Source organism: Camellia sinensis, chromosome 10 (genome assembly GCF_055761805.1).
Source record: "Camellia sinensis isolate YWXY chromosome 10, ASM5576180v1, whole genome shotgun sequence".
NCBI lineage: Eukaryota > Viridiplantae > Streptophyta > Magnoliopsida > Ericales > Theaceae > Camellia > Camellia sinensis.
The window spans coordinates 177,274,318-177,346,406 of record NC_138970.1 but is presented as its reverse complement, the minus strand read 5'-3'; the positions used below and the strand labels follow the sequence as shown (position 1 = coordinate 177,346,406).

Here is a 72,089-nt window from a genome sequence, read left to right as displayed (position 1 = left end):
TATTACTTCTATACAAAAGTACAATTTCTTCTCCATACACAAAAATATCTTTGCAAGTCCACGCAACGAAGTCATCTACAAAAAACAAAAAAAAATTAGAATTGGACCCAAAAAATGCCCAACTTCATGAATGAATTTGGGAACAAGTGACAAATAAAAATAACTGAGAAGCAACCTTCCATGATGAATCAATTATCAGTCATTGTACAGTCTTTCTAAAGTCTTTTATTATACGGAACATTGTTAAATGCAGAACAATCATTACTAAATCTTTCATTAGTAACATACAGCTAATGTAACAATCTTCTATTTGTATGCAACATGTATCCAAATTTTGTAGCTAAACCAATATCAAAGCCCAATGTGAATAGCAAGTATTCTTTTTTACCAACTTCCTCATTATTTGTTTGCAAAAGGCACTTGAATCATTAGATTGGATATAAAACCATCGGTGTTTATTATTGTATGTCAGTGCCATTTCAGAGAGGATATTAGAACATGTGATAAAAATAATAACACACGTGTGTACGTTCACAAAATTAGCAAGTTTAAAACATTTTGTCAGTTGTCACAAGTCCTATTTGTAATGGGAAAGCTGCTCGCAAGAGTCAGACAGAGGTTCGGGGGATGTTTTGAAGTTTCACCCCCGAAACGCCCTTTTCCGACTAAGTTTTGGGCGTATTCATCTGTAAATCCCAACCTACGGGTCCGAATAACATCCCGTCAGTTGTCACAAGTCTTATTTGGCATGGGGAAGCTGCCCGTGTCGGCCAAACGAAGGTTCAGGGGCTGTTTTGAATTTTCGCCCCCGAAACGCCCTTTTTCGACTAAGTTTTGGGCGTATTCGTCTCTAAATCCCAACCTATAGGTCCGAATAATATTTTGTTAGTTGTCACAAGTCATATTTGGCATGGCGAAACTGTTCGTTTCGGTCACACGGAGGTTCGGGGGCTGTTTTGAATTTTCGCCCCCGAAACGCCCTTTTTCGACTATGTTTTGGGCGTATTCGACTCTAAATCCCAACCTATAGGTCTGAATAACATTCCGTTAGTTGTCACAAGTCCTATTTGGCATGGAGAAGTTGCCCGTGTCGGCCAAACAGAGGTTCGGGGGCAGTTTTGAATTTTCGCCCCCGAAATGCCCTTTTTCAACTAAGTTTTGGGCGTATTCGTCTCTAAATCCCATCTTATAGGTCCGAATAACATTCCGTCAGTTGTCACAAGTCCTATTTGGCATGGCGAAACTGTTCGTTTTGGCCACACAGAGGTTCGGGGGCTGTTTTGAATTTTCGCCCCCGAAACGCCATTTTTCGACTAAGTTTTGGGCGTATTCAGCTCTAAATCCCAACCTATAGGTCTGAATAACATTCCGTCAGTTGTCACAAGTCCTATTTGGCATGGGGAAGCTGCCCGTGTCGGCCACACAGAGGTTCGGGGGCTGTTTTGAATTTTTGCCCCCGAAACGCCCTTTTTCGACTAAGTTTTGGGCGTATTCGTCTCTAAATTCCAACCTACAGGTCCGAATAACATTCAGTCAGTTGTCACAAGTCATATTTGGCATGGGGAAACTGTTCGTTTCGGCCACACGGAGGTTCGGGGGCTGTTTTGAATTTTCACTCCCAAAACGCCCTTTTTTGACTAAGTTTTGGGCGTATTCGGCTCTAAATCCCAACCTATAGGTCCAAATAACATTCCGCTAGTTGTCACAAGTCCTATTTGGCATGGGGAAGCTGCCCGTGTCGGCCAAATGGAGGTTCGGGGGCTGTTTTGAATTTTCGCCCCCCGTAACACCCTTTTTCGACTAAGTTTTGGGCGTATTCGTCTCTAAATTCCAACCTACAGGTCCGAATAACATTCAGTCAGTTGTCACAAGTCATATTTGGCATGGGGAAACTATTCGTTTCAGCCACACGGAGGTTCGGGGGCTGTTTTGAATTTTCACCCCCAAAACGCCCTTTTTCGACTAAGTTTTGGGCGTATTCGACTCTAAATTCCAACCTACAGGTCCGAATAGCATTCAGTCAGTTGTCACAAGTCATATTTGGCATGGGGAAACTGTTCGTTTCGGCCACACGGAGGTTCGGGGGCTGTTTTGAATTTTCACCCCCAAAACGCCCTTTTTCGACTAAGTTTTGGGCGTATTCGGCTCTAAATCCCAACCTATAGGTCCGAATAACATTCCGTTAGTTGTCACAAGTCCTATTTGGCATGGGGAAGCTGCCCGTGTCGGCCAAATGGAGGTTCGGGGGCTGTTTTAAATTTTCGCCCCCGTAACGCCCTTTTTCGACTAAGTTTTAGGCGTATTCGTCTCTAAATTCCAACCTACAGGTCCGGATAACATTCAGTCAGTTGTCACAAGTCATATTTGGCATGGGGAAACTGTTCGTTTCGGCCACACGGACGTTCGGGGGCTGATTTGAAGTTTCGCCCCCGAAACGCCCTTTTCCGACTAAGTTTTGGGCGTATTCGTCTCTAAATCCCAACCTACGGGTCCGAATAACATTCCGTCAGTTGTCAAAGGTCCTATTTGGCATGGGGAAGCTGCCTATGTCGGCCATACGGAGGTTCGGGGGCTGTTTTGAATTTTCGCCCTCGAAACGCCATTTTTCGACTAAGTTTTCGGCGTATTCGTCTCTACATCCCAACCTACGGGTCCGAATAACATTCCGTCAGTTGTCACAAGTCCTATTTGGCATGGGGAAGTTGCCCGTGTTGGCCAAATGGAGGTTCGGGGGTTGTTTTGAATTTTCGCCCCCGAAATGCCATTTTTCGATTAAGTTTTGGGCGTATTCGTCTCTCCCAACCTATAGGTCCGACATTCCGTCAGTTGTCACAAGTCCTATTTGGAAAATTTAAGATGAGAAAATCTATCCTATCCAGTCTAGGTTTGAGCTTATTTCGGCTTGAGCTACCCATCCAGTCTAAGTTTGAGCTTATCTCAGCTTGAGTTATCCAAACTCAATACAACAAAACTTTTCGATTATCTTAAACCAATGTATTGCAATTTGTTTTTAAATATAAAAGTCTTAAGAAATTATAAACATGAAACATAATCTAGGTTGCTTGGTTAGAGAGATCCCATGCGATGTTCAAATTTAATTTGGATTGACAAATTTTTACTCTAAATTTGGAATTATACTAACCAAAGGCGTTAAATTTTGCAAGCTAAGGTTGTTCAAGTTAGACTCGCCGAAGTTTCACCCATAGCTCATGCAGCCATGCATATACTGGATCCTTTGTACCTAAAAAGCCTTTTTTCCCTCTAACTCATGCACACATGGCCACATGATTTAGGTCTCATGCACTAACAACCACATGATCTTGGTGGTCCTCAGTTCTCTAGGAGTACAACTGAATTATTAATTGCTGTGTCCAACAACCTCATGCCTTAAGGCAATGTTAGGCTATGTTTGGATGAAGTATTTGTGGTGGGAAGGAAATAAGAAGGGGAAAATGAATGAAATAGAATCATATTTCTCTTTCTGTTTTCTGTTCTTTTCTTTTCTCAAATCGTAAATCCAAACACAGTATAGAAGTGCTGATCCACCCTACAAAATGTAGGACAAACTTTTTACGCAGAAAAACAATTCCTACAAATAACAATATGTTTCATGTTTTGTTTGCATCTGTATGCAGAAAAAAAAGGTTAGGTTAACATTTACTAAAGAGGAGCATCTACCATTCCCAACCATCCAATGTTGATTGGGATAAATAGATCCCCTGGTTTTGAGATTGAAGTTTACAAATGCCCACCTACAATTTATGATAAAACTAGGAAAATTGATATGTTGTAACTCTCAAATCATAGGTCTGAACCAATCTTGATTGTGCACTACAAAATATAGTGGCTAAATGTGCAAGTATTTTTAAAAGGACTAAGTTGACAAACACAGAAATTGGATTCATCTTTTTTGGGAGCCAAAGAAACCAGATTTACCTTTCAGGAAGATGACCTTTTGGATATCAATAAACTAGCAAAACCAGTTGAATTTATAGAGACATCCTTAACAATTTTCTTACAGAAGGAAACTAAATTTTTTTTCACATCCAAAATAAATTATGTGAATGAAATGAAACGCACCTAGATAAAGTTTTCAAGTTTGGTGCATAAGCCATACTCCAAGCTTCATACTGTGGTTTGATGAAATTGTTTAGCTCAAAAGAACACAATATCCTAGCAAAATGCTAATGCAGTGGCAATCCATAGGTGTGACAAAAATAGTGTGTTTCTGCTTAAAAAAAAAATCAATAACTAGTGTTCTAATGTAATGAACAAAGATACCATAGCACCAATTCAATTTTAACATTTATTTAAAAGGACATACAAAATAAAAAGAATAAAAATAAAACATAAATTAACAGGTACCAACATTGGGAATTGTAGACAGGAGATTATCATAGTTGGAGGTCTGAATAAGCTGTCAGTTTATTAACAAACTAATGCTGCTCAGTGAATTTGTTGGAAAATGAGCTACAGCGGAGGATAAAGCTTCAAGAAAGTTGATCTGGTCTTTTCATGTGAGGAAAATGTCTATTGACACCACTAAGTTACCCTCTTTTTTTCCTAAAGAATTTTTTCCTGAAGAATTTTTCATCAACCTAATAGAGCCCAGAGAAACATTCCCACTAATGCCCTTGTAAAGGATGGTAAGGGACATTTCTTTTCCTAAAAATTTTCCTGAGAATTTTTCACCAAAACAGCTCAAGCCTAACCCTAATGATCTTTTAAAGGATTATAAACAACACAGAAAAATTGATGATGCAATAGCATGGTTGGTGAAGCAAAGATTTAACACCCTATAAGCCTCTATAATAGATATGTAAGCCATTATTAGAGCAGACAAAAATAAGGAAAATGACCAAATAGAATTAGAAGACAGAGAAACCTCCAGACATCCTTCAAGAAAATATTTATGAAGCTTGAGTAAAATCTGAATTTTCCCCTATAAAAGGAAGGCAGAGACTAGCTCACTAGCCAGAATCCCAGCTCCTTTAGAAAGAAAGGTTGTAAATCCCATTCAGCGTCATCAAAATCAGACACCTCAACAACCCATCACGGCACAAAAATTGAATTTGAATTTTAATTTTAATATACAATCTTCACCACCACAATTACAAGCTTGCTTATGATTATGATGTTACTAGGCAAGCGCGCTTTCTATTGCCTACCTTGCTAGCCATATCAGCAAAAGATGCATTACCTCCATGTTCACTGTTAATACATGTTTTTGTATTTTCAAACAATGTCACAATCAATTTAAAAGGCTGTTGAGGCTTATGGATTAAGACTCACTTCGAAGATCAAGGAAAGTAGCTTACAACAAAACCTTGCAGCTTAAAAAAACAAAGGCTTGAGCCCAAGAAGCAAGGCTCTTATAAAAGACAAGCATCACACTTAGACTGATCTTATGCCTGCAATGCATGCTTCTCAACCTAGCCTAATGCAAGCAACCTATACCGATCATCACAAACTTACTTTTTAACTATCAGTCTTGCTAGTTTATTTCAACACATTAAGATACATACGTTCTACAAATCACACCACTAGTTATAGATATCCCTATTTTTACTTCTTTGCACGGTCAATTAGAAGTTCAAATCATAACAACTTGGTAGCTAAATTAAATTTCTATGAACTTTGCACAAATAATTTGCTCCTAAAACATAGAATCCCAAAAATAGTTGTAAGACATTGGTGTCCTCATATACTGTTAAAAATCTCATCATTTCATAACTTTTATTCTATTGTTAATACCTTGTAGATTTTCTAATTTAGGCCTTAGTCCTATCAAATTTTGGCATTTCATCGTCTCCAAGGTAACTCATAGACCATTTTATAGCATCTCCAACCTTTCACCAATTTTTTCAACTAATTTGATTTCAAATTTGAGTAAAAAAAACTTGATTTTATATGAACTACTCAAATCCTTTCATTAAAATCTTTTTAAAAACCTTCCTCTTATCCAAAATTCCCTGTTTCATCAAATTTGATCAAGAAAACCCACCTCCAATGCTTCTTTTTTTTTTTCCCATCAAATTTAGATTTACTTTATTGGTTCTCAATTTGCTAAAAAAAATAACTCTCCCTTCATGAGATTTAATGAAATAATTAGAGATAATTTTTTAACACTTTTGATGAAAAAAAACAAAAATAACTAAATGGGTATTCAACTAAGTCACAGTAACATCAAAATATCCATTCGTTTCTCACTTTCCACAATTCCCAAACAATTGCTAAAGGTAATACATCCCAAACCACTGTAATTTTTTTTCTAATAGGAAAAACAAGCCAGCACAAGAGTAATTGTTACAAACATAACAGATTTCAATAAACAAATAAAAAATTACAATCTCATATCAGTTACATGAGTACAAAATTCAATTACCCACACATCAGATTTTACACACTCAAGCCAAATTTCAAGTGTATATATATATATATATGAAATCAAAACAACTACCAAAGCAAACAAACATCAAAAACCTAAATCGATTCAATTCATATTTTGACATCCTTTTTATTAAGGCTAAAGCAATCGGAGCTGATAGATACTGTATAGACACATCGATTATCAATGCTAAATTTTATATTTAGCGTAAAAGAGATGAAAAAAGAGACAAAATTTATATGAATTAAAATTTTAAGGGAGCACAGTGAATTTCCTTGTGAATTATGGCAAACTTATGAGTTTCCTTCTCATAGTGCAGCATTATTATTTTCTTCATCTCCTAATTCTCTTTTGTCATGTTTTTTCATAGCCGATTCAAGAACCTCAGTAAAACTGTTGGAGGAGGAGTTATGTTGTCTAAGGATGAAGCATGATGAGATCCTTCAAAGAATTAACAACATGCGGTATTGGTCAAGATCTATGTGAATGTGCATAAAAAAATAAATATAATACTACAGGTTATCTGAATCTCTTACTTTGCGCGGTTTGGCCAGTCTCAATATTGTTTGCACAGTTTGCACAATTGAAACAGATATATGGAGAGAGAGAGAGAGAGAGAGAGAGAGAGAGATGTTTAGAGTGAGGAATTTATATGTACAATGGCTGTTTATGAATCCTTTGCTTAAAAGTTTCTAAACCTCTTTCTCAACTTACAAGTGTCTTTCATGAGCTAAATGGTTTACTGGTCATCATAATCAGCCATTACTGTACAAACTCCCTGATTTAGTACTCCATATCTTATCTACTATCAGACAGTGATCAACTAAAGCTTATAGATCTAGAGATGCAGTCTCTCCAGCATTTGTGATGAAGTTGTCTCATGGACTAATTCATGTTAGTAAACTTGGATTATCAATAATCAAGTTCAAACAATTATATTTGGATAACATAAAAGAGTAGTTTGTATATTCCTCTGTTTTTCAACTCTCTTGTTGAGATTTCTGGTCTGTTCTTATGTTGTCAGATTTAATCGATTTACATTTCAATGCAGGATTAAATTGTTTAACCGCAAAAGAGGTTGGCAGTTTCACTTTCATAGTGTTCCACACATAATTAGTGCACTCATTATTCTAGATAACAAATGGTGTCTGCATATTCTTTATGTTCTTTCACAAATAAGATTTGTTGCCTTTAATAATTTTGGATGCTACCAGCATGCTTGGTCTGGTTTTGTGAAGTCTTGTGTTAAGAAGTGTAAAAAAGCTAATTCTTTGATTCACTGTACTATTACTATGTTTGTAGAGCTATAATTGTCGTTTGGAACATTCCCTCTACACGGCTCCACTGCTAGCAATTTTTTATAATGCAGTAGATTAGGAGAGAAACATGGGTGTAATGTGCTTGCCACAGATAAGCTGATGTATATACTTCTGAAACCCATCCACATGTTGAGCAAATTCGTAATTCTTTCATGTTAAGTTTTATGGGTATTTCTCTCTATTTGACATTGGATGAGGTTTTGTGAAATTATTTAACAGCTATTGGAATGTCTAATACAATTCCATTACCTGGAATTTTGCAATCCTTTTTCCAAATAAAAATCTCTCAAAGCTGTGTGTGATAGTTTCCATAAAAGTATTACCAGCACTTCAGTTTTAGAATTTACTTTATTTGATTTCCTCATATAACTGACTAAATTGTTTTGGCACAGGGAAGGGTTCACTACATCATGCCTAGATTTCCAGAGGAATATTGAAAAGGGACAACTACCAAAGCAAACAAACATCAAAAACCTAAACCGATTCAATTCATATTTTCCTAATTTTATAAACCAACCTAGTGAGTTCACAATGGTGAAAGGGGCAGTTTCGAAGAAGGGAATTTCAGTCTAGGGTTTCATAGAATGGAGATGGAGAAAGGGAGAGAAACAAGTTGCAGCAAGAGAGAGAGAGAGAGACATACCTTGAGGCGGAGTCGAGGGCACGTTATGTTCGCGGGATAGTCTTCGAGGGCGAAGAAGAGCTTCGAAGTCGTGTCTGAAAAAAGCTCCGGAGTTGTGTTTGAAGAAGGCGAAGAGGAGCTTCGGAGTCGTCTCTGAAGAGAGCTCCGGAGTCGTGTCTGAAGAGGGCGAATAGGAGCTTCGGATTGGTCTGAAGAATGGTTTTGGGAAAACAAAGTGAAGAGGGTTTCTGAACATACAACAATCGGTGAACAAAATTGTAACCGGTTGAGAGGGTATTCAATACTTTCAATCAAACTATTTGATGGTTGAGATTATTTTATAAATATCTAATGGCTTAGAATAAATGTGTACATGATGTGCACTCTTAATAAAGTGCACATCTTAACAGCTCCCTTCATTTTAATATTAATAGAGAATTTGACGTGTGAAAAAGTGAGAGAAACTAAAATTATATATTGAGTTATATAATTGTTGTGATGAAAAATAAATATTGTCTTCCTCTACTATGGAGATTTATCTGGTTATACCTCCAATTAAAACGTTAGGTGCTCTTCTATATCATCATTGAATGTTGCTTTTATTTTTTTAAAATACGTTGTCTCACAATTGTTTATGTTTTGTGTTATGAAATTTATTACATTTGTATTTACTAAAGCTATTAGATGGACCTAATGTAAGATGTGTAGACTATTTCAATGTTATTCTCGGGATTAGAATTACAAAAAAACACAAAATTTATTTGTGAATCTCACTTCTTGAAAATCCTATAATTCATTTATTTTTTATATTATATTTTATATTTAGTTTTTGTACTTTTTTTTATACAGTTTTCTTTGTTTTCTTTAAAAGTTTATTTTTAAAAACTAATAAATAAATAAGTAAATCATTTTATATTTCAAATAATTTCATTTTTGTTTTTATTTTTTATTTTTTCTTAAAGTGGTTTTAGTTTTGGGCAATTACTTACTCTCTTTTTTTTTCTATATATTGTAATTTTGTATATTTTAAGTGTACGATGTTTTCATTAATACACTCGGAAATGCACTATGAAAGAAGTATTATGCGGCAATCAAGTAAGAAGAAGAAAAATAAATAAAATAATACGATGAATGTGGAGCAAAAATCAAAGATCAAAACTCCCAAAACAAGCAAGCAAACAAACAAGCAAATAGAATAGAATATTTAACAATAGACATTTGAAAATTTGTAACAAAATTTTAAAACTTTTCTTTTTGCTAAGAAAATTCTATTTGCTACTATAAATAAAATGCTTTTAAATTTTTTTTTTTTTTAAATTTGAAATTAAAACTGTAGTAAATTTATGTAAGTATAATTGCTAATCACATTTTTTCACTTAATGTATAATATTATATTGATTACCTTTTTCAAATTTATTTTTTTAAGTATTTATATAGAAGTAAAAAAATGTCATTAGGAATAAATTTTTCCTTAATTTAGTTATAAATTTTGCCCGTACGTTATTTTTAAATTTTGAATAAAAGCAAACATAAAATAATTGATTAAAGATATACTGCATTTGTTATATTTTTTTTTTATGTGTGCAAAAAAAGAAGACATTTAAAAATAACAATTCATATATATACAAATAATTATAAACACAACCCGTGCTTAGCACGAGTGAAACACTAGTATATTATATAAGGAAAAAAGGGGTTTCTAACTCACAAGCCTTGTGAAAATTTCAATATCTCAATCTTAATTTTTTAATTTTTTGATTTAAAAAAAAAATTCAGCATTTATTGACTTGTCCCAACCCACAAGCCTTCTTAACATCTCTCATACCTACTACCGTACCATTTTGAACTTCTCCCATATACTATGGTTAGTGATGAGAGTACTAAATTATTTTAAAAAAAATCTAAAACAAATAATTTGTATATTAAAAAAATATCTAAAACAAATATAAATTTTTATTAAAAAGTAACAGGTTGCAATTGCGAAAAAAGAGGGAAAAAAAAGTTACACTGTAAAAAAATAATTTGTATATTAAAAAAAATCTAAAACAAATATAAATTCTTATTAAAAAAATAACAAGTTACAATTGCGAAAAAAAAAATACACTATGCATTTCATTAAAATCTAAAAAAAATAATTTCTGTATTAAAAAAATATCTAAAACAAATATAAATTCTTAAAAAAAAATGTTGCAATTGTGAAAAAAAAAAGAGAAAAAATTACTGTGCATTTCATTAAAATCTAAAAAAAAAATAATTTCTGTATTAAAAAAAATCTAAAACAATATAAACTCTTATTAAAAAATAACTGATTGTAATTGCAAAAAAAAAAAAAAAATTACACTGCAAAAAGTAATTTGTATATTAAAAAAATATCTAAAACAAATATAAATTCTTATTAAAAATAATATGTTGCAATTGCCAAAAAAAAAAAAGCGAGAGAGAGAGAAATTTTTTTTACATTGTGTATTTCAATAATATTGCTCAAAAAATGTGCGAAATATTTGTGTTAAGGCTTGACATGTATCCACTCTCTAATTATCAAGTGAATATAGATGAAATCAAAGAACTCAACCTTAATAGCTAACAAATATTAGAAGCCCAACCATTGAAGTCTAATATCTATTAATTAATAGAATTCAGTAATTGAAAAGTCTCAAACGACATCTCTTTGTCTTCTTAAATATTCTATTTTTTTGGTTTATGCATTCATTTTAATATTGATAAAGAATTGGATGTGTAGAAGAGTGAGAGACATTAAAATTATATATTGAGTCATGCAATTGTTGTGATGAAAAATAAAAGTTGTATTCTTCTTCTATGTCAATTTATCTGGTTAGACTTTCAATTAAAACGTCAGATGTGCCTCTACATCATTATTGAATATTGCTTTCATTTTTTTTAGATATTTTGTCTCACAATTGTTGTGTTTTGTGTAATAAAATTTATTATATCTGTGTTTACTAAAACTATTAGATGGACCTAATGCAAAAAGTGCAAACTATTTCAATGCCATTCTCGGGATGAAAAGTACAAAAAATATATCCAAAAAGTATATGAATAGACAAGTTTTTACAAAATTTATTTATGAGTCTTACTTCTTAAAAATTCTATAATTCATTTATTTTTTGTATTATATTTTATATTTGGTTTCTGTACTTTTTATTTATTTATATAATTTACTTTGTTTTCTTTAAAAGTTTATTTTTAAATAAATAAATAAATAAATTATTGGGAAAATTAGTCTAAGGTACCTCTCCCATTTTTAATTATAGAAGAGATGTACAATATTATTTTATGATGTCTAAGGTCCCTCAACCCTACGTCCATATATCATAGAGAAATTTGACTCTCTCATATCAAACCTCATTTCTCTCTCTCTCTTTACCTTCTCTGTTTCATCTCTCTCTCTCTCTCTCTCTCTCTCTCTCTCTCTCTCTCTCTAAATCCAAACCTCACTTCACTCCCTTCAATGGCCATTACCACCGCCACCACCGCAAATTCCATCATCGTCGGAGTCGATTTCATCACCATCGGAGTTGCCGCCGACGTAGATCGGCTCAGATCTCTGTCTCCCAATGCCAAATATTATTGACCAGTTACATATCAAGGCGTTTGATTGGTGATTCTTTTTTATTTATTTTTCCTATTCCTAATCTTGAATCCGTTTTTAATCGAGATCCTCCAAACATATTTAGGCCCTGGTAGAGACTGCTCGTAGCATGATGGTTTGGAAGGAATTTGCAATGGAGGTTTCCCAATGCAAGTGTTATTCTGATCTTGAAAGGACGCTTTGAAACTACAGAGTGTAACTCCCTATCTATTGCTAAATGATAGAAAAGTAGAAATGTAAACACATGTTCTTTTCTGTCAAGCTCACATTCTTTTGTTTTTTTCCAATTGATAAGTTTGATAGGTTATTCTGGTGCTCACCATCCTTGTTCGATTTTCATTACTTGAATATTGAAAGACATCAAATGTGTTTCCTTATTTAGTATTCTCTAACACAATTTTCTCTAGATGAAGTCATCAAAACCACACAAATTTTCTACACACAACTTTCTCTGGTTAGAGCTACACAAAGTCACACAAATTTTCTCTACACAATTTTCTCTAGATAGAGCCATACAAATTTTCTCTGACACAATTTTCTCTTGATGGAACCATACAAAGCCACACAAATTTTCTCTACACAATTTTCTCTGGATAAAGCCACACAAGTTTTCTCTAACACATTTTTTTTTCTGGATAAAGTCACACAAAGCCACACAAATGTTTTCTACACAATTTTCTCTGGATAGAGCTACACAAAACCACACAAATTGTCTCTAACACAATTTTCTCTGGATAGAGTCACACAAAGCCATACAAATTTTCTCTATGCAATTTTCTCTAGATAGAGCCACACAATGCCATACAAATTTTCTCTACACTATTTTCTCTAAATTTCTTTGGTACTCAGAGAAAATTGGTCAAAATAGTAGTTGTTCAATTTTCTCTGGTTTGTTGTTGTCTAAATGGCTTACAGTCTGGTTTGGTCAAAAACACAAAGAAAATTATGAGCAAACCAGAGAAATTTGGTTAAAAACACAAAGAAATTCTCTAGGAAGTCCAGAAATTTCTCTGGAGAGAATTTCTTTAGAGAGAAAATCTATGGTAGGTCCAGAGAAATTCTCTGGGAAGTACAAAGAAATTGAAGAGAATTTCTCTGTAGATAAAATCTCTGGGAGGTCCAGAGAAATTCCTAGAATTTCTCTAGAGAGAATTTCTTTAGAGAGAAAATCTCTGAGAAGGCTAGAGAAATTTTCTGGGTCGAATTTTTTCTGGATCGATATTGAGAGACCTTAGACATTATGAAAATATTAGGTGTCCTTTACAGTATAAAATCTTAATACCAGGGACTTTAAAAAAAAATCTCCCTAAATTATTTCCTATTTCAAACAATTTCATTTTTGTTTTTATGTTTTTATTTTTTCTTAAAATAGTTTTAGTTTTGGGCAATTATTTTTTTTTTCCCCTTCTATATATTATAATTTTGTGCATTTTAAGTGTATGGCGTTTTCATTATTACACTCGGAGAGATACACTATGAAAGAAGTATCATATGAAATTCAAGTAAGAAGAAGAAAAATAAATAAAAAAATACGATAAATGTGGAGTAAAGATCGAAGATTAAAACTCTCAAAGTAAGCAAGCAAACAAACAAGTAAGTAGAATAGAATGTTTAACAATAGACATTTGAAAATTTACAACAAAATTTTATAACTTTTCTTTTTTGCTAGGAAAATTCTATTTGGTACTAGGTAAATAAAATACTTTTAAAATAACCACATTTTTTTACTTAATGTATAATATTTATATTGACTAACTTTTTTAAATTTATTTTTTAAAGTATTTATATAAAAATAATAAAAAATCATTAGGAATAAATTTTTTTTCTTAATTTAATTATAAATTTTGTCTATACATTATTTTTAAATTTTAAATAAAAAAAATATAAAATAATTTATTAAAGATATATTACATTTATTATATTTTTTTTTTCATATGTAAAAAAAATTAAAAATCACCATTCATACATACATATATATATATATATATATATATAATCCGTGTGTAAGACGGGTGCAACACTAGTAGGTAAAAACATCAAAAACGAATTGAAACTTCCGAACCCTTGTAGTTAAAAAAACAATAAACGAATTGAACTTCCGAAACGAAGCCTAAATAGATAGATAGTCGGAAAGCAGAGAGACCTGCTCACCGCTTACGCAAAAATTTCAGATACAAATTCAACGGAAAATCGAAGCTTCCCTCTTCTCTCTCTCCCTCTCTCTCTAGAAGACTGTTCTGTATTGAATTGAATTGGTCTCTCTCTCTCTCTCTCTCTCTCTCTCTCTCTCTCTCTCATTGTGAATGGCGTTTTTATAACAATCAAACCCTAATTCCAATTCTCTCTCTGACTCTCTCAACAATGCCAGGCGTTTCGGTGAAGCTTTACAGCGTCCTCTTCAAGTTCCTTCTCAAACGCCGCTTAGAAAACCTACTCGATTCCTCTCTGAATCCCAACTCCGCCGCCAATCCCTTCGGCGTCACCCACCGCCCCGACGACCCCGTCGCCGCCGCCAACCCCACCTTCTCCGCCGTCGACAGCGTAGCCACCAAAGACATCCACATCGACCCCCTCACCTCTCTCTCCCTCCGCATCTTCCTCCCCAACACCGCCCTCTCCTCCTCCTCTCCCCCCAATTCTAGGGGTAGGGTTTCCCCAAATCCTTCAAAAATCCAAACGTTTTCCGATGATGGGCTTTACAGGGGTTATTCCCCGCCGATTGATAGACACAGCAGCCGGAATTGCCGCAAATTGCCCGTGATTTTGCAGTTTCACGGCGGAGGGTTTGTGAGTGGGAGCAATGACGCCGTGGCGAATGATTTGTTCTGCCGAAGAATCGCGAAGCTGTTGGATGCCATTGTGATTGCGGTTGGGTATAGGCTTGCGCCAGAGAATCGGTACCCAGCGGCTTTTGAGGATGGGGTTAAAGTGTTGAATTGGTTGGGGAAGCAAGCTAACTTGGCTGATTGTATTGTTGGTGGAGGTGTTAGGAGATTTAATATTCATAGGCAGCAAATTGTTGATGGGTTTGGTGAATCAATGGTTGAGCCTTGGTTGGCTGCTCATGGTGATCCTTCTAGGTAACATACTTTTTGTGTTCTTACTCTTTTGTTTATAATTTCAATTTTTATACCATTGATTAATTTTGGGTTGTGCTTTAAATTGGAATTGATGGTGATATGTAAGTTAAGTCTCACCAGTCTGAACTATGGACTTTCTTGAGATGCATATTTTCATTCTACATAACAACAATGTAATTCCAATTCCATGGAAATCCATAAAAAACCGTGTCTTGAATTAGCAGAACCTAAATACAACATTGAATGGGGACCGACAAGAACAAAGAAACTACAACCAAAGCCCGTATAACTCTATTGGCATGAAAGTTATGAACCAACATCTCTATTATAAAGCAAGAACTAACAAGATAGACAACCATTTAATGATGTCCAGCTTGGGGTTTGCTTTTCATTTGAATCTTATCAGTGGAATTCAATGCTCATTTACATTCTACGTGTGAAATAATTTGATAATATTGTCCATTGGTCATATCAATAGTACAGTGGTTTCTTATTTTGCCTCATGTATATAATCCTGAAAATATTAATAGATGCATAATCAATCTTATAGTGGTTTGATGGAAAAATATTACTTCTAAAAATACATACAGGTAAACAAATTAATAAAGATGGGGGCATGTTCATGCGAGAGAGAGAGAGAGTCTGAAGAAATGGTAACTGACATAACTTTTGTAATCAAGTTTTTCTACGATGGAAGCATCAGTTATGGTATTCACATTGGCTTTAACTTGCACAGTTATACAGATTGTTGCATAAGGATCAGCAACTGTCATTCACCTCTTATGAAAATATGAAGCTATCATGTGGATTTTGTCAGTACTTGACATTGTTGGTTGCATGAAGGCAAATTATCTTGTTTTCTTTATACTAGTTATTGCATGAGGTTGTAGTGTTATGCAGTTTTAGGATGTTAATTTAACAAATTTTAGCAGACTGCTGATTGTCTGTCCTAGGTGCAATGTCTTGTCAAAGGTATACATCAACAAGAAGCTCCTCATCAATTTAAGGCTATTGGGCATTTCAGCTTTGAGCTGTAGGAGATAGAATGCAAGCTTCTGGGTGCAAATTTAGCTCATAAATTAGATCCTAGAATCCTTTTTTGATGGGAGCAATCAAATTTCTTGGAATGGTCAACTTTTTTCCAATGGACATTTGTTGGTTAAGGCTCAATTATAGTAATTTTGCAGCCCACCCACAGCCACCATATGTTGTGTGGATGCCACTTTTGCCACCACATTACATGCCATCTTGACCTCTGTTTCATCCCCTATTCATCTACTTGCTCACCCACTTGCATGAAAACCATTTGTGGCCATCATCGTCAGTCTAGCTTCACTGACTACAACGTTATTTCCATCATTTCCACCATATCACCATTCTTAACCATTTTCATACAACTTTTTTTTCGCCAACCCCTTAGGTACCGTTGCATTTTTGTCATATCACCCATAATTCAATTTTGTGCTCATGTCCTGATCTAGAAGTAAAACTCTAATTCCCACACGATACATTTGACAAAATTGATTCCAATATTGGAGTTAATATCATTCCATTTGCCAACTTTGGCATGAACAAAGCTTAGGAGCTTTCTTTTGAGCTCTTGGTTACCTCATTCCTGCAATCTATAAATCCATTCCGAATTTACAGGACATTCACTACTCTACTGCTGTCCACGAACTATTGAAGTCTTGCAAAATGATTCACTTTGACTTTGCTATCGCCCTACTTTACTGGCCACTGTAGGCTGTAATAGTTTTGGCTTAACCTTTGTCAACTTCTTTTTATATTTCTGTATACAGAGCTTGTGCACACTTTTTATTTGACTTTACTATCATATAAAAGTAGCATTAATAGTGAAGGAGTTTGCCTTTATCCCAAGGAAAAAAAAAACATCACTAAAAGCTTTCGTAGTAGTAAGAAGATTGGACTAGTGAAGGAGTTTGCCTTTATCCCAAGAAGATGCTATTCAATTGAAAACAGAGCTTAGTGCCCTCAGTCATTTAATTGAAAATGATCAGTTCCAAATTGCCGATATTTTCCTTCATAGCTTTAGGATTAGGTACAAATTTTCACATGTGAAGATAGTGTTCAGTGTATATGTCAAGAACTGAAATACAAATTAAATTTCCCTGGAGTTTTAGAACATTTGTGAACTGGTTCCCTAATGCTTCAGAAGTGTTTTTTTTTCACAGGAAAACATCTTGTTTCTTTTATGTATTTCCCACAGGAAACACTTGTTGGAGAATGCTTTTTTCTCAAAGGGACTGTTTGTTAAAGCTTTTGGGGATGATTATAGCTTATTTTGATTTGGGAGTCTGTGCCAGACTGTTTGGTGCAGCTTTTGCTTATAGCTCATTAGGCAGAAATAACTTAAATAAGCTGAAAAAAGCTGATTATTTGAAAGCTGGGGTAGGGGTGCTTTTAGATTCTGCTTTCTGATTATTAGTTTTTAACTTAAAAAAGGTCTACCAAACAGGACCAAAGAATGATACTTGTTAAAATTTGAACTTATTCAAGTTTACTTAAATAAGCTGAAAGAATGATACTTGCATGTTAATACTTGATACAATAGCAATTAGAAGCATGTAGATATGTCTTGTATGACTTCTTTTGAATCAATATATGTCAATTTGGTTTATTTTGTAAACACTGGTTTTGTCAATGCAACCATGTTTGTACAAATAGTCCTAACTTATCACCCCATCTTTTTAACTTGAAATCTTATCATAAATGCTCCATTTTTAGTTTATTCTTTGTTTCAATGTTAAGCTTACATACTGAGCTACTACTAATTCAGTCTTGCCATTATATAGGTGTGTCCTCCTGGGAGTGAGCTGTGGTGCTAATATTGCAAACCATGTTGCACAGAAAGCTGTGGAGGCAGGCAAGAATTTAGATCCTGTAAGGGTAGTGGCGCAGGTACTAATGTACCCTTTCTTCATTGGGAGCATTCCCACACACTCTGAGATCAGATTAGCGAACTCCTACTTTTACGATAAAACTATGAGCATGCTTGCATGGAAACTCTTCCTACCTGAGGAAGAATTTGACCTAGATCACCCTGCTGCCAACCCCCTTGCCTCGGGCAGAGAAATACCCCTCAAGTACATGCCTCCGACCTTAACAGTCGTGGCTGAACATGATTGGATGAGGGACAGGGCTATTGCTTACTCAGAGGAGCTTCGAAAAGTCAACGTGGATGCGCCTCTTCTTGATTACAAGGACGCTGTGCATGAATTTGCTACACTTGATGTTCTACTCAAGACACTGCAAGCCCAGGCTTGTGCAGAAGATATTTCGATATGGGTCAAGAAGTATATATCGCTCAGAGGCCATGAATTTTCTTACTGAGGAGATTGAAAATTGCAGTTTTTGATGACGAGGGTAAGAATCGCATTACCCGATTCACTGAGCTGTTTTTTTTTTTGAGTACTTTTTTCAGTTTTGCTCTTCTTGTGGGCACATTTTATTCATTCATTCATTCATGTTCTTTTTTGTCATGACAGAGATGTATAATATTATGTATAGGAACAAATTGAATAGAATGTATACCTTTCTCTTACTTTGTTATTCTTTACAAATTGATGAGTCTACACTGTTGAAGTTGAAAGTTATTTGATACTGATACTGAAATCAGTTCTGATTGGTAACTCGAAATTCGGAGGCTCGAATTTGGCTCGACACCAAAACGACGTCGTTTTGGTGTTTTTTTTTTCTTTTTTTCTTTTTTTCCTTTCCCTATTCTGAAACAGAGGGGATGGAGAAGAAGAAAAGAAGAAGAAGAAGAAGAAGAAGAGACATGGAGCAGGGGAGACATCATCATCAACAACCAAAATCAAAAAACAACACAACAACTATTCAAATCATCATCATCAATAACAAACCAAACACAGATCTATTATGTAGATCAACACACAGATCATCAACAATAACAAACCAACTATTCTGTTCAAAACAACCATTTCAAGCCATCGTCGAAATCAACACACAGATCATCAACAATAACAAACCAACTATTCTGTAGATCTAATCCCATAAAAAAAATGGTTGTTTTTTGTTTCAAAATAAAAAAAAAAAAAAAACCATACACAGATCTACATCGTCGACCGTCGCCAACTCTCTCTCTCTCTGTCGACCATCGCCGACCGTCGCCAGCTCTCTCTCTCTGTCGCCATCGTCGACCTCTCTCTCTCACTCTCTCTGTTCGCCCTCCCGCTCTCTTCTCTCGCTTTCTCTCACACTCTCCCTCCCTCCCCTGTTTCAGATATAAAACCAAAAAAAAAAAAAAAAAAAAAAAATTACAAAACGACGCCGTTTTGAAAAATCAGGCCAATCGAGCCTTGCAACTTTCGAGCTACCAACCTTTATTCTACTGAAATTTATAGCATTATATGGATTGTGAATATATACTCTACTATGGTGGCCAAGACTATGCACATAAATGCCTATTTTGTTGTTTTGGTTCATGGAATCAAATGAAATAAAATGGTTATTCTTTAGTTTTCTTATAAAATGATCATCTAATAACAATGATAAATGATAGTTTTAATTGAATTGCAATTTTTGTCATTTTTTTAATAAATCAAATGTGAAAATAGGCATGATGAAATAGGATTTGGGGTGGCTTTGTTTACTATCAAATACATCATTTCAATATACATATCTAAACAATTAGTCATCTATTGATCTCCCATTCAATAGCAAAATTAATTTTTGTATAAAATGAATTTCATTGCTGAAAGAACTCTTTCAACAGTTACAATCGTCATTGTTGGTAGAATGTTAATTTGACAAAGCTAATAAAACTGATTATTTTTTGGAAATCTTCCAATCTACTAGGTAGGAGTTCCTACAATTCAAGTAATGTGACATCTTATGATTGGTTAAGAGATTATACAATTCAAGGAAACTTATATTTGGAATCCTAGTTAGTTTAGGTAACTTATTTAACTTTTTTGTAATTAAATCTTTACTAAGTAAAAATATAAAATTCAATATAAACAATTTTTTTATTTTTTTGAACGATCAAATTGTTCCACAACAAAAATTAGGTTTGGTTTCATTTTTGAAAAATATTTTTGAGATTTTTTTTTTAATTTTTTTGTCTTTAGTAACTTTTTTTATATTTGAGTCAAAATTTTAAAACTTTTTATATGCAAATAATCTAAATGCACTTCAGAATATTTGTCAAGAAATCTAAATTTTTTTATTAAAAAATAATGATAATAAAAAATGACATTTTTTTTGTTTTTATTTTGTTTTTTGGGCCAGCTTTCTCTCCAGTACGAGATTGGACTAGAGTGTGCTGTGGGAGCCCACCATGGATCTTGTTTCGATAATCCGAACCGTTGAATACGTAGAACTCGTCGAGTACTTCATTCTTGCAAAATATCGTGTTAATCAGATATAGATAGCCACTTGATCAAATCATATTTCTATCAACGGTAAATATGATTTTTAAAATAAATTGTTGACAAAAATTAATCCGATCAAGTAGCTATTGATATTCGATCAGTGTGATTTTTGACAAGCATAAAATATTCAACAAGCTCTACACATTAAATAATTCAGATTGTCGAAACAGGACCCGTGATAGGCCCCATGGACCCCATGGCCCCATAGGCCCATGGTCTATGACACACACTGTTGGTAGGCAGATTTTTAACAACTATTAATTGTGTAATAAAATTGCGGAACAATTTGATTGTGAAAAAAAAGAAAAAGAAAATTTAAAGTGATAGATGATCCAAAAATTACCAAATTTAAAATTTATATTTTTAGATACAGATTTAATTACAAAAAAAATAAACAAGTTATCTAAAATAAATAGAATTACAAATACCTATTTATTTTCTTAATCAATCATAAAATGCCACATTATGTAGGAGCTCTCTTTAGAAAAAATTATTAGGTATTTTCGGAGTATCACGTGTCTATATTCCTGCACTAATCATCATTTACCATGACCGCTCATATTCCTCAATCACCTAATACAAAATCATAAGTCTTACATTTTTCATCAATCATAATATCGTGGAATACCACGTAACCGTGTCCAAAAGTACTTTTTTAGATGGTAATTAATAAAGAATTAGTGGGCTTAGGGCTGGGTTAGGTGTTGAAACAAAGCGTACTGGGTCAATTGGGGTATTCAATATTTTGACCTGGTGGTGTCACAAGGAGTTATTTATTTACAAAGTGGTTTTACAAGTTGTTTTCAAATTATTTTTTAAATTCACATATTGTTTTCAAAATTGTATTTTAAAAATACCACTTTAGAATTGAGATTATATTTTTAGATTACAGTTTTAAAAAATCATGTTTAATTTACTTTAAAAATCTTTAAAATGGTGTTTTAAAATACACAGACTTTGACCCTTAGTAACTCATCAAAGAAGACACCATGATGTAATCCAAAGCATTCTTTTCAATCCTGTTTGAACTTATATTTTGTTTTGATCTAAGATTTATTGGGAAAAAAATTTGAATAAATTTATTAATTTTTTTTTATAGTTAATCAGGCCCCAAAAAACTAATTTTTTTTGGGAAGTGTATTCATTTTATTCTCATGTTTTGAAGAGATTTTTTTGTCTCAAATTTTTTTGACATAATAATTAGATAATATCTTCAGATTCTTACATGACCTAATGATTGTAATATTTTCAAAGAAAAAAAAGAAGACAAAATTATGGGGAAAACCTCTTTGTCTTATTTCTTAGAGTGAATTAAATAGATTTGTTTTTGTGAGAACAAATAATTTTCTAGCAAAATAAATTTTGGAATAAAAGACAATTTTAATCCTTAAAATATGCGCTCTTGCCATTTTAGTCCTTTAAGTTTTAATTTTATCATTTTGGTCCTTAAAGTTGTCAATTTAGTCTTATTTCTAACGCCTGTTTACAATGATAACGGAAAAAGTATTTTATCTTTGGGTAAAACATTTTTTTGTCATTTTAGTCCGTTAAGTTTTAAATTTTGTCATTTTGATCTTCAAAATTATCAATTTGAACTAGGACCAAATTGACAATTTTGAGGACTAAAATGACAACATTTAAAACTGGAGGGATTAAAATAACAAGAAACGCATACTTTAGGGACAAAAACTGTCTTTTATCCATATGTCTATTATCAATATAGACAAATGTTAGACCTAAGACCAAATTGACAACTTTAACAACTAAAATGACAATATTGAAATTTGAGGGACTAAAATGAAAAATAATACATACTTTAAGGACTAAAATTGTCTTTTATCTTAAATTTTGTTAACCAATAAATTGATTTTAAAGTCATCACCAAACGAAACCTTCAAATCTAAATATATAAAGGGTCTTATTAATATGTGTCCTTAAAGCATATGTTAAGAATATAATTAACGAGTTTAATTACCTCCACTTAAATGAGAGATTGTAAACTTTAAATAGAAATAAATATATAGTGATTTTCAACAACTAGATATTTTTCTACATGGACAAAAATGTCCTCACACTTTTGAAATACCGAAATTCACTTATGTGTAAAAAAAATAAAATGATAGTACTCTCTTGAATAAAATTTCAAAAAAAAAAACATTAATATTTCATTATAAATAAAAAAAAATTCTTTATTTGAAAACTCATTTAAGTTGAAACAATTCCGTAAAATGGATTGATGAAACAAATCCATTGATGTTATAATACTACAACAAAAAATAAAAATAAAAATGCATTTTAATTGATTTCAAAAAATAATAAACCAAATAAATAAAAATATTTTATCTAGAATTATATAATCACGGTATGTGTTACAGATTTTAAAAATATATATAATATAATTATAATAAAATCAAATAATAGAAAGGGAAATTAATGGATGAAATTGAGAAAAATACAAAGAGAGCACTTTGGTTTCTATGTAAAAGAAAAGAACGACGCTACATGCACTAATTAGTGTACTAATTAGTGTACCAATACTAGTTATGACATTATTATTGACTCTACTCATTATACAAATTACAAATACCAAAAACATATTAAATTAGTGCATTAATTAGTGCATATAGCATTAGTCAAAAGGAAAGAGCGATACTACATGCACCAATTAGTGTACTACCGGGAGCGGGGTCACTGCTGTGCCCCCTCCCTGCTGTGTTTTGCTGTGCCGCGAAACGGCACAGTTTCATCCCCTTCTTTCTTTCTTTTTTTCTTTTTTTTTTCACACAGTTTCATCTTCTTCTTTTTTTTTAATTTTTATTTTTTTTATTTTAGAATTTAGAGTTTAGGATTTAAGGTTTAATTTTTAAAATTTATTTTTTTAATTTTAGAGTTTAGGGATAATTTTTTTTTATTTTTTTATTTTAGGGTTTAGGGTTTAATTCTTAAAATTTTTTTATAATTTTTTTATTTTAGGGTTTAAGGTTTAGCATTTAATTCTTAATTTTTTTTTTGTTTTAGGATTTAAGATTTAGGATTTAGGATTTAATTTTTAAAATTTAATTTTTTTATTTTAGGGTTTCGGGTTTAGGTTTAATTCTTAATTTTTTTTTTTTAATTTTATGATTTAGGGTATAGGGTTTAATTCTTAAATTTTGTTTTTTATTTTATTTTAGGATTTAAGGTTTAGGGTTTAATTCTTAAAATTTATTTATTTTTATTTTAGGATTTAGGGTTTAATTTTTTATTTTATTTTAGGGTTTGGGGTTTAGATTTAATTCATAGTAAGAACATGAAAAAAAAAAGAAAAGAAAGTGAAATTAAACCCTAAATCCTAAACGCTAAACTCTAAAATAAAATTTAAAAAAAAAAGAAAAAAAGAGAGAAGAAGATCAAACTGTGCGAGAGCATGACAAAAAAAGAAAACACAGTAGGGAGGGGCCCAACAGTTAAAATAAAAAAAATAAAAAAATTAAGAATTAAACCCTAAACCCTAAAATAAAATAAAAAACAAAATTTAAGAATTAAACCCTAAACTCTAAACCGTGAAATAAAAAAAAAAATCAAGAATTAAACCTAAACCCTAAACTCTAAAATAAAAAAAAATAAAAAAAATTAATCCCTAAACTCTAAAATAAAAAATTAAATTTTAAAAATTAAATCCTAAATCCTAAACTCTAAACTCTAAAATAAAAAATTAAAAATTAAAAAAAAAAAAGAAGAAGATGAAACTGTGTGAAAGAAAAAAAAAAAACAAAAGAAAGAAGGGGATGAAACTGCAAAACACAGCAGGGAGGGGGCACAGCAGTGACCCCGCTCCCGTGTACTTATTTAATGAATCGGCGGTACTATATGTATCAATTGGTATGTATATTAATTAGTGTAATAACATATATTGTGACATTATTATTTTAAAATTATGATTCCACTCATTATATAAATTACAAATATCGAAAACTTCTAAAATTATGTCAAATCATCTGTTAATACACTAATTAGTATACCAATTGATACATATATCATTATTCTAACGCTGTGTTTGGTTAGGAAATTTGAGGAGAGATTTGGAAAGGAAACAAGAAAAGGTGTGTAAAACTATGTAAAATGTAAGTATATTTTATTCACATTTCACTTACCCTTTCTATTCTCTTTTCTAAATCCCCCAACCAAACACAGTATAAATGAATTTCTTAACAGCAATCTTTTTCCCGTAAATCTTAATTTCTCTCTCTTTTTCTTCTTTTAAATAAATGCTAGAATTCATACAAAGTCACACTCCATGGACCTGTCCAACTCTGAAACCAGTGACTGGTTCATAATTTTAAGCTTTCAAGATAATCGTCTGTATTGGGAACCTTAAGGGTCTTGTCCTCGTTGAACTTTTTTTGTTTTTGAACGATTTGTCCTTGTTGAACTTCAAAACATCAAGAATTAGTCTTAAATTCTGTTAAAAAATTTTAGGATAATTTTAGGAATACAAAATTTGGTAAAAAATTTAGAATCTATAGCATTTTTCAAAATTTTATACTAATTTCATTTTGCTAATTAAAATTAGAGTGAATTTCTCTCAATTTATGATCCATCACGCATTTATTTCAATAATTTAAATTGTTTATTTTTATAAAACATTCAATTTATGTCATCTATTAAAAAATTAAATTAAGGGCGAACTTAATACACCTCAAATCACAATGAAAAAGAGAAGTGAATAGAAAAATGATACTTTGAAATTGTCATTATACTAATCATACTTTTCTACATAACACTTCATCGTACTTCCCCTTGACTTTTTTTTCACTTCTCTACTTCATCCCCAAAATGCATACGTAGATATGTATCCCCATAGTACATGTGTATTTTTAGGTTCCTAAGAACATGAACTTTAGTCATGCATTCATGTAAACTTGGCTTCCGAGACTACACACATTGAATACTTGACATATAACTCTTGAGTTACGTGCTTGAACTAATTCATGTATGTATGTGTCTATACAAATCTCTAAATAGATGTCAAACTTACTAAAATGATGTTTATTTGTAAAATTAGAATGGGGATCCATAGTCTTAAGATCCCGTTTGTTTTTAGAGGTAGACTGAATGAAATTTATAGTGAGGGGATTAAATAGAATTATGTTTATTTTGATGATAGTTGTTGGTGTAGGAATTATTAAATTATTTTTATATAAAATAATAAAACAAATAAAAAAATACAAAAACATTAAGCATTAATGTTCAAAAAAAAAAAATGCCCAACATGTAAAAAATAAAAAATAAATAAAAAATTTCTAGAAAAAAATAAAACAAATAAAACAATAATTTTTACTTAACAAACAATACAAAAAGTTAAACATTAATGTTAAAAAAAATACCAACATGTAAAAAAAAAAAAAATAATCCGATAGACTATTTTTCTAATATCACCTCCACCTCCATCTCCACCTCCTCCATCCCAATCCCTCTACCAAAGCCTAACCTAATCTGGACCTCCATCTCAATCCCTTCCCTATCTTCCCAAACAAACACAACATTAATGAGTCTCACTTCTATCTCAATCCCAATTCCCCCCTCCATCTCTTAAAACAAATGAGGCCTAAGGGAGTTTGATAGATCTTGGAGGAAGGGATTAACAAGGGCCTCCAAAGTATGAATTTTAAAATTTGTGAGGGGATTAGCTTGGAAAAAGAATATTTTGCCTAGGTTGTGTGTGTGTGTGTGTGTGTTTTTTTTTTTTTTGGTATTATGTCATTATATATATATATATATTAAAATAATATAGTATAAAAAAATATTTATAAAATATAATTTTTAATATTAAAATATATCAAAGATACCAAAAAATATTTATGGTATTTTATATAGTTAACCCCTCACTAAAACATATCAAAAACAAAAATAATTTTTCTTAATTTATTTGCTAACAATTCTCACACTAATAATATTCTCATTAACAATCCTCACACTGACAGTCCTACCGAATCTAACTCTGAAAACAAACGGACCCTAAGACTCATAATTATGTAAAATCAAGTTTACTTTCCAACAAAAACAGCCTCTAATGAAGAAGAAATATTCAATCTTTGTATTTTGGCAAATATTGACCCTTTGATCTCTCAGTTTGAATAAGTAATTAGCCTAGTTATTTCATTTCAAATTACAATTATGGGTCAGTTTGGTATAACTTATTATAAGTTAAAGGTTAATAATCAAAGTAAAAACAAAAAGCACCTCTTTCCCAACTTCTAAATAATTTTCTTAGTGTATTTAAGGTCTTGTTTGGCATAACCTACAAAAGTTAAAAAGTTAAAAAATTACTAAAAAAGCTAAAAAGTTCATACTATTTGGAGGAAGCTTGTGGGGGAAACCTATTTGAATTCAACTACCCAAAAGTTAAGAAGTTAAAAGTCAAAAAGTCAATAAGGGTAGAATGATCATTTTGATTTTATTACAATATTTTATTACACATCTTTTTGTAAAAAGTCAAAAAAATATCCAAACATACATATTTTTTTTTTACATTTTTAGCCAAAAAAAAAAAAATCAAAAAGTACACTTTTTCTGTCTAATAAGTTGTAAATAAAGTTATACCAAACAATATGACACTAAACCACCCAGTGTCAATTATTGTACTGTTGCAACTTGCAATATGATAACACAGTACTCTCAATATGATAATTTTATTAACAACAATGCTAGGGGGCCACAATTTTTGGGGCTACAATGGCTCAAAATTGCCAAAATGACGTCGTTTTGGCATGTTTTGCACCCAAAACGACGTCGCTTTGACAGTTTTGAGCCATTGTGGCCACAAAAATTGTGACTCTCAAACATTTTTCTTTTATTAATTTCCTGCTAGAGGTAAAGGATAACTTAACAAACATTAATTTAGAAGGAAAATTGGAGGAATAATTGAAAAAGATCATGGAGTGTAGAATATTCAGAGTAATCAGCCAAGGATTTGGCATATGGAATAAGTTAATCAATTTGGGTTAAAATAATAACCAGTTATAATATTCATGCTCTCAATTAGCAGAAGATCGAGTTGTCCGCCATTAATGAAACTTGCCAGCTACAAGGGGACCATGGAATCTTTCAATTTTTATTTTTTGAAATTTTCAAAATATCCAAATCAAAATAGTTGGTACGTGTCAACGACGTCAAGGATTCACGCCTGTTTCTCTGTATTTTCCTCTACTACTACTTTTCTCTAGAAAATTCATGTATAGTTTAACAATGGTGATGAATATTGAGACTATTATTCTAGTATTTGATGAGTTTGATGCTTTCTTAATCAATCATGATTGGTTTATAAATAATATTTCTTTCATCTGTGTATGATCTGGCAGAATCTTTGCTTTCATTTATAAGTGCCATTTCAATTTGCAGAACTTTCACTAATCTTCACTTGCTATAATTTGTGTTATCTAGTCGCGAAAACACAAATTCTCGCTCTGATGGGAAGACAGCCTTGCTGCGATAAGATTGGATTGAGGCGCGGTCCATGGAGCATTGAGGAGGATCATAAGCTTATGAACTTCATTTTGAACAATGGCATACAATGCTGGCGACTTGTTCCAAAACTTGCAGGTGTTCATCTCTCTCTGTGTGTGTTTTTATGTACTTGTTACAAGTTGTCTAGTTGTTTGTTACTGATTTTATTTTCTGATTTCTGTTTTCTGTTTTTGTTTTATTTTTTATTTTACTAAAAAATTTCAATGCTTGTTGTTTTGGATGATGGAAGGTTTGTTCAGATGTGGAAAGAGTTGTAGGCTAAGATGGATTAATTATCTGAGGCCGGATCTTAAGAGAGGGGCATTAACAGCAGCAGAAGAAGACATGATTATTCAACTTCATTCCCACTATGGTAATAGGTATTATCATGATGCAACTAATTACAAAAAATATTAAACATGATTGTGATTTTTTGGATAAAAATGACAATAAAAAAACATGTTTCATGCCCACTCACTTGTTTTAAAAACTTATTTTGAAAATTAGTGTCGATGGTGGCTAAAGGTGATTGTTGACAATCGAAAATGGTGGTTAGAGGTGATTGTTGGCTAATGGTTGTTGCCGATGAAAAGGTGGTTGGTCGGCTACTGGAGGTGGTGGCTGAAGGTGTGGTTTTAGGCAAAAGGTGTTGGTCGAAGGTAGTTGCCACCAATGGGATGTTGTTGTTTTGAAGACGTCAGTGGCAATGGCGACTGAATGTGGTGATGAAAGTTGGGTAGTGGCCCAAGAGGGTGGAAAAAGTACAAGGGAATGAAAAAAAAAAAAATTAACAAGTGAAACTAATTTTTTGTAGTTACAAAAATAATAAATTTCTACATACGAAATAAATTTTGTTTACCATTATCAAAATTTTTATAAATATAAATAGAGTAGTGCTATTCAAATAAAAAAAATTAGACTCATTTTTTTAACTAAATGATGTGACTGTGTATTAAAATATTTTTAAAAAACCTTCTTTCATATATTTTCTAATCACTTCATTTATACAGCATTAGGTCTAAAAACTAAGTTTATAAGTGAATTTGTATATCATTTTTCATATACCTAACAAACCATAAATATCACCCATAAGAGGATTACCTTTGAGTTCACAATGAATTGACAATTTGTTGCCTAAAATTTGTGATATTCAACAGGTGGTCCAAGATTGCTTCACATTTTCCAGGCCGGACAGACAATGAAATCAAGAACCACTGGAATACCCGGATCAAGAAAAGACTAAAGCTTCTTGGTTTAGACCCCACCACCCACAAGCCTATCGAACAACCTGAAATGTTTACCACAAAGGAATTAGATTGCAGAGTTCCTTCGTCTTTTGAACAACACCAAATGTTTACCACAAAAGACAAAGTAATTCTGCAATCTAATTCCTTCTGGAACCAAGCCAACAACAACCTAGAGCTCGACTTGCACGATAGTCTATGCTCAAAAGGGACATCAATGGCGATCTCCGCAACACAACCTTCTAATGCATCTGCGAGTGTGAGTGAACCAGTTCATGAGGACTTTCTTCAACAATGGATTGATAACCCAACAGTATGCTTTCATGGGATGGCTTTAATAATCTAGAAGAGATTTTCCTATGAGAATGTCTCCAAATTTGATAGTTGTACACTTTTTTTTTCTTTTTTCTTTTTTTCACTTGCCTCCGTATATATAGGTCTCGTTTGTTTTTAGAGGCAGAATGAAGAGAATTAGTAATAAGAAAATTAATAATGAGGGGATTGATAATGAGGAATTAAATAAAATTGTGTTTGTTTTGATGATAGTTATTGGTGTAGGGATTGTTAAATTATTTTTATATAAAATAATAAAACAAATAAAAAAAATACAAAAACATCAAACATTAATGCTAAAAAAAAATGCCCAACATGTAAAAAATAATAATAAAATAAAATAAAATAAAAATGATAAAAATAAAACTATGATTTTTACTTAACAAAAAATACAAAAAATTAAACATTAATGTTCAAAAAAAAAAATGCCCAACATATCAAAAATAAAAATAAAAATAGTCCAGCGGATTATTTTCTAATACTAAGGCCATGTTTGTTTGGGTGGATATGAATTTGGGATTGGACTAATAGTCCAATAAAATTATTAATCTAATGTTTGGTTAAGCAATTAAAGTACGGATTAATTATTTTAAACTTGACTATTAGTTAAGATAGGATACATAATCCAATGAATTCGTAGTCCTAGGACTATTAGTCATAGGAATGCTAATCCAGTCCGTCCAAACAAACATGGCCTAAGTCTCCATCCTAATGAGGGGATTGATAGTGAGGATTAAGCCTCCATCCTAATCCCTTCCCCAAGGCTCATCCTAATTCGGAGGGAATTATGAATCTCTTCTCCATCTTTCAAAACAAACACAACATTAATGCGTCATATCTCCATCTCCATCTCCATCTTCGTCTTAATCCCAATCCTCCCTCAGTCTCCCAAAACAAACAGGGCCATAATTCTATGTTTTGTTTCATATGTGGTTGAGGGTTCGTAAGGGTTCATGTTGTGAGCAAGAATACATTGAGCTATAAGTCATTTAATTGATTCTTGAGGAATTAAACAAATATTGCCTGGTATTTTAATTAGATATAACATATTAAACTACATTCAATCGCGAAAACATCTAGTTTCAGAGAAAAGTCTTTCAAATAAGTGGAAAAGAAATCAACTTGATGTCCCTCTGATTGTTTTCCATCATCCATATTTTTGGATAGACATTAAAAGTGAAATAATTGAAACAAGAAAACAAGGGGGAAAAAAAATGTAACGAAGTACAAATGAATATTGAAGAAAAAAAATAAAAACAAAAACAAAAAATAGTTGGAACTTGGAAGCGATATGGATTGATGGTTAGAATTGAAAGTGAGGAGTTGAGGTAAAAAAGGTAAAATTTTCAGTTATCATCAAAAAAAATAAGAGTTTTAAGGATCAAAATTTTATGTGTCCAAAAGTAAAACATTTATTATAAAAAATATTTGAAAATCAATTTTTGTCATCGTGTTATTAAAAAATCATCTCAAAAAGTCAAAAAAAGTACTTTTAACGATAAAATTTTAAAAATATCGCTAATAAATAATTTAATCCTTAAAGGTTATTTTTTTAAGACAAAATTCATTGTTAAATGTTTGAATTTTATTCCACGAATTTTCTTTTTCTATTAATTTTTATTTTTCATCTTGCAAAATGTAAAAAAATATTTTGGAGAATCTTGATTCGGTGTAGCATTCCAAGATGTTTGTCAATATATGCCAAGTGGTGAACCATCAATTTCCTGGAACAGATGCTCATGTTTTAGGGCATTTAGAACTTAGAAAAGAGTTTATTTATGATGATGGTTGATGGGCTTGTTTATTATTAGCACATATATAAGGAAAAGACTGGTCTAGTTTATTTATTCAGAATTTTTTAAATGGGTGGTCGTGCGGTGGAAATTAAATTTTTATAATATTGAATCCATATGTTAAAATAAATTTGAACCATAAAATGATAATTTTAGATAATTTTTGAATAATTAAGTTTGAATTTATAATATTATCATAAATATAAAGGCAAGACAAGAAGGAAAAAAAAAATATCATGTATAACACAGAATTATTTTCCTCAACTTATGCATCTTACGTAAAAGTATTCACTAAAAGCTAAATTTAAATTAAAAATAAAAATAAAAAATAAAAAAGGTGGGAATTTGTGGGTGCTATCTCTTTGGAAATTATAATAATTCATAGCTAACAACAATTTAGGCTATAACTCTAGCCAAAGGTTTCAAACAAATTAAAACTTCAGCCCAAAAAAAAAATAGAAAAAAAAATAGAAAAAAAATGGAATTTGTGGGTGCCATCTCTTTGGAAAATATATATTTACAAATAAATATAGCATATCAATTAGCATGAGTCCAGATCTTCTGTAGTGGTTTCCTGCTATGGTTCCTACTGTGGTATCAAAGCGACGTCGTTTTAGCATTTTTTTTTTAAATAAAATAAATAAAAAAATTCAAGCTTCTCTCTCTAACACTTCATTCCCAAATCTGAGACCCAAATCCGAGAGAGACCACCAAGGACGACAAAGAGTGAGAGAAAGTAGTCGATGGAAACCAGCGACGAAGAGCAGCAACGACGACCCCACGACATTCTGCGATTTATTACCAGATAGATGGCATTGTTGGGTTCTTCTAGATGAAACAATGAAATCAAACCCAAATTAGAGAATCAGAGAACCAAAGTAGTGGTTTTGATCAGAAGTCCTGTTCGGTTTTGACTCAAGAAAACAACCAAATCTGATTTTGATTGGCAAAAATCTGATTTCTTTGCTCTGTGACAATCACTGTGTTCATCCTCTTCACTACACTCTTTATTCTTTCTCTTAATCGAATCTGGGTTCGAGTTCGGAAACTAATGAAAGAAGACGAGGAGAGGATGGATGTACGGGAAAGAAATATACTTCCTAGTATAATCCTGTTGACCAAGTCTGTGCTCCTCCGTACGATGTCGCCTTATCACCTGAAAACACAAACGTGAGCTAGCCGGCGGGTGTGTGCCGGAAACCTCTCTGATGCCTAAGTCAGCAAACTTGACAAATAGACAAAGCTCTGTGAATTCAGAAAGCAAAGTTGTGTGTTACCTCCACCAAGGTGATGTTTGTGAGCTTTTATAAGTTTCGAATGGCACAATCCTAGTAGGACTTTTATTCCTCCATGCAGAGTCCTCCTAGGATTCATACTCCTAAGGATAATGCTTATCCTTTTACACCTCCCCCCCCCCACTGCTTAAACCAAGTGGGATGGTTTTTACTTTGGCCGAACTACGATATGACCGAAATAAGCTTGGCTATGCAGAGCCACTGAGTAGGCCGAACTATTCTTAGTTCGGTTCTGCTTTTACTCCTCATCTCGGTTCTCTGCTCAACCCATAGCACAGCTGGACCAAACTTAACAAATCGCGACCGGTATTACTCCTAGGTCGGTCTAACTCAAAAATACCGCTAGACCGACCTATTCAAGATACATCACGACCGGACTAACTCTGAGACCGGCGTAGCTCCAACTTGCCCGGACTAAAGTAGCTTTACTATTCTTGAGCCGAAGTAACTTTGTCTTTCTTGGGCCGGAGTAACTATTTCTATTGGGCCGGAGTAATCATTACGGCCTTTTTACTCTGTCGTTCGTACTTTGGGCCACAAAGCCCAATTCACAGCTCGGCCCAATTTTTTCCAAAAATTACTCTCTCAATTGCCCCTTAATTCCATCTGCACAGCATGATTGGGATTACAAGTCTTCCAACCGAGCTAAAGTTCTTCAAGCCTTTCCAGCCGAGCTAAAAACCCTTTAGCATATCCAGCCGAGCTAATTTTACTCCGGGCTCTGTTTTGTTCGGTCAAAACGTCTCTTCAATCACGACTGTAACGCTTCCCTTTCCAATGACACGTGGCGGGCTCTTATAGGCTGGGGGCAGCTGTCACGCCGCCCTCGTACTACGAAATTTTTGAACAGTCCCGCCTTTTCTCCTTTCGTCCTTTTCACAAAACATCCCTACCCTTTCACTTTTGAATCACTTATTCTTCTATTCTTCGTCTTTTCTCTCTGTGCCTCCATTTCTTCACTTCCAAGCCCTTGCTTCTCATTGCTGCAACTGCTCCATCTCCAGTTCCCTCTTCTTCAAACTGGTAAGCCAATCCATTCTCTCCCTCTGTTTTGCTTTTGTATCCCACTTTCTATGTTTTTGCGAAACATATTTATACATTTTTGTTTTTGCTTCTGTACTTTCATGAGAAAACCAGTAGAACTCATGCATGTATGAATTATCCTGTAGAAAACTAGTCTTGGATCCAAAATGATATAGCAACCGAACTAGGATACTGTTTGTCCTATATAGGTAGATCACCTTAGACAGTAACCGAACTAGAACTTGTAGAGATGACAGCAGCTTTAAAAAATATTCTGTTTTATCCTAGCCGAAATAAGATCACCGAACAAAGTTGGAATACATTAAACTAGGAACTTCAGTCTTCAACCGAGCTAAGCCTTTGGGGCTAAGCCAGCTTTCTTAGTTTTTATACCAAACTTAGAAAGCTGCCCCTAGAGGCTTTACCGAAGTATCAAAACACATAGCTTAACCGAATTAAGTCTTCGGGGCTAAGCCAGCTTTCTCAGTTTTTTAGACCGAACTCAAAAAGCTGTCCCCAGACGATGAACCGGTCTAACCTGCTCAAACCGAGCTACCAAACCTTTTGATGAACCGAGGTAGAACCAGTCCATTAGGCCGGAGTAGGACTCATATACCTTGCTTTTAATTTGTAGCACGGTCCAATGATCTGTGCTTAACCCCTTTGTTTTCTACTTTGCAGACTTAGGTTACTCAGGCACTCCTGCGTGCGCTCAACCGAGCTACTGAGCACAATTTTTGCACCGATATAACTTATTCGTAAATTATACAACAAATGGGTAAGTATAGGTATCTAGTAGAGACCCCTGGTGGTATGGCCGAATTCCGAAGGGATTATGGCATTCCAGACGATGTACACCTTACCCTAGCCAAGCCGGATATCATACCCTGGGGCGAAGCAGGCTTTGTACCTTTTACCCTGCTTTCAATAATAGAGACCGGACTAAGGTTCCCAGTCCAGCCTTTAATTTGTGAGTTTCTTAGGCAAACCAGACTATGCCCAACCCAGCTATCCACCAATACATACCAGATAATAATGGGTATAGCCGAGCTAAACCGCCAAGCAGGCCTGAACCTCGGTTTATCCGAAATCTTCCACCAGTACTCCATAGGTTCCAAAGAAGATGGCTGGGTTTATTACCTTAGGATACGCCGCCGTAGAGAAAAGATAATACAAGACATGCCGGATAAGGACGTTAATGATGATGACTTTTTCTGGGTATCGGGCAATTTTGAAGATCAGCAAGCCCAAATCCCAGGCCGAAGTATAAACTGGAAGAAAGGAAAACCTGGTAGAGTTTACTTCGGTTTTATGCATGTTTTTTCTTGTACTTTGGTTTTAGATGTCATAACCGATCTAACAGTTGTATCCTTTTTGCAGACTTAGCTCATCTTGCTTCCCATTATAGTTACCCAAATCTAAACACACTCCGAGCCGCATTACGTGTTAAAGAAAGGAGTTGGGCTAAGCTTCTAAACTTTGAGCCGACCTACAGATATAGTGGTCGCCGAAAAGCCCGAGTGATCGATTTCCTTCTTGAAGACGCACCTGAACCGGACCCAACCTTGCCCGAAATACGACTTGTCCCACTAACCGCTGAAGAAGAGATGGCAAAGAAAAGCAGAGTTAGGGCCCTTCTGACCACAACAACCAGGGCCGAAGTACCACCATCAATCCAAACGCAGCCTGCCGTTGTGGCCCTCCCTTCTCAACAGCCTTCTTCATCTCGCCCCTCTAAACGCGCCCGATCTACATCGACTGAACAGCAACTTGTCGATGAGGTTGAATCCATCCCCCAAAGTCCTCAACCTACCCTTCAACCGGAGCAAACTGACCGAGCAGAATCTTCCAAATGAGCTCCGAAGCTAACCTTCAACGACCGAGATATCAAAGACTCTGATTCGGTTGTTGCTGAAAAAGATCATCAATTGACCTTTAACCTGGCCAAGAGTGTGTGCCTTCCTAAAGATATAGAGCACCACCTAAAGCAATTAAACACCGAATTGAAGTCCATCCGGTCTTCATCGAAGTCCATGATTTTGGTAAGTAGCTCTGTCCTTTTTTCTGTCTAATTTTTCCAACTTTTACTTCGGCTGAAGGGAAGTCTTCGCTTTGTCAGGCCTTACAGAAAAACAACATTACTTACAAGAAGGTCCAAGAGCTTAGAAAAACCACAAGGCAAGCAATGGCGGAAGCCGAAGCAAAGGTGGCCGAACTAGAAGAAGCCGAAAAGAAAATGGCCGAGCTACAAACTGAGAATGGCCGACTTGCCGGTCTAGTTAGTTCGGCTGAAGCGGAGAAGCAGAAAGCCGCCATCGCTATAAAAGACAAGTATCTCGCGAGTTGGTAAAGCTTGAAAAGAGAAAAGATACCGAAATAACACATCTGAAAAAGAGCGCAAAGGGAGCCGAAAAGCTGGGCTACAAGAAAGCAGAGGATGCTTATGTCAAGCAATGCGATGCTGCCAAGGAGCTATTCTTCAAGTGCGGCTGAAAAGCTCGGTCACGATCCACAGACCGAGGTTTTCAACGCTCCAGCCTACTTCATACCGAGCTCCCTTGGGGAGTATGCTAATGCCTTGCAACAGCAGTTTCTGGAAGACTCAGATTCCGACGACTCCTCTGCTTCTAAAGATACTCCTGTTGTCAGCGCGAACCCTTCAGTTCGGTTGGAGCCCGTGGTGGAAGACCTGACTATTGAACAACCGGGTGAAACCATGGTTCCAACCGAAACCATCCTGGCAACCGAGAGCGAGCTCCCTCCTGAAGCCGGTCTTCGACTTGATGGTGATGTGGCTTTCGATGCCGAAATTGAAGAACTTTTCTCTTGATTATGTACTTTTTCCTTTTGTTACCTTTTGTCTTTGTAACCGGGCTATGCCCCCTTTGTAATTACCTTTCAATGAATGAAAATTTTGTTTGAACTCTTATTCCGGTTTTAGCTGGTTAAACTATGCTTACCAGCCAACCACTCTTTAGCCGATATATTTACTTCAGCTAAGGAGTATATAGTGTTTATTCCAGCTAACCATTCTTCAGCCATATCCTTACTTCGGCTGAAGAGTAACAAGAGTTGGTTTATTCCAGCCAACCACTCTTCAGCCATACCCTTACTTCGGCTGAAGAGCAACAAGAGTTGGTTTATTCCAGCCAACCACTCTTCAGCCATACCCTTACTTCGGCTGAAGAGTAACAAAAGTTGGTTTATTCCAGCCAACCACTCTTCAGCCATACCCTTACTTCGGCTGAAGAGTAACCAGAGTTGGCTTGTTCCAGCCAACCCTCTAAGTTAGTTTTTCCGGCTAACTTAGAATAATGTTTGGTTATTCCGACCAAACGTCCTGCAGCCTGGATCCTTATCCTAGGCTTAGGAGGGGTGTTGGTGTACTCCAGCCAACCTCTAAGTTAGTTTTTCCAGCTAACTTAGAAAAAAATGTTTGGTTATTTCGACCAAACGTCCTGCAGCCTGGATCCTTATCCTGGGCTTAGGAGGGGTGTTGGTTTATTCCAGCCAACCTCTAAGTTTTTCCAGCTAACTTAGAATAATGTTTGGTTATGCCAACCAAACGTCCTGCAGCCTGGATCCTTATCCTGGGCTTAGGAAGGGTGTTGGTTTATTCCAGCCAACCTCTAAGTTAGTTTTTCCAGCTAACTTAGAATAAAGTGCTTGCAATGTACCTAATCTTCACTAAAGCTAACTTTTACAAAGAACAACTTGTGCTGAAAAGGATTGCTTGTTTTTATTGAAGAAAGAAAAAATTACATATGTTTGAAAAAGAAAAGCTAAAAGTAAAATAACTTGAGATTGACAGTGTTCCATGGCCTTGGGATTGCTTTGCCGTCCTTGTCTTCCAGGTGGTATGCCCCTTTGCCTGCTAACCCAACCACTTTGTAAGGACCTTCCCAATTTGGCCCTAACTTGCCGTCTCCTGGAACCAAGGTGTTTCCCATTACTTTGCGCAGTACCCAATCTCCAATCTTGAATTGTCTTGGATGCATTGTTTTGTTGTATTTTTTGATTAACTCTCGTTGGTATGCGGCAATGTGAACCAGTGCTCTTTCTCTTCTTTCTTCTGCAAGGTCGAGTTCCAATGCTATGGCTTCTCCATTCAAGTCTGGATCAAAATTTTCGCTTCGAATTGTGGGGAGGCCGACTTCTAGTGGGATTACTGCTTCCATTCCGTAGGCTAAGGAGAATGGTGTTTCTCCTGTTGATCGCCGAGGTGTGGTGCGGTAAGCCCATAAAACATGAGGAAGTTCATCCGCCCACTTGCCTTTTGCCTTTTCTAGCCTTTTCTTTAGTCCATCCAAGACGACTTTATTTGATGCTTCTGCTTGCCCATTTGCTTGAGGATGTGCCGGTGTGGAATTGTAGAATTCTATCTTGTATTCTTCACAAAAGCTTCTGAAGATTCTGCGGTCGAACTGAGTACCATTGTCTGAGATTAGGGCTTTTGGTATGCCAAACCGAGTGATGATATTCTGCCAAACGAACTTCTTCACATCTTTTTCTTTGATTGATGCCAATGCTTCTGCTTCCACCCATTTTGTGAAGTAGTCTGTTGCTGCGAGAAAGAACTTCCTGTTGCCTGGTGCTGTTGGAAGTGGTCCTACTATGTCCAAGCCCCACATTGCGAAAGGCCATGGGCTAGTCAATGGTAGGAGTTCTCTTGCTGGTTGATGTATTTGGTGCGCGAATTTTTGGCATTTCTCACACTTCTTCACATATTTCTCTGAGTCTGCCTGCATATATGGCCACCAATATCCTTGTGAAATGGCCCTGTAAGCTAGCGATCTTCCCCCTTGATGGCTTCCGCAAACTCCCTCGTGTATTTCAAACAAGAATGCTTCCACCTTGCTGGGATGAACACACTTTAAGTAAGGTCCTGAAAACGACTTCTTATATAATGCTAAGGATGGAGATAGCCAAAATCGCTGCGACTTCACTCTTATTTTGTTGGCTTCTTTTTTCTTTTCTGGTAGGATGCCGTCTTTTAGGAACAGGATGATGGGATCCATCCAAGAGGGGCCTAGTTCTGCGCAACATACCTCTTCTGCTTCGGGGTCTTCTATGCTTGGTCTTGGTAAGTAGTCGATGAGTAATGGATGAGGGATGGATGCATCTGCCATTGAGGCAAAGCCTGCTAGTTCGTCTGCTCTGCTGTTTTCCTCCCTGCCAATTTGTTCTATCCTTACTACATCAAACTTCTTGATCTCTGTTCTGACCAGCTCGTGGTACTTGGCCATCCTATCATCCTTCGCTTCATAGTCGCCAGAAATTTGATTTACCACCAGTTGTGAGTCGCTGTAAACCATTAGTTCGGTGGCCTTCATGTAGCATGCTGATTTGAGTCCTGCGAGAAGCGCTTCATACTCCGCTTCGTTGTTTGATGCTGGGAAACCAAGGTTGATAGCTTGCTCTACAACCAGGCCGTCTGGGGAGATGAGGACTATGCCAAGCCCTGCACCATGCCGATTGGATGCTCCATCCACAAAGAGCTTCCACATCTCCCCAACAAACAACTTCCAGCACGTGGAGGGGTCAGATGATGTCGTGGGGTCAAGGATGGTGTTTTCTTCAAGGTCCATGTTTGCTGTTTGCCCTTCGTCATCTGATTGTACTGTTGGTGAATCTTTGTTTGTTTCTTCCTTGTTGTCCTTAGTCTAGTCTACCTTGGAGTTTGATTGAGTATCTTCTACTAGGGGTTGCGCTATTCCGGCGTCAACTTCCGTCCCTAGTTCGGTTGTGTCAGTCAGGTCAACTGGGCAGATATGATGACTTCCAGAAGTAAATTCTGCGATGAAGTCTACCAAAGATTGGGCTTTTATTGCGGTCCTGGGTTGGAACTTGATGTCGAATTGTCCCAACTCTACTGCCCACTTCAAAATTCGCCCAGAAAAGTTTGCCCTCTCAAACAAAGCTTTTAGCGGAAAAGCTGTGAGGACAACTATGGTGTGGGCATGAAAGTAGTGTGTCAATTTCCTTGAGGACATCATTAAGGCTAATGCCAGCTTCTCTAGTAGCAAATACCTCGTTTTGGCTCCTAGTAATGTCTTGCTGACATAATAGATGGGCAGGTGTTGGATTCCTTCTGCACGAACCAACACTGCGCTAACTGCGTGCTAAGAGATTGCCAGGTATAAGAAGAGTTCTTCACCAGGTACTGGGGTGACAAGCAGTGGTGGGGAAGACATATATTCCTTTAAGCTTTCCAGAGCTTGGTCGCATTCTTCATCCCACTCAAACTTGGCCTTTAAAGCTTGGAAGAATGGTCGTAGTCTGTCCGACGACCTGCTTATGAACCGATTGAGCGCAGCTGCCATGCCGGTAAGATGCTGCACTTCTTTGACTGAGTTTGGTCTCTCCAACTCCTGGATTGCTTTGATCTGGGAGGGGTCTGCTTCTATACCCCGGTTGGTCACAAGGAAGCCCAAGAATTTGCCAGATCCTACTCCGAATGCACACTTGGACGCATTGAGGCGCAACTTGTGTTTCTTCAGGATCTGGAACATCTCGCCTAGGTCCTTAAGATGGTCATTCTCATCCTTGCTTTTGACCACCATGTCGTCGATGTAAGCTTCCATTGTTCTGCCTAACAATGGTTCAAACATCTTGGTGACCATCCGTTGGAATGTTGCCCCTGCGTTCTTTAGGCCAAAGGGCATGACCTTGTAGCAGTACAATCCTCTTGGTGTTGTAAAGGATGTGACCTCCTGGTCTGGTTCATGCATGGCGATTTGGTGGTAGCCTCTGTATGCATCCAGGAAGCTAAGTCGATTGTGTCCCGCCGTTAGGTCCACCAGTTGATCTATCTGGGGTAGAGGAAAGCTGTCTTTTGGGCATGCCTTGTTGACTGTTTTGTAGTCGACGCAGACTCGCCATTTGCCATTTTTCTTTGGCACTACGACTGTGTTGGAGATCCATCTTGGGTAGTGCACTTCTCTAATTGCTTCTGCTTCCAGTAGGTTGCCTCCTTCTTCTGCCACTATTTCGGCGTGGTGGAGTGCCGATCTGCGTGTGCGTTGAATGACTGGTCTGGCGGATGGGTGGACATTGAGTTGGTGACTGATGAAGTTTGGATCAATGCCTGGCATGTCGTAGGGCATCCAGGCAAACACTTCGATGTTAGAGGTCAAGAATTCCAAGACCTCTAATCTCTCAGCGCTGGACAACGATGAGCCAAGCAAGAAGAACTTATCCGGGTTCTTCTCATCTATTTTTACCTCCACCAAGTCCTCCACCGCTTTCTGATCAGCCTCTTTACCGACGTCCGTGAATAGTTCATTACTTTCCGGTTCTTCCACCGAATGAACGTATCCTTTGGCAGCGCGGCTGCCATTCATCGTGGCGAAACATTGCTTTGACATGATCTGATCTCCATAGACTTCTTCAATTATACCAGTGTCGTTGGGGAACCGCATTACTTGGTGGTAAGATGACGCCACCGATCGCATGGCATGCAGCCATGTTCTGCCCAGGATGATGTTGTAAGTGGAGGGGACTTTCAACACCCAGAATTCCACTTGTTTTGTCACGCTTCCTGCTCTGACAGGAAGAATTATCTTGCCGACGGGCCATTCTGGCATGGAGTTGAATCTAATTAGGGGAGACACGGCTGGCGCCAAGTCTTTGTCTTGTAGCTTCAACTATTTGAATGTTTCGTAGTACATGATCTCACATGAACTACCCTGGTCAATCAGAATCCGCTTGACGTCAAAATCCTTGACTCGGAGAGTGACGACCAAGTCATCATTGTGGGGGCAATATATTCGATCTAAGTCTTTGTCCGAAAAGGACATGACGTTTTTTGTCTCTGTCTTTCCCTTCTTAATGGCAGGTTGGGCACTTTTTTTGATTGATCCCTTGAGCTCGCATACACGCTCAGGTTCAAAGATTCCATGTATTACATTGATGATGCCTTGTGGTGGGGCGTCGATCGGCATCCCATTTGGGTTATTATGATCCTGGGGGGCTGGCTGTGTCCTCCTTCAATGTATTTGTCCAAGTGGCCTGCTGCCACCAGTTCTTCCAAGTGCTGTCTCAGTGGCTTGCAATTCTCAGTTCGGTGCCCCTTTTCTTTGTGGAAGGTGCACCGTGATCTGTCGTCATAGTCTTTCTGAGCTTCTCCCAGCTTGGCTGGCCACTTGACGAAAGGCTCATCTCTTATTTCGCTCAAAATCCGATATATCGGTTTCTTGAACACCGTGGTTATGGCAGTACGGATTCTCAACCATCTTTTATCAGGGTCTTCTCCGTTATCTCGTCTGCCACGTCCGTTTTTGCTCTGTCGATCTACTGTATTGACCTTTGCTGAGGTCTTCTTTTCTGGTACTGCGGTCGCACTAGATTTTGCTTTGGCTCGTGCGCCATCCTCTTCTACCCTGATGTGCTGATGCACTCTTTCCATCAGGGCTTCCATAGTGAGGGGTGGCGTCATGGTGATCGAGTCCCTCAGTCTGTTCCCAACTGGAAGGCCTCTTTTATACTGTGCAATGGCGAGATTGGTGGGGTAGTCCCCAATCTGATTGAATGTCTCCCAGTAGCGACTGTTGTAGGATCTTAGGGTCTCTTTATCACCCATGTCGATGGAGAGTAGCTGATCGATCTCCACCGGGGTTTTAGTGTTTGTTCGGAACCTTGTCACAAAGGTTTCTGCTAATTGTGCCCAAGAGGCTATGCTGCCTTCTGGGAGCTTCTCAAACCAAGTCAAGCCTAGGTCGCCAAGACTTGATGGGAAGAGTATGCACATTAAGGCCTCGTTTCGTCTATATACAGCCATGACTTGGCAGAAGTGGCTCAAGTGTGAGTACGGGCCCGTCTTCCCTTCATATGTGGTGAATTTCGGCTGAAGGAAGCTTGATGGTAGGGGCGCGTTTTCGATCGCTGGAACAAACGGTGAAGTCTGCAGTCTTGCTAATGCCTTGTCCGTCGGTTCATAGGCAGGGCGCGGTATTGGCATTCCCACCTCGACGCTTCCATGTGTCCAAGGAGCCAACCGCTGCAAGGCTGAAACTCTATGTGGATCCCTTGCCCTGGCATCCTCCTTGCATCGTGCTTTCTCTTCGAGCACGGTTCGTAAGTCGGATGATCTGGGTAATTCCGTCTGTTTAGATCTGGTTTGGTGCGAATGTGAGGGCCAATATGTGCTTCCTTCAGTGTATGACCTTTCAGATCTCGTCCTCTCAGACCTGGAGTGACGAGTTCTGGAAGACCAGGATTGAGTGTCGCCTGTCCTGAGGCTTCTGCTCTCTTCTTGTGAGGGTGTAGTATTCCTACTACGATTTTCTGAGTGGCGAGGGGGCGTCTTGTTTTTGCGCCCCTCTCCTGTCGCCACTTCTTTTTTCTTCATCTGGCGTTTCAAGGCCTCCATGTCCACCGCCATCTTTCTTATCAATTCATCTTGTTCTTTCACGCGGTCTTCCAGAGCTTGAGGGTCAATCCTCCGTCTTTGCCTGTCTGGACTTTGTGAATGAGAGCGATGTGGGCTGTTATTCCGCCTTCCCCTAGCATCCCTCCTGGAGGTATGTCGTTGGGGCTCCAAGTCCGCCATGGGAGGGACAGAAGGTAATCCTTCACGCCTTGCGCCCCCTTCTGGAGTTAGTCCGTCGACGGCGGGCTGCGGCAATTCTTTAATGTGTGCCATTGAATGAGAAAAGGAGAAGCTTAGTCAAGAGGTTTCGTTCTGTCTGTTTTTCCCATAGACGGCGCCAATTGTACGGGAAAGAAATATACTTCCTCGTATAATCCTGTTGACCAAGTCTGTGCTCCTCCGTACGATGTCGCCTTATCACCTGAAAACACAAACGTGAGCTAGCCGGCGGGTGTGTGCCGGAAACCTCTCCGATGCCTAAGTCAGCAAACTTGACAAATAGACAAAGCTTTGTGAATTCAGAAAGCAAAGTTGTGTGTTACCTCCACCAAGGTGATGTTTGTGAGCTTTTATAAGTTTCGAATGGCACAATCCTAGTAGGACTTTTATTCCTCCATGCAGAGTCCTCCTAGGATTCATACTCCTAAGGATAATGCTTATCCTTTTACACCTCCCCCCCCCCACTGCTTAAACCAAGTGGGATGGTTTTTACTTTGGCCGAACTACGATATGACCGAAATAAGCTTGGCTATGCAGAGCCACTGAGTAGGCCGAACTATTCTTAGTTCGGTTCTGCTTTTACTCCTCATCTCGGTTCTCTGCTCAACCCATAGCACAGTTGGACCAAACTTAACAAATCGCGACCGGTATTACTCCTAGGTCGGTCTAACTCAAAAATACCGCTAGACCGACCTATTCAAGATACATCACGACCGGACTAACTCTGAGACCGGCGTAGCTCCAACTTGCCCGGACTAAAGTAGCTTTACTATTCTTGAGCCGAAGTAACTTTGTCTTTCTTGGGCCGGAGTAACTATTTCTATTGGGCCGGAGTAATCATTACGGTCTTTTTACTCAGTCGTTCGTACTTTAGGCCACAAAGCCCAATTCACAGCTCGGCCCAATTTTTTCCAAAAATTACCCTCTCAATGGAGATGTAGAATGTAATCCTAGACTTGAAGGTTTTGAACTAGTAATGGGTAAAAGATGTAAATCCCAATCTTTCTCTATGATAGAAATCTGAGCTACCACTATATATATATATATATATATATATATATATTTATATCATAACTCTCTATTGCTCCAATCAATCACAATTTCTCACCATGAGTCTACAACAAACCACTCTCTAAACACAAATTAAACTCAACCCATCAATTTCACTTGGCAATACACCAATTTCTTTTAATGAAAACATGAACTAATGAAGAAATTGGGTTTTTCAATTTCTGGGTTTTTGGGTTTTGTTTCTAGGTTTTAATTGATTTTTTTTTTTCAGGTTATCGAATGAAAGCAAATCGGTGGAGTTGTCTTGCTTTAGAAAATTGATGTGTTGGTTTATCTCTTGATTCAAATTGATGTCCAAAATGTCAAAGTTTGTGTGTTTAGTTTATAGGTTCAAAAAATCCAACCAAACGAAAGACAAACAAAAATATGAGATTATTTTCTTTGTTTCAAAAATTTGAGATTCCAGTTATATTCATCAATTTTCACCAGTATCAAAACCAAAAGGGAAAAAGAAAGTAAACCCAAAATCAAAAACAGAAAATCAGTAGAATTTCTATAGTTAACTTTTCAAATAAGAATGTCCAAACTCAAAATTTGCCTCTTCTTGGGTGTTATTTTTGACGTGTCCATTGGCATATTGGTTTGAACCCATTTGATGATATTGATGAGGATGATGATGAGAGTCTTGTTTGATAGGGGCATTGGCAGAGATGATCGTATTGTATGTGAACAGAGATGATTGTATTATTTGAACCCATATCTCTCTTCCTTGTGCGAAGAAACCCTAGATTGAAATCTTAGTAACAACATTGTAATCAAAACGAAAATGTAAATGCGAGAAGATGAAGCCCTTTTTTTTCAGAGGCTTTGGCGGCTGTGACAGCGGCGACGGTAGCATGAGAGTTTTCCAATGAGGTAAGGAGGTGAAGGGTCTCGTTGGTGATGCCGGTGATTTCCCTTTCTCTTCCTTCCTTCTGCTTCTCTATCATCCTTGTGGTATCTCTCTGATTTGGGTCTCAAAGTTGGGAATGGAGTGTAAGAGAGGAGCTGGGGAAAGAAAAAAAAAAAAGAAAAAAAAGGAAGAGGTGCCAAAACGACGTTTTGGCACCACAACAGGAACCACTGCAGAGGATCTGGACTCGTTTGGTAAGTGGATTTTGGACTATTTTTTTGGTTAAATTTTATAAAAAGATAAAATAAATTAAAATAATTAATAAAATAAAATATCACATCAAATCTATAATTATTTTACTTTTTTTCTCACAAATATTATATTCAATTATAAAAAAATCAATCATCTTCTTAACTATAAAAATTTTAACCTACTAAAATAACTAAAACTAAAATAATTTATTAAAATAGCCTGCTTCCCAAACGAGGCCAATATCATGCACTTCACTACCAAAGTATTTGATGGAGTTTATTAGAGCATTTTTTAGCTTTTTATTTATTTTTCTTTTTTTGAAATATGTATCTAAATGTTTGGAACAACTTTTATTATGTCAAATGGGTTGTAAGAAAATAAGAACTCTGAGTATTGTCTGCCCCGTTTGGAAAGTTGGTTATTTTAGTAGACTATTTTAAATTTGTAATTATTTTATTAGGCCAAAATAGTTGTGTTTGGGAGTTAGATTTTTTTTATAATTAGATATAATGTTTGTGAGAGAAAAAATAAAATAATTATGAATTTAATGTGACATTTTATTTTATTAACCATTTTAATCTATTTTACTTTTTAATACCAAAAAACCAAAAAAGCTTCTTCCTAAACACCCCCATGATACCAACTCCAATTTACCAAAAAAAGTCTCACACAATCTCTAGACAAATTATGTTTAAAAATAAAAAATAAAAATCTCTAGACAAATTAACTTTCGACATACCCAAAATTTAAAAAAAAAAAATTAAAATTAAAATTAAAAAGTGTCACACAATCCCTACACAAATTACAATATTGCAGCTCAAGCCTTTATCCATGGCTTTCCAGGGAGGTAAGATTCCCTAACATTATTCTTTATCCCCCTACTCGAAATTAAAATCCAAAAAAATAAAATCAAATAAACAAAGAAGCTAAAAAAAGAAAAGGGATTAAAACACAATCCATCCTTCAAAGTTCCTTGCTGATACAAAAAAAGAAAAAAAAGAAAAGAAAAAAAAAGGAAGATAAATTATAAATACACCCTTTGAGATTTGATTAAAATAAGAATTGCCTCTGTAGTTTTAAAAATTACATTCCACCCATTGAGGTTTCTAATTTCATAACAAATCGTCCTTTTTATTAATAAATTATCAAGTCAATTAACAATTTTTAATAATGTTAAAAATATGTTTCAATTAATAATTTAGGTAATTTTATATTGTATAGGAGAGCAATTATAAATTTTATTTTTTTAGTTAACTTTGTTAAATAAATTTTTTTAATAAGAGGGTATTTGTTATTTTTCAAATTACAGGAGCAATTTGTATTTTAAGTAAATCTCAGAAAGTGTATTTGTAATTTACTCTTAACAAAATCCAAAAAAAGTACTTGAACTTAAAAATCTAAAATTTTATTTTCTTATACGACTATGCACCCTCTGTTTTAAAACAATTGTTTAATGAAATTTTCATCTTTAGTGGATTTTTTTAAAAATTTAATTTAATTTTTTAAAAAAATTAGGTACTTTTACATTAGAAGTACCTAAAATTTTAAAAAGAAAAATATCTTAAATCTACAAAAAAAAAAAAAGTCTACTAAAAATAAAAAATTCCAAGGCAAATTATATCGATAGTACTTCCATTTTGCCTCTTGTGTCAATTTTGATCATTAATCGTATCGATTTGGTCCAATTAATAATACCGATTAAGGTTTTTGAAAGAAAATAACTACTAAGTTGATTGAAATTAACTTACTTAATTGAAAAATTTTATAATTTCGTCTATAAAAGTATAACAAATGCTACTCGTGTTTGTATTTTCAATTAAAAAAAAAAACTAGCAATTATAGCAATTAGATAAATTGAGACAAAATCATAAATTTAAGGTTCAAATCGAGTAATTAAAATTGCAATTAACAAAATGACATAAGAGGTAAAATATAAGGACTACTAATGTAACCTATCCAAAATTCAATTTAATTGAAAAAGTTGAGAAATTAACTATTTTGGTCTTTAATCTCTTTTAAATTTGATTCATTTTTCTAAAAAAATTTAAACGACTAGTTTAAATTAAAGATTCTAAAAATTATAAAAAATATTAAGTTTGAAAAAAAAAATACTAAAGGCAAAAAAAACTCAAAAAATTAACTTAAAAGTTGAGGGCAAATGAAAATGTTGTTAAAAAAAGTGTGGTAGTAGTTAGAGGTGTGCGTAATGTGGTTCGAACGATTTGGAAGTAAAATTATAAATCAAATAACAGATTAACGGATTGGCAAATTTTGATTTAGGCAAGTTTTGGACAGATTTGTGAATTGAAAAATATTCTAACCAATTATCAAGTATTTGCATAACATATAATAGTAATTTGCATAATATTTTTCATATATATAATTACTAATTTATAACAACTTTCACATTTTAAATCTTTCTCATGCTCATTTTTATTTTGATATTAGAGGTTAAAATATATGTATTGATTATAATGGAGCAGAGTGATTTCAAAAACGAATTATAAAATTTAAAATTTAAAATTTAATATGCAGTTAACAGATAGAACGGTGTAAATTGATATAGATCGGTGCAGTTTTAATGGATTTGTCACACCCCAAACCCGCCCCTAAAAGTTTGGGCATGACCACTTCAGAAACGGACACTTAACCTGTTATATATAAATATATGGGGCCTGAACGGAAGCATTAAATATCAAAATTTGACAATAGAAGCAAACTCCATTGAGCTACTACTATCATGCCAGGATCACAAACTTTAAACAGACAAATAAAATCTAAAACATACACCTGAATATCGGATATATACGCACATATATACAAGCCCAGCTCTATAATTGGGCATACACCAAAAACGTTTCGGAAGAAAGTATTATACACATTTCAACCTTGGGCCAACAACTAAAGTGCAAAACCAAAGTTCGTCAAAACTTCATGAAAATAAGAGCCGCTTCTCTTAGGCTTGGACATGGAAAGGTTGACCAAAAAGGACAAGCGTCATGGTTTAGGACTGACCACTTGGTTGGTTACCTACAGAAACAGACATAACATAGGGTGAGCCAAGCTCAGTGAATAGTATGATACATAAATGCACAATTTAAACATAATACATAACAATGCATAAATAAATGCGAAGATCATGTAGTTAATCTGTTCCTGTTTTCATTTTAAATGGCCTTAGGCCCCAATCATGAGTCATAATGGTTTTAAGCCCTTGAACACATTAACATTAAGCTTTTAAACATAATGGCATATAGCCCTTGAACATATGGCATGGAGCCCTTAAACATGGTGGCATATAGCCCTTGTACATATGGCATGAAGCCCTTGTCAGAATGTGTAACAACCCTCATACTGTTTACTGATTAAGGACTGATTGATTACCGATAATCACCGATTACTGCTAAACGGAACTGATAACTGACTGATAATCGAACTGAATGAAATACTGAACTGACTGACTGAATTGACTGAGTATATGTTAGTTAATTGCATTCTATCTGTTTGATTGTCTGATTATCTATTCATGTTTATATGTTTAAACTGCTAATTGAAGGCCTTATCGGCGGCCGAATTAGAAACCGATTGATGTTCCGTGACCCTCATAATTAATGTGATTTTATGGTATATTTATCTGAAAACTGATTAGGTATGATTAAATTAGATTAAATTAAGCTAATTAAAGAGTTGGACTTAATTACCATTTTGCCACTTAAGTGGCCCACTACTTGGATCATCTTTGATTCTCATTATGCTCACACATACACATTTCCTCAGCCATTTCCCCTCTCATTGCCGACCATAGAGAGAGTTAGGGAGGGAGAGAAGTGTTCTTGTTGATTTAGCTTGTGAATCTTGAAGAATTGAAGTGTATTTGCATATTTGAGCTCCCTCACTCCTAATTCTACAAGACTAAGGTAGGACATCCATCTTCTTGTTGCTGTTCTTGAGTTCATTCTTGCATGATTCATGTTAATTTGTAGAGCTAAGTCATGATTTGGTTCATTAGTGATGGATTGAAGATCATTTCTTGCATGCATATTGGTATTGTTGCATTTTGAGGTTGATTACATGGACATTAGTGCATGCATGCTCATATTGTTGTTATAGACCATGTTTCCAACTGGTTTGAAAAGAAATGAGCTCATTTGATCAAGCTTTGGAGCTTTAATTTGGTTTAAAACTCATGCATGACATGTTTGAATGTTGTTCTTGAAAATGGGTTTGAATGTGGTTTTAATTGACTCACCTTTGGGGCTTGAATTCATAAATTGAGCTTTGAAACTTGTTATACATTGAATTTAATGATGTTTTCCAGAATTTGGGCCCAAGAGGTCGAGTTTGGAGTGGTAGAATGCTTGGTTTGAGCTTGGGAGGCAGATCTGGAAATTCCAAATTTGGCTTCCTTGCTCGAGCGAAGGATTCCCCGCTCGAGCGAGCACCTTTGTCCAGGACTCCGCTCGAGCGACCATCGAGCGACGATCGCGCGTAAAATTTCAGCATCCAGTACTTTTACTGTTTTGCAGACCGCTCGAGCGAAGGATTCCTCGCTCGAGCGAAGCCTTTGATTTTGGACTTACGCTCGAGCGTAGAAAGTCTCGCTCGAGCGAGGCTCCTATTTTCAGCAAACTTTGCGAAATATTTTCTAAGTGTATTTTTGCATCCTCATCCCATCCTAGGCATTCTTAGGCCTAGTTTAGGGCATCTTGATGAGGATATCATTGTAGAACACACCAAGGCAAATTAGGGATTAAGTTATGAGATTTCCCAACTGTGTAGCTTAGTGTGTTCAACCTGTGAACTGTGTAGGGTTGGCAACTGGGGAGACACGCTCTAGCATACTGTAGCCCAGAACTCTGTGAGTAACAATTGTGTAAAGATATGTTCAACTGATTATCTTTTGAATACTGAACTGAACTGTTTACTGAACTGGTATTATTTACTGAATGAATGTATGTCCTTTATTTCTGAACTGTACTGTGGCATCCTTAGTACCTACGGTTTACTGTTACTGTTACTGTTACAGAGATCTCTGTTGGTTCCCTCGTGGAACCACTACTGTTTACTGACTGATGGCCATCATTACTGTTCGGTCTTTCAAGACCTACTGTTACTGTTATGCTAATGGATGTACCACATATGACTGTTTACTGTACTGAACGACTGAAATACTGATTGAATTGAACTGTTTTCATTACTGTAAGGACATTCATTCTAAACCTTTTTACGCTTTATGTTATTCACTGGGCTTTAGCTCACTGCTCATATATATATGTAGGTGTACAGGCACCAGATCGGAGCTAGGAGCTTCAGGGTAACTCCAGTTTTGTCAAGCCAGCCTTTGTGCCTCACTGCGAGGTTCCGAGTTGCCATGCTATGGCTTGGGGGTGTTTTGGTTGTTTCCCCCGCCTGTCTTCTGTACTGTCTAACTGTTCTGTATAGACTGACTGTTTACTGTACTGTTATACAGGGATTAGGTCCCTGTTCTGTGTGACTGTAAATTTTGTATAAACCGTACTGTTTTGTACAGACGGAATGTTTTCTGTACTGTTATGTAGGGTTGAGTCCCTAGTTTGAATGGATGTCAATATTGTACATACTGTTCTGTACTGTTTATGTATGAATGCATGAAAAATCTTTTTGGCATACAGACTGTCACAGCTCAATGGACACTATTTATTTACTGTATTGGCTTCCGCCAGGCCCTGTACTCTGATTTACTGTGTTACTGTTCTGCAGGCCTTCGGTAATCTCGGATTACTGGCCGGTTACGGTGCTAAACCCATAGGGCCGGGTTTGGGTCGTGACAGAGTGGTATCAGAGCGATACTTAACCACGAGTTATACCGCACACACGTGTCCAAATGAGCTATAGGGTGTCCTAGAAAGTGATTAGGGCATCTCATGAGCATGTTAAGTGTGTGATTACGTTATGACTGAATATCTGCTAATGTGTTAAACTGGTAAGCAAATGACTGCTTATGTTTAAAACTGTTATAACTGCTTATAGTGAAATGGACAATGCAAATGAACCTGAATCCTCGTCTACCGAGGCAAGAATGGAAAGAATGGAAAGAATGATAGAACTGATAACTGCTAGACTTGAACAACAACAGAACCAACCGCCCCCACCTCCTCCTCCTCCGGTACAGCCGGAACCTAATGCGAATGTGGATGATGGGGATATTATTGCTCTCACCCATAAATTCAGCAAGATGAAACCGCCATCCTTTTAGGGAGGCCTTGAACCGTTAAAAGCTGAAGCTTGGGTTCTGGAAACAGAAAAATTGTTCGAAGTGTTTCCGTGCTCAGAAGCGAACAAAGTATTGTTAGCTACCTTCACCCTGCAAGAAGAGGCTAGAAGGTGGTGGATGTTAATCCGTGATACAAATACTGTTATGACTTGGGCTCAGTTCAAGGAGTCCTTCTTTGAAAAGTACTTCCCACAGTGTGTCAGGGATAGGAAAGTAACTGAGTTTGAACAACTGAAGCAGGGCACAATGTCCGTTGCAGAATATGAAACAAAATTCACTGAACTTGCCCGTTATGCACCGCATATGGTGGATACTAAATATAAGAAGGCCAGGAAATTTGAAGGTGGCCTTAATGTTGCGATCCTTGATCGAATAAATGTCTTGAAACTACCGACTTTTGTGGGTGTTCTCGACCGGGCATTGATGGCCGAGTCGAACATTGTAGCGGTGAAGCAATCTGAAACACCAATAACCGAATGGCATGGTAAAAGGCAGGGTTTCAAATTCAAGAAAGGCAAGCACAACCCAGCCAACAAGAAACAGAATACGGGGACAACAACTAGCCCCAGTCAAGGGAGTGGATTCATACCACCCTGTCCTGAGTGTGGCAAGAAGCACAAGGGAGTCTGTTACAGAATATCTGGAGCCTGTTACAGGTGTGGCAAGGTGGGCCACATGGTTAAAGACTGCCCCTCTGCTCCACAAGCCAGTGGTAAAGCTGCACCAAGCGCAGCAGCATCAAACGCTCCACCAAAACCGAACCCCAGAGCTACCGGGAAAGAGCCTATGAGGCAAGGCCGAGTGTTCGCACTAGTGCCGGGAGACGTGCAAAACACTGAGACCGTTGTGTCAGGTATCCTCTCTATCTGTATGCAAAATGCATATGTATTGATTGATTCGGGGTCTACGCATTCTTATGTATCGCATGCTTTCTCACGGAAATTGAATAGACCCTTAGAACCTATGAACTATCTGCTAGCCGTATCATCACCCGTAGGGGGATCCATGACATGTGCTTATATGTACCCCGCATGTGAAATCATTGTTGGAGATATGCATCTGTTTATTGATTTACTGCCATTGAACATTGATCATTTTGACGTAATATTGGGGATGGATTGGTTACAAAAATATTATGCCACTATTGACTGTGTGACCAAGCAAGTTGTTTTCCGTCCACCTGGTTTACCTGAATTTGTGTTTAATGGGAGTGGAGTAGTACCTCCTCCGTATTTGATTTCGTCTGTGAAAGCTGTTAAATTAATTAGAAAGGGGTGTAAAGGATATCTGTGTTCTGTACTGACTGTGTCTACTGATGATAGCGTTAAAACTGATGTGAATTGCATTCCTATAGTCAGAGAATTTCCAGATGTTTTCCCAGATAATCTTCCAGGAGATTTGACTGACAGGGAGATTGAATTTACCGTTGATGTGATTCCCGGAACACAACCAGTTTCTAAAGCCCCCTACCGAATGGCTCCAACTGAACTGAAAGAACTGAAAGTGCAACTGCAAGAATTGTTAGACAAAAAGTTCATCAGACCTAGCACTTCGCCATGGGGTGCCCCTGTTTTGTTTGTCAAGAAGAAAGATGGCTCACTGAGACTGTGCATCGACTACCGTGAACTGAATAAGGTAACTGTAAAGAACAAATACCCATTGCCACGCATCGATGATTTATTTGATCAGTTACAGGGTGCACAAGTGTTTTCTAAGATTGATCTCAGATCGGGGTATCATCAACTGAAGGTTAAACCGGAAGACATTGATAAAACTGCTTTTAGAACGAGGTATGGACATTACGAATTTTTGGTTATGCCTTTTGGAGTCACGAATGCCCCTGCTGCTTTTATGGACCTCATGAACAGAATTTTTAAACCATACCTTGATGACTTTATTGTTGTGTTTATCGATGACATATTGATTTACTCCAAAAGTATAGAACAGCATGAACATCATCTGAGACTTGCCCTACAAACCTTAAGAGAACAGAAACTGTATGCTAAACTGTCTAAATGTGAATTTTGGCTTGACCATGTTATGTTTTTGGGGCATGTTGTTAGCAAAGATGGAATTTCTGTTGATCCGCAGAAAATTGAAGCTGTAGTGAACTGGCCTAGACCAACAAATGTGACTGAAGTCCGAAGCTTTTTGGGATTGGCTGGATATTACAGAAGATTTGTCAAAGATTTCTCCAAAATTGCTCTACCATTGACTCAGTTAACTCAGAAGGGGACATCATTTGACTGGACTGACCAAAGGGAATCTGCCTTCCAGGAGTTGAAAACTCGATTAGTGACTGCACCAGTTCTTACCCTACCTTCAGGTACGGATGGTTATACTGTATTTAGTGATGCTTCTCATAAGGGTCTGGGGTGTGTTTTAATGCAGAATGGGAGAGTTATTGCTTATGCTTCCCGACAACTGAGACCGCACGAAAAGAACTACCCGACCCATGATCTGGAACTTGCTGCAGTAGTATTTGCACTGAAAATCTGGCGTCACTATCTGTACGGGGTGACATGTGAAGTATACACCGACCATAAGAGTTTAAAGTATTTCTTCACACAGAAAGAACTGAACATGAGACAGCGGAGATGACTAGAACTGATTAAAGACTATGACCTACAGATATTGTACCATCCGGGAAAAGCCAATACCGTTGCCGATGCATTGAGCCGGAAATCGATTGGAAACTTAGCCTGTTTGCTTACAGGGCAGAAAGAGTTGCTTTGTGACCTTGAAAAATCTGAAATAGAAATTGTTTTGAGAGAACAAGGTGGAACTTTAGCTGCTATTTCTGCTCAACCGGCACTGATTGAAGAGATTAAAGAGAAACAGCAACTGGATGACTTCTTGAAGAAGATCATCGAAGAAAGAGAATCTAAACCGAGACCGGGATTCAAATTCGAGAACAATGTACTGAAATTTCAAGAAAGACTGTGTGTACCGAATGATACTGAACTGAAAAGAAGAGTTCTGCAAGAAGGCCACAATTCGAAACTGTCTATCCATCCGGGGAATACGAAAATGTACCAAGATCTAAAACAGAATCTCTGGTGGCCGGGAATGAAGAAAGAGATTGCCGACTTTGTGTCCAAATGTCTTCATTGCCAACAGGTCAAAGCTGAACATCAACGACCTGCCGGATTATTGCAACCCTTACCCATACCAGAGTGGAAATGGGAGCATATCACGATGGATTTTATCGTTGGATTACCTCGCTCCAGAAAAGGTATGGATTCAATTTGGGTTATTGTTGATAGACTAACCAAATCTGCTCACTTCTTACCTGTCAAGACAATCTATAATGCGGACAAATTGGCTGTTATCTATATTGATGAAATTGTAAGACTGCATGGAGTGCCTGTGTCTATTGTTTCTGACAGGGATTCGAAGTTTACATCGCGGTTTTGGCAAAGCCTACAAACTGCACTGGGTACTGAACTGAGACTGAGTAGTGCCTATCATCCTCAGACAGACGGCCAATCAGAAAGGACCATCCAAACTCTGGAGGATTTATTGAGAATGTGTGTCCTTGATTATCAGGGAAACTGGGAAAGTCACTTGCCCTTAGCTGAATTCGCCTACAACAACAGCTACCATTCGAGTATTGGTATGGCGCCTTTTGAGGCATTGTATGGCAGAAAATGTAGATCTCCAATTTGCTGGGCAGAAGTTGGAGATGGGCCTTTGCTTGGGCCCGAGATTGTGTATGAAACAACTGAAAAAGTGAAACTGATACAGCAAAGACTGAAAACTGCACAGAGTAGACAGAAAAGTTATGCAGATGTCAGAAGACGGGACAGAGAGTATGAAGTGGGTGATCACATTTTTGTGAAAGTGACACCAATGAAAGGCCAGACTCGTTTCGGAGTCAAAGGCAAGCTAGCACCGAGATACGTCGGACCATACGAGATTATTGAGAAAATCAATCCGGTGGCGTATCAAGTTGCGCTTCCTCCTGAAATGGAGCACATGCATAACGTCTTCCACATCTCTATGTTGAGAGACTATCTCCGGGATCCCTTCCATATAATAGAGCCTACCCACGTAGTGTTGAGTGATGACTACACTTACGAGGAACGGCCTATACAGATTGTAAACAGACGAATCAAGAAACTGAGGAACAAAGAGATCCCGTTAGTGAAAGTTGACTGGCAGAACCATGGTGGCGTGTATGCCACTTGGGAAAGGGAAGATGACATGGCTAAACGATATCCCGAACTGTTTCCACTGAATCCTGTTTTCTTCCAGAATGAAGGTAACTCGAGTTTAGAGGACTAAACTCTTTATAAGGAGGGGAGACTGTAACAACCCTCATACTGTTTACTGATTAAGGACTGATTGATTACCGATAATCACCGATTACTGCTAAACGGAACTGATAACTGACTGATAATCGAACTGAATGAAATACTGAACTGACTGACTGAATTGACTGAGTATATGTTAGTTAATTGCATTCTATCTGTTTGATTGTCTGATTATCTGTTCATGTTTATATGTTTAAACTGCTAATTGAAGGCCTTATCGGCGGCCGAATTAGAAACCGATTGATGTTCCGTGACCCTCATAATTAATGTGATTTTATGGTATATTTATCTGAAAACTGATTAGGTATGATTAAATTAGATTAAATTAAGCTAATTAAAGAGTTGGACTTAATTACCATTTTGCCACTTAAGTGGCCCACTACTTGGATCATCTTTGATTCTTATTATGCTCACACATACACATTTCCTCAGCCATTTCCCCTCTCATTGCCGACCATAGAGAGAGTTAGGGAGGGAGAGAAGTGTTCTTGTTGATTTAGCTTGTGAATCTTGAAGAATTGAAGTGTATTTGCATATTTGAGCTCCCTCACTCCTAATTCTACAAGACTAAGGTAGGACATCCATCTTCTTGTTGCTGTTCTTGAGTTCATTCTTGCATGATTCATGTTAATTTGTAGAGCTAAGTCATGATTTGGTTCATTAGTGATGGATTGAAGATCATTTCTTGCATGCATATTGGTATTGTTGCATTTTGAGGTTGATTACATGGACATTAGTGCATGCATGCTCATATTGTTGTTATAGACCATGTTTCCAACTGGTTTGAAAAGAAATGAGCTCATTTGATCAAGCTTTGGAGCTTTAATTTGGTTTAAAACTCATGCATGACATGTTTGAATGTTGTTCTTGAAAATGGGTTTGAATGTGGTTTTAATTGACTCACCTTTGGGGCTTGAATTCATAAATTGAGCTTTGAAACTTGTTATACATTGAATTTAATGATGTTTTCCAGAATTTGGGCCCAAGAGGTCGAGTTTGGAGTGGTAGAATGCTTGGTTTGAGCTTGGGAGGCAGATCTGGAAATTCCAGATTTGGCTTCCTCGCTCGAGCGAAGGATTCCCCGCTCGAGCGAGCACCTTTGTCCAGGACTCCGCTCGAGCGACCATCGAGCGAAGATCGCGCGTAAAATTTCAGCATCCAGTACTTTTACTGTTTTGCAGACCGCTCGAGCGAAGGATTCCTCGCTCGAGCGAAGCCTTTGATTTTGGACTTACGCTCGAGCGTAGAAAGTCTCGCTCGAGCGAGGCTCCTATTTTCAGCAAACTTTGCGAAATATTTTCTAAGTGTATTTTTGCATCCTTATCCCATCCTAGGCATTCTTAGGCCTAGTTTAGGGCATCTTGATGAGGATATCATTGTAGAACACACCAAGGCAAATTAGGGATTAAGTTATGAGATTTCCCAACTGTGTAGCTTAGTGTGTTCAACCTGTGAACTGTGTAGGGTTGGCAACTGGGGAGACACGCTCTAGCATACTGTAGCCCAGAACTCTGTGAGTAACAATTGTGTAAAGATATGTTCAATTGATTATCTTTTGAATACTGAACTGAACTGTTTACTGAACTGGTATTATTTACTGAATGAATGTATGTCCTTTATTTCTGAACTGTACTGTGGCATCCTTAGTACCTACGGTTTACTGTTACTGTTACTGTTACAGAGATCTCTGTTGGTTCCCTCGTGGAACCACTACTGTTTACTGACTGATGGCCATCATTACTGTTCGGTCTTTCAAGACCTACTGTTACTGTTATGCTAATGGATGTACCACATATGACTGTTTACTGTACTGAACGACTGAAATACTGATTGAATTGAACTGTTTTCATTACTGTAAGGACATTCATTCTAAACCTCTTTACGCTTTATGTTATTCACTGGGCTTTAGCTCACTGCTCATATATATATGTAGGTGTACAGGCACCAGATCGGAGCTAGGAGCGTCAGGGTAACTCCAGTTTTGTCAAGCCAGCCTTTGTGCCTCACTGCGAGGTTCCGAGTTGCCATGCTATGGCTTGGGGGTGTTTTGGTTGTTTCCCCCGCCTGTCTTCTGTACTGTCTAACTGTTCTGTATAGACTGACTGTTTACTGTACTATTATACAGGGATTAGGTCCCTGTTCTGTGTGACTGTAAATTTTGTATAAACCGTACTGTTTTGTACAGACGGAATGTTTTCTGTACTGTTATGTAGGGTTGAGTCCCTAGTTTGAATGGATGTCAATATTGTACATACTGTTTTGTACTGTTTATGTATGAATGCATGAAAAATCTTTTTGGCATACAGACTGTCACAGCTCAATGGACACTATTTATTTACTGTATTGGCTTCCGCCAGGCCCTGTACTCTGATTTACTGTATTACTGTTCTGCAGGCCTTCGGTAATCTCGGATTACTGGCCGGTTACGGTGCTAAACCCATAGGGCCGGGTTTGGGTCGTGACAGAATGGCATTACAGCCCTTGAACATATAGATATATGAACTCAAGAGGTGTCTCACACGGATTCTAGAGGTGACTCACATCGTAGCACTTAGTTCCGTGTAGCACTTTGCTTCATTTCATAACAACTTATACAGATGGCCATGAGCCTCATAATTTTCACATATGTATGGACTTAAGAGGTGTCTCACATGGATTCTAGCGGTAGCTCACAACGTAGCATTTAGTTCCAAGTAGCACTTTGTTCCATACCAATAATTAGCAGGTCTTACAGACCAAACCATACATAAATGTCATACCATAAACGGAAATAAATTCATACATATGCATTATGCTTGAATCATTAACAGAAATCAGAATTCATACTTACTTATACTTAGCCTTTTAATAGCGCTGGCAAATCAATAAAAAGCATTCTTGTTAGTTCCATAAAGAAATTTCTCAACATTGTGAACTTATAGTACACTTGAACTTGTACATATATAAGCATGTAACGTAGCTTGTAACATACTTACGCTTGTATCGTACTTAAACTTGTAACATACTTAAGCTTGTAACGCACTTAAACTTGTGACATACTTGAACTTATAACATGCGTATACTTGTAATATACTTGAATTTATAACATACATGGACTTATAACATACTTGGACTTGTAACATACATGAACTTATAACATACTTAAACTTGAAAACTTGTAACACATTTAAACTTGTATATACTTGTACTTGTAACCTTACTTAAACTTGTACATATTGGAACTTGTCACACATATATAAACTTGTAACATTCTTGACTTAGAGCATACGTAAACTTATAACAGACTTAAACTTAGAACATACGTAAACTTGTAACTTAATTATTTAAACCACAGTATTATTACCCCTGGGTAAGGGCCTTGTGCTAGAGATGATGTGAATACTTCTACATATATGAATAATCATTAAGTTAATAGAAAACAGAGCTTTTCTTGTTATATCATGTCATTATCATGCACTTAACAAAATAGAATGATTCATATCCTTATGTGGGTTGCATACTAATGGTAAACCTTTACATTCCTATCATAGATTCTAAACGTTCTTGGGTCCCTTCGTAACATAATCTTAAATTCACACAACATCATTCTTCAAGGACGAACATAAGTTCCATTTATTCTTTAAGAAATAACATACTATACTGATAAATAACAAAGGCTAATATTCGTCATTAACGGAATATAAGGATTCCAAAATCACACCGACGTACGCAAATCTTTCAGCGTTCATATAAGTTCACATTGCTTCCCAATTGTCATAAATGTTTGAATAATACTTCCAAAGAACAGAGCATTAGTGACAATAATTGTCAATAGTATATAAAATGTACATTCTTGTACTACTACTCACAGTGCTACAACGGAGTGCTTGCCCCTCCTGGAGTGTGCCCTGTACACACACATAACTTAGTCATTAGTTCTTTTGCTTTCTTAATTCCTTTCCTGCTGTAGTTTACTTCGAATGAATTTACAGGCATCTTAGGGACATTAAACACAAATTCTAAAAATACCAGAGGGTTAAACACGTAAAACCGAGCAAACAAATTTTTGCAGCATGGGTCGCACGTGCGGCTGTGAGCCCCGCACGTGCGGCAGGCCTTCCGCACGTGCGGCAGTGATCCCCGCACGTGCGGCGATTCCAGCAGTGTAGTCCGAAATTTTCCCAAACAAAACCCCATTTTTGTAAGCTTGCATAAGGCTCCAAATAGGCCTTTTAATTGATAAAGTGTGGTTCAAAAACATGTAAATAAAGACTATAAACATGTATTAATCCAAACATAAACTAAATCCTTAATCTAACATTACCAATACATGACTTCAAACTTGAGTATCACAAGATAACATGCTTAGAAGCTTAATCAAATCACAACCTTTCAAAATTCCATCCTTGGATTCAAATTCCTCACATAGCACACTTAAATTAGGTTGTAAAACAACCAAATGATGAGAACACCCTCTTCAATCAAACATAAATCATGAACAATTGTCCATTACAACCCTAGATCATCAAACATAAATCATAAACAACTCTTCTTCACAATTGAAAGGATAATTCTCATATATACAAAATTTAACATACCTTAAGTTTGATCTCCTAATTTAACCTCAATTTCCTTCCTTGTTGAACCTTGTCTTTGTTCTCCTTTCCCCTTCTTTTCAACCCTTATTCTCTCCAAAAGATGCCGGCTCAAGAGATTTGGGTGTATATATTTACAAATAATGACATATAAGACAAAACTTAATCGTTTAATCATTCCAAAATTGAAATTTCGTAAACATGCTTAATATTACTTAAAAATTATGCTGATCACAGATATATAATCAATTTCAGATAATTAAGCCGTTAAGGCTTCCAATTTCTGCTTCAAACATTCTACATGTAACAGATACTTTTCTTGTTCAACAGATAGACATCTTTAAACATGAGATTTACTTACTTAACCGTAATTCCACATGGAATTTCACAATAAGCATATAAATATACAGAATAAGGGAACTGAAAGTATACCAGAATCATAGACGAGGGTCGGGTTATTACAGGATTGAGCGATAGTTTGGAAGGGAATGGCTCCCCTCTATATTATTAGTCTTCATACACCAATGTACTTCATTTTTTGAGCTCAATTTTAGATTCACAATGATAATTTAAACTGTACATCTCATATTCCCAATAATTTAGACGAGTTATGCAAAAAATCAATTTCACTAGACGAGTTATGATAATTGTGAGTTTAAACTAAAACATTTCATTTGATAAAACAAAAAGTTTTTGTTCATGTATTAATTGATATTTGATGAAGTTAATTTTTTATATAGATGGTTTTCATTGTGAGATTTACTACATAAACAGTTTAAATTATCATCGTTAACCTAGAATTGAGCTTAAAAAATATAAAATATGAAAGAATATAGAGGATAATAGTATGAAGAGTAGTCAATCCTATTTTACAAAGCCTAGTAGTAGCATAGCATGACTTTTTCACAAAAATATAAAGATAAAGAGCCGTGCTAGGGAGCTCGAATTTGGAGCCCCCGAATCCCCCAAATCAACCAAAAATCAAGAGAAAAAGAAGAAGAATGAAGAAGAGAAGGAAGAAGAAGAAGAAGGACTGGAGGGGGCAATATCAACCGGGCGGAGGCGGAGGCAAAGGCCGAGGTGGAGGCAGGGCGGAGACGATCGACCGACGAACTGCTACGAGCGACGAGCTGCGATTTGCTATCGACATCCACCGTCGTTCGCACCGCCATCACCACACCCACCATTGCACCCACCGTCTCTCTCTCTCTATTTCCCTTCTGTAGACACCCCGTTTTTGACCGACCTTAAGACTCAGACGTCACTGATTGAGCGATTGGTGATGTTGTGTAATGTGCTCGTTCAGAAGTTTCAGAGTTGCGGCCGTGAGCCCTGCCTCCGGACTTCCGAACCCTCTTCTGTGCCTTGTCTCGGTTTGCGAACCAGACTCGGTTTTCTCGGTTTCTTTTCCTGAGGGGAGGGAGAGGTCTAGTAGACCATCTCTCAATGTCCGTAGGCTACATTTGGTGGCCGTAGGCCATTTTGCCCTTTTCGGAGCCCGGTTTCCGGTTTTCTGGGACCGTCAGGTCGTGTGCCTCGGTTCGGGACCGCCTAACCATCTCCGTTTGCTCTGATTTTTGGCATACTTCCTATTTGCTCCCTTTTGAGGGACACTGGGGTCCCGGAAACCCACTTCATGGTCGAATGCCACTTTCGGTGCTTAACAGCCCATTTTCGGGACCTCGAACTGCGTGTTTTGGCCCCGGAACATTCGTTTTGCAATGGTTTTCGTTCATTTTTGGCAGGTACCTCTGTTTTATCACAGGGAAGGTCACTGAAGGGTGGGAGGCCAGCAATTGTTGCAGCAACCAGTTATCTCTCCTCCGGAGCCTCCCGGCGCCCGTTTTCCCAACTTCCGGGCTAATGTTGAACACCTTGGAGTTAGTGTTGCCAACTTTCGACCACATATCTGTGATCTACACACTTGGGAGGACCCTAAAAGTTCATGGCCGGCCACTATTTTTGATCAATCGGCCACTTCTCCTAACCGAGACCTTTTCTTGAGGGAGCTTGACCTTTTTGGACCTTTTTTTTAGCTTCTCCAAGAAGCTTGACCTCTTTTAGCTTCTCCAAGAAGCTTGACCCATTTTTTTAGCTTCTCCAAGAAGCTTGACCTTTTTGTTTAGCTTCTCCAAGAAGCTTGAACCTTTTGACCCTTTTTTAAAAACTTCTCCAAGAAGCTTGACCCTTTTGAACCTTTTTGTTTAGCTTCTCCAAGAATCTTGAACCTTTTGACCATTTTGGCTAGCTTCTCCAAGAAGCTTGAACCTCTTGACCCTTTTTGCCTAGCTTCTCCAAGAAGCTTGGCCCTTTTGCTCCAAGCTTCTAAGAGAAGCTTGGCCCTTTTGGTCAAAGCTTCCAAGAGAAGCTTTGCCCCTTTGGTTTCTCTATATAAAGAGAACCTCTCCTCCCCTTTAGGAGGTTAGAAAATTGGTTCTTCAAGCCTCAAGAGACAAATCCTCCTCCATCTCTCTTATTTTCCTAAAAAAGCTTCAAGTCCTACACCACCATTTACACTACAACACCAAGCTCTACCACCACCACTCCATTCCAAGAGCAAGGAGAGGAATTCCAGCAGCTAAGAGACAACAAATTTGGCCCAAGAAGCAACAAAAGAATTGGTCTTCAAGGGTAAGTTGCAATTTCCCCTTTTTGGCCCTTTTCTTGGATCTTTTGCAAGTCATCCATGCTTTTTTCTTTGAGCTCCGGCCATAACTGAAAGTGGCCTTATTTTGAGCTCATTTTCATGTCTCATTAAGGGCTCAACCCTGTTTGAGCCCTCCATATGCCACTTGCTTCAATACCCTTCGTAAATACCGTTTTCTTGCATGTTTTGTTAGCCCACCATGCTTTTGTTTTTGGTCGATTTACAGGCCTATAGATAGTCTTATTTTGACCTTCTTAACATGTTTCATTAAGGGTCTTTGGCCATTTGTGGAATATTTTGCATACCTCATGTTATAGCCTCTTTTGAGCCTTATTTTGCATTGCATTTCTAGCATGTTTTTATACTGTTTTGGCCATTTTACAGTTCTGGAAATATACTTATTTTTGGTCCCTCTTCAATGTTGTAGAAGGGAATTTTTCAGTTTGAGCATTGTATATACCACTTGCCTCTTTGGCCACCTTTTGGTCCGTTTTCTTGCATAAAAGCTTAGCCTTATCTATATTTGTTTTTGAGGATTTTACAGTTCTGTAAATGTGCATATTTTTGGCCCCTCTTCAATATTGTAGAAGGGCCTGAACCTGTTCGAGGACAGTAGCTATGAGTTGCTTCTTAATCTCATGTTTATTCCCCATTTTTGCATGCTTGTTTTGCCCTGTTTTTGTCCACTGTTTGGCCATGCTATAAACTGGAAAAGTGCTTATCTTGGGGCTGCCTTGCTTCTGTCTTTTCATTCCATGTCCATATTGTGCATGTTTGGCATAGCTGTAGGCCATTTCGGGTGCCATAATCGCATTTCGGGACAATTCCATGCATTTCATGTCATTTCGCCTCATTTCGGAACTGTTTTCCCCCATATTTTACTGCTGAAAATCCATTACCATGTTTGCATATCATTTCCCATGCCATAATTTGCATTTTTGCATTGCCTCGGTTTGCGTGCCCGTGTGCACGCATTTCGAGGCACCTCATTTTTATCCGCCGGCATCCTATATGAGTGTGGCTGAGGCTCACTCATGTTGGTGTAAGCCCATTTGTCATTTCCATGTCATTTGCATTGCGTATGCCATTGCCTCGGTTTGCGTGCCCGTGTGCACGCATTTCGAAGCACTTCATTTTCATCAACCGGCATCTCATGTGAGTGCGGCTGAGGCTCTCTCATGTTAGTATAAGTCCATTTGTCATTTTCCATATCATTTGCATTGCATATGCATCGCCTCGGTTTGCGTGCCCGTGTGCACGCATTTCGAGGCACCTCATTTTCTGCCATCGGCATCTTATGTGAGTGCGGCTGAGGCTCTCTCATGTTAGTATAAGTCCATATTGCATTCTGTATGTCATTTGCATCGCATTCTGCCATCGCTTCGGTTTGCGTGCCCGTGTGCACGCATTTCGAGGCACCTCATTTTTATCCGACGGCATCCTATGTGAGTGTGGCTGAGGCTCACTCATGTTGGTATAAGCCCATATCATGTTTCTATGTCATTTCATCACATTCTGCCATCGCCTCGGTTTGCGTGCCCGTATGCACGCATTTCGAGGCACTCCATTTTTATCCGACGGCATCCTATGTGAGTGTGGCTGAGGCTCACTCATGTTGGTATAAGCCCATATCATGTTTTCATGTCATTTCATCGCATTTTGTCATTGCCTCGGTTTGCGTGCCCGTGTGCACGTATTTCGAGGCATCTCATTTTCATAGCATTCTATCGTCGCCTCGGTTTGTGTGCCCGTGTGCATGTATTTCGAGGCACCTCATTTTTATGCCATATCATCGCCTCGGTTTGCGTGCCCGCGTGCACGTATTTCGAGACGCATATCGGCGCCTCGGTTTGCGTGCCCGCGTGCACGTATTTCAAGACACATATCATCGCCTCGGTTTGCGTGCCCGCGTGCACGTATTTCGAGACACATATCATCGCCTCAGTTTGCGTACCCGTGTGCACGCATTTCGAGACGCATACTATTGCCTCGGTTGCGTGCCCATGTGCACGCATTTCGAGGCACCTCATTCTCACATCATTCTGCTATTACCTCGGTTTGCGTGCCCTCATGCACGCATTTCGAGATATCTCATTTTCATAGCATTGTGTATGTTAGGATTATATCTTAGTTGCATTTCATGCATATCATGCATATTGCATCGTGTCCGAAATAGGAATTAGCCCAGGCACGGGAAACGAGGTACATTTCGTACTCCAAGTGACGGAATGTGTCTCAATTCCCCAGTTACCGACACTCCGGATTATCCATGATGGAGTTAGGTTTTAGCTGTAGTTTCATGTGCATTCATCCTATATTGAGTTGTGCATTTCGACTCCTCGGCCATCATGCCTCGGTATGCGTGATTAGTGGCACGAGGATCGAGACATGCATATATCTGTGCAAATACATTGTTGTGCCCCTTTCCTGCTCTCTGTTGCAGCAAAACGAAGAATCAGCAACTTTTTTGGGGCTTGGCACGTATTTCAAGAACAGGTGTAAACAGAGGCTAATTGGGGCATTCCGGTGAATTTCCGCGCAAGACAATCCGGACATGCATCATCCATCAGAAGCAAGGCAGTCCCTGGCTTGCACGCCAGTTTTATTTGCTTTCTTAGTTAATTCTTTAACTAATTAGGATTCTGTAATATTTGGACTGTAATATTCTTTTATTCGGGACTGTAATATTTGGACTGTATATTTATTCGGACCCTCTGCGCGAGGGCACAACTGTAATAAGTGTGCATGAGTGTGATGTATGTCTTCCAACCCCACGTCTTTCTCCCTTTTATTTATCCGCTTATGAAGATTATATTAGGGCATGTTTAAATTAGCATACAGTATGACAGCATGTTTGCATCATTCATCTGTATTGCATGCACCGGGCTCGGCGCATCATACTAACTGCATTGTACTTTCAATTCCAAATTGAATACATGGTAGTTATAGCATTCCATATGCCATCTTAGAATAACCGAGCCTGCTATAGTTGCATTTTGCATGTGTTGCATTAGGCATTTCTGTACACTTAGGATCATGCATGATTTCTAATATAGTTTCTATTTTGGCTTGGAGTACTCGGTGAGTTTTATGCTTTAGCATCCTTGCATGCGTGTGAGTGAATGCCATGATAGCATGCTTACCATGAGGCTATGTGCTTATATGATATAACTGCCTGAATGCCTGTGGGTGAAGGTTGGGTTACTTGAATTGGGACAATTCATCAAATGTTTGTTTTAAGCCCACTAGATAGTGGCAAAACCATCTTTTCCAAAAGCCCACCTGAGGGTGGCAAATCCGTGTCTTAGCCTACCTACGGGTAGCACCATCAAACCATTTTCAAATAAACAAGCATGAAATGTTTTGTTCCAATTCGAACGACCCAGTCTATATTTATATGCTGCGAGCATCACATAGTAACCTAGGCTAATAACCGGAATAAGAACATACAATGTTTTCAAAAATTGATATCATGGTTAGTAGAGGCCGGTCTATGACCGGGCGAGCGGGGGTGCTCACGAAGTGACCTTCCCCAATCGTACCCAAGTTCCCGAGCCGAGGCAACTTTGGTGATGACGGACACGTGGCCTTTTGGCACCGAGTCAGGGTTTCCTAAATTTCCCAAAATAAAATATTTAGGTGGCGACTCTGTATCTGGCAAAGCAGTCCATGTTTGGCACTTCTTTCAAAAATCTGTTTTCTTAAAACGATTTGCCGGATTTGGACTCTTTGGTTCAGATTTAGAACCGTGACTGAAAAAAGTCGAGTCCGAGCTGTAGCGAGGTCCCCCCGCGGGCTTGTTACAGTTTCTGGCGACTCTGCTGGGGATTTAGAGAACTTGACTCGAACTCATGATATCTGTTTTTGACTACACTTGTGTGTTTCTTTGCATTGCATTTGCATTGGTGCGCCTAGGACATCGTGTTTGCCATCTGCTATTCCTGAACGGTTTGCCGGAGGCTTGTCTTGTCAAGGCATGACCATAAGGCTGACCGGTTGTGGGCTCTGCCAGTATGGGAACACAAACCCCGGTTTTACCGGGGCACCCTCTTTGACCATTCGACCTAGTGCATATTCGGAATCCATAGTGACCATTCCATACTAGGACAGGTTGCTTACCCGTTTATAGGTTGTTTGAAACCGCTGCATGCGTAGTGAAACCCTAGCTCCTGACAAAATAGGACAGGGAAACCTTACCCCTTCATAGGGGTGTTTTGGCTCTCACTTATCTGTTATGTGCTTTAGAGTGCGTCTCTACAGGAATGCATGTATCAGTGTATGAGTTTGGGCGTCAGGCCTGCGGGCACCAGTTTGCGAGTTTGGGCATCAGGCCTGCGGGCATTACTATCAGTATTTGGGAGTCAGCTTTACCCGTGGGTATCAGACTCAGTTTAGGGCAGGATTTTGGGGCAGAATTCAGTAGAGGGCACACTCATTCAACTATGCTTGTATCCGTTCAGATGGAATCAGGCTGAGATGCTGTCTGTTTTCTCTTTTGCTAGGTAGTCTGGGAACCATAGCTTCTGAAGGCTCCGATATCCCCCGAGGTTCATCGAACTTGTGCTGATAGACTTTGCTAGGTCAGAGATTCAGTTCAAGGGCAATCAGTGTTCCTCCACCAGAGGCAAGGGATAGATACCAATCAGTCAGATGGAACGGCAGAACACATCAGGGATAGAGGCCATGATGCGCCAGATGCAAGAAAGTATGAAACTCATGCAGCAGGACGCTGCCCGTCAGGAGGAGTTTTCCAAACAGCAGGCCGCAATCATGACCCAACAGGCCGAACTGATTACTAGACTGCAACAGCAGAATGAGGCATCTGCTTCACAACAAATTCCTCCACCGGCAGGGGCTCCATTACTTGAGCAGATACCTGCTGTTCGGAACGCTCCTCCAAACATCCAGAATACTGTGCCGACTATCCAGAACCAGCAAGAGGACACAAGTCTTCCAACGGGGCCAGCTCCGCCCCCGCTTCCACCACAACTGTCCAAGGTCCATACACCCAATCACCCGGACTCTCCATTCGAGGTCGAGGTTGATAATACAGCTCTGAAATTGAGCAAACTGGAGAAGCTCTTCAAAAAATCCCAAGGGGCCAAGGCTATGCCGGATATCGGAGACGGATATACCGAGGAGGCCGTAACACTCCCTGATAGGTTCAAAATGCCACAAATCGACCGCTTTGACGGGACCGGCGACCCCATGGTCCATATTCGACTGTTTGCAGACGTCTTGCGGCCGATGGGCCTAACACGACCACAGAAGCTCTCACTATTCGGCCGAACCCTGTCGGGTGTGGCCTCCCATTGGTACGCAAGATTACAAGATGAAGTGAAGAAGAATTGGGATGAGATGGCTGAGGCCTTTGTCACACAATATTCATACAACACTCAAATCGAGATCACAACTCGTGATCTCGAAACGACAAGGCAAGAGCCCAAGGAATCTTTCTCGGACTTTGTGATCCGGTGGAGGGCGAAGGCCTCGATGATGACTCTAAGGCCTACTGATAAGGATCAAATTCGGATGATTGTGCGCAATCTCCAGCCTAAGCTAATGCAGAGAATGATTGTAATCCCCTTTCCCACTTTCTCAGATTTACACGATATGGGGGTACAAATCGAAGATGCAATGAGGCAGGGTCTGTTTGACCAGGATAAGGAGCAGCCCAGGAGGGCGTTTTCCCGCAGTTCGAATGCGACCACCAGTGGTGATGCAGCTGCAAGATCTTCTGATGTGGGCATGGTTGCTACCACCGTATCAAAAACAGCTACCCCATTCACCGGTGCGTCCAGAAGTAGCTCACAAGCGGCCAAATATCCACCCCAAGCTAAGAAGGTTTTCACCCCACTTTATATGCCTTTGTCAAAGGCTCTTGGGGTTTTGATCAAGAAAGGGCATCTGAAGCCCCTGGAGCCGCAACCATTACCAAAGAACCTCCCTCTCTCGCACAATCTAGCCGACTACTGTGCCTTCCATCAGCGAGCCGGCCATGACACTGACATGTGCTTTCGTCTCCGCCACGAAATACAAGATCTGATCGACAACGGGATCATCCCCGCGCCAAGTCCCGCAAAGTCTATCGGCACTTGATCAGTGAACTTGTAGGGGATAATGTGATGTGATTGGAGGGATGAACCACCTGCGAGCAGCGCTCAGTTTACTCCAGATATGGTGGACGGCATGCACTGTTTTGAGCATTTGCAAATGCTAGTTTTTGTACATACCGACTTAGGTATTGAGTCAGTCTTGTTGTTTTGTTTCTGAGTCTGTCTTTTTGTTTTGAGTCAGTCTCTTTTTATTTTGGATCTGTCTTGTTGTATCGAGTCAGTCCTGTTGTACAGGAGTCGGGTGATTCCGGGGGGGTGTTACCTCGGGCGTCACCATTTTGTTTTGTGTTTGTCTTTTCGTTTTGTTTTGAGTCTGTTTCTGCCAGGGAGCCAGTTGTACCAACAGATTTGAATGAAACAGCAGTAATTTTTGCACTTCTATGTTCGCTTCTGCCGTGTGCTAGTTGTGACGGAATCTGAATGAAATGGCAGTACATTCCACCTGCTCTCTTGTGCCCCAGAATCATTGCATCGACCTAAGTTTTTCAAAACTCTTTTTGAACATTGCAGTAAAAACGAAGAGGAAGGAATTCCTTGGGATTTGCAAAACTTTGATCATTTGAGAGAAAGAGAGGCATGCTAAGCCCTTAATGAATGAAATCATGCTTGTTAGCGTGAGTACTGAGAAGGATCCTGGCTTGATCCAGATTGGTTTCACACTGCCTTCAGCGCGAGTGATTTGTCGCTTTCTTAAAAAAAAACTTTCAAAAACAAAATGTTTTGCGCGGTCTTGCGAAGACCTGTGTGGAATCGCTCTTGAGATTGTGCAGCCTAGGATCGCTCTCAGCCTCGAGACTCAACCCCTTCGCTTCCAAACCTTGAACTTGAAATCAGAAGGTTCGACGGTCAACTACGATGTGAGGCCTGTGTGGCTAGATTTGAAGCAGCCCTCGAACAAGAGGCACCAAAGTCAGGTCAAGAAGATCAGATCTCATCAGAAGAAGCTTACAAAGCAAAGCAGCAGCCATTCTCCTGGATTCAGATGACTCCAGGATCTCAAAACCATTTGGCATGGACTTGTTATACTTTTACCCTTGAGAGGCTCGCTGGGCCGAAAACCCGGAAGGGCGACCCAGGCAAAAGTTAGAGCAAGAGAAAAATACAAAAAAAAAGAAGAAGCAAAAAATGCAAAAAGAAAAAAAGAGAACAAAAAAGAAAGATGCAAAGAAAAGAACGAAAAAATCAAAAAAGGAAAAAGAAATGAAAAGAATTGAAAAGAAAAGAAGAACAAAGCTCGCAAGGTCGAAAACCCGCAACGGGCGCCTTGGCAAAAGTTAGAGCCTAAAAAGGAGAGGTTAATACCCGAGTGTACCTTAACCCCGAACTACGTGAGGCTTGATTCCCATCTTTGGGATACGTAGGCAACTTCATTCTGAAGTCCAGCCGTAAAACACTTCAAACTCAATCATGTCCATGTAATGGTTCTGATAATCTTTGCCTTCTCTATATCTGAGAGTCTGGTTGCGTTCGTCGCTCTGAGGACTGACTACAATACACTACGGTGCCATTCAGACAAGGGGCAACTTTTCGTTTCCATTCAATGCACCGCGGTGTAATTCAAACAAGGGGCAACTTTCCGTTGCCATTCAATGCGCTGCGGTGCTATCCAAACAAGGGGCGACTTTCCGTTGCCATTCAGAACGCCGCAGTGTCATTTCAAACAAGGGGCAACATTCCGTTGCCATGCAGTGTCCTTCAGACAAGAGGCAATTTTCCATTGCCATGGATCCGAGGTTGCGCATCTCAAGAGTAGGTTCCGTACTCGTTGAGCAGTGGTCATTTGCAAAAATAGTTTTTGAGAATTTTTACTAAGGTTGACTAATCTTCTCGAAAAGTATTCCATTTTCAAAACTGGACCATTTCTTGGACCCAAAAAAGGAAAACTCTCAGTGCTCACTGCCTAACTTGCATGATTTTAAATCAGAAAATTGAACAAGTATGTTGATCTAACTCTCATTTTGGTCAAAATTTTTTTTTTTAGGAGAAAACTAAAACTAAAAAATGGTCAAAATGATGAACTACGGGCACAGTTGAGTCAGGCTTCCTGTCTTTTCCCCATTGCCAACATACTTGCCAGAAGGGCACTCTACCCGCCAAAAAAGGGGATAACCGAAGTTAACAACAAATGGCTGAAAGTTCTCTCATCCTCCAAGCAGCGAGGTATCAAGCCGAGTGCGAAGCACGATTTGGAATGGATCGAGATGCTCCATTCCCTCATCCGGCGCATCGACAGATGTCACCGAAGGAAATAGCCGCGAGCTGATTATGTTGGGCATGAGCCCGCAATTTCCTATTCATCCATCAACCACCCAAGGGAGGGATGAAAAATGAGAGATTGAAGAATAGAGAGATGTGTGATGAGAGAAAAAGTGAGAAAAGGGCTTTTTCAAAAAAACAGAGCTTGAGGGCCGAGTGATGTGAGGATTACAAATGAGAGAGGGTGGGGAACACTACCCGGTGAAACAGGCTCCCTGTGCACGTCTGAGTGTCGTGTCTTTTTGTTTTATCTCGATTCTTGTTTTGAGTCGTTTCGAGTGTTACTCGATGTGTCTAGGTTGTGTGCCTTTTATTTCCTTGTTGCGTCGTTTTGCTGCGTTCAGTCATAGGCTCAATACTTGGTCGAAAGCTCATCTCTGAATTTCAAAAACAAAATCGTTTTGTGCTCCGAGTGCCATGCCATTCTCCACATTTGTGCAAAACAAGATTCGTTTTTTCATAAAACCGCAGGGTTCAACCCAGGTCATGCGAGAACAGTAGAACTAGGACCTATTTGAAGCTATATGGGTTCCAGACTACAAAGCAAAAGCAAAAGAGGAAATGTCGGCTATCTGAG

At 37.6% G+C, this 72,089-nt stretch overlaps 2 protein-coding genes across 2 annotated transcripts; both read left to right on the top strand.

The window, feature by feature from the left end:
- The first annotated feature begins 13,949 nt into the window (after positions 1-13,949).
- LOC114265269 (putative carboxylesterase 16) lies at positions 13,950-18,581 on the top strand. The gene is made up of 2 exons (XM_028206037.2): positions 13,950-15,019; positions 17,833-18,581. The coding sequence occupies exons 1-2, from the start codon at positions 14,301-14,303 to the stop codon at positions 18,368-18,370; spliced, it is 1,257 nt and encodes a 418-aa protein (XP_028061838.2). The 5' UTR covers positions 13,950-14,300; the 3' UTR covers positions 18,371-18,581.
- A 9,086-nt stretch (positions 18,582-27,667) lies between these two features.
- LOC114265077 (myb-related protein 315) lies at positions 27,668-29,850 on the top strand. Its single transcript, XM_028205820.2, is given in 4 exon segments — positions 27,668-28,014; positions 28,169-28,298; positions 29,076-29,467; positions 29,470-29,850. Coding segments are annotated over 4 exon segments (711 nt in total). The 5' UTR covers positions 27,668-27,881; the 3' UTR covers positions 29,526-29,850.
- Positions 29,851-72,089: the final 42,239 nt, after the last annotated feature.

Coding starts and splice junctions, on each gene's coding strand:
- LOC114265269 (XM_028206037.2), top strand. CDS start 14,301: ATGCCAGGCGTTTCGGTGAAGCTTTACAGCGTCCTCTTCAAGTTCCTT. Junction 15,020..17,832: donor GCTCATGGTGATCCTTCTAG/GTAACATACTTT, acceptor GCCATTATATAG/GTGTGTCCTCCTGGGAGTGA.